This window comes from Phytophthora cinnamomi, assembly GCF_018691715.1.
Source record: "Phytophthora cinnamomi strain GKB4 chromosome Unknown Contig21, whole genome shotgun sequence".
Classification (NCBI taxonomy): Eukaryota; Oomycota; class Peronosporomycetes; order Peronosporales; family Peronosporaceae; genus Phytophthora; species Phytophthora cinnamomi.
The window spans coordinates 962,705-1,033,743 of NW_027150954.1; the positions used below are offsets into that span (position 1 = coordinate 962,705).

At 53.8% G+C, this 71,039-nt stretch overlaps 5 protein-coding genes across 6 annotated transcripts in view; 4 read left to right on the plus strand and 1 right to left on the minus strand.

Moving 5' to 3' along the window:
• Positions 1-29,920: 29,920 nt before the first annotated feature.
• Positions 29,921-37,432, minus strand: IUM83_03601 (putative SET domain-containing protein; the record flags this gene model as incomplete). The annotated part of the gene is made up of 4 exons (XM_067927617.1): positions 29,921-30,102; positions 36,722-36,791; positions 37,272-37,350; positions 37,425-37,432. The coding sequence occupies 4 exons, from the start codon at positions 37,430-37,432 to the stop codon at positions 29,921-29,923; spliced, it is 339 nt and encodes a 112-aa protein (XP_067795487.1).
• Positions 37,433-41,215: 3,783 nt separating this feature from the next.
• Positions 41,216-42,657, plus strand: IUM83_03602 (cell division protease ftsH; the record flags this gene model as incomplete). The annotated part of the gene is made up of 2 exons (XM_067927618.1): positions 41,216-41,478; positions 41,613-42,657. 2 exons carry the CDS (start codon positions 41,216-41,218, stop codon positions 42,655-42,657), a joined length of 1,308 nt encoding a protein of 435 aa, XP_067795450.1.
• Positions 42,658-44,984: 2,327 nt separating this feature from the next.
• On the plus strand, positions 44,985-45,923 carry IUM83_03603 (Aldose 1-epimerase; the record flags this gene model as incomplete). The annotated part of the gene is made up of 1 exon (XM_067927619.1): positions 44,985-45,923. The coding sequence occupies one exon, from the start codon at positions 44,985-44,987 to the stop codon at positions 45,921-45,923; it is 939 nt and encodes a 312-aa protein (XP_067795449.1).
• Positions 45,924-46,079: 156 nt separating this feature from the next.
• IUM83_03604 (CREG-like protein) lies at positions 46,080-46,932 on the plus strand (the record flags this gene model as incomplete). Its single annotated transcript, XM_067927620.1, has 4 exons — positions 46,080-46,323; positions 46,393-46,464; positions 46,537-46,714; positions 46,794-46,932. The coding sequence occupies 4 exons, from the start codon at positions 46,080-46,082 to the stop codon at positions 46,930-46,932; spliced, it is 633 nt and encodes a 210-aa protein (XP_067795446.1).
• A 23,267-nt stretch (positions 46,933-70,199) lies between these two features.
• Positions 70,200-71,039, plus strand: part of IUM83_03605 — a gene marked incomplete at both ends in the record, with an annotated part of 897 nt that continues 57 nt past the window's right edge. The window contains one exon of one of the 2 annotated variants that reach the window (XM_067927621.1): positions 70,200-71,039. This exon is cut by the window's right edge and continues 57 nt beyond it. In XM_067927621.1, the coding sequence (XP_067795484.1) occupies positions 70,200-71,039 (840 nt within the window). The other variant, XM_067927622.1, reaches the window with a different exon arrangement.

Here is a 71,039-nt window from a genome sequence, read left to right on the forward strand (position 1 = left end):
TAACTGTGTTTAGCGGTAGGTTTCTAGTACCTAGGAGAACTAAGTCTCCAACCTTAAACACATTTAAGCTTCCTCGTCCCTTTTGGTCTGAGTACTCCGTTGTTTATCTTGGGCTTGTGCCATTGCATCTCTAGCCCTGCTGATGATATTCAGCCTGTCCTCGACAAACGCGGACAATTGCTTCCCCAATGGGTTATTGGGCTTACATCCGAGACCTGGGAGGAAAGGTTTTTCCGAACCACTCCTCTACTTACGACAGAACCCGTGGTATCACCTCGTAAGGTGCGCGGCACCTGACGGTGTGTCGTAACCCGTTGAGGTAAAACGGGGTGAACCCCGTCGACGAGTGCACTTTGTTGTTGAAGGCAAACTCAACCATGGGCAATCTTTCAGCCCAAGAGCGGGGATTCTCCCCGCAGATACTGCGGAAGGTGTCCTCGAGCACTCTATTGACGCGCTCTGTCTGGCCGTCCGTCTGCGGGCGATCCGTCGTAGACATCAACAGCCGAGTGCCTAGAAGGCGGAACAGCGTTTGCCAAAACGCAGCGGTGAACCGCGGGTCCCTATCAGAGACGATGGTCTCGGGAAGACCGTGGTGTCTAAAGACACAGTCCATGAACAGGCGAGCTACCTCGTCGCCAGTGACGGTGTCATGGACTGGTGCAAAGTGGACCATCTTGCTCAGACGGCACACAAAGGCTTCAACGCCGGTATTACTACGGTCATCGGCCGGAAGACCGAAGACAAAGTCGAGACTCATCGACTTCCAGCAGTCCGCTGGGACCGGCAGGCTCTGTAATGGAGCTGAGGCGTGACCAGCAGGCTTCCCCACTGGTACGTCTCACACGTGCGTACGTAGGCGGCGACCCACTTGTACATGTGGGACCACCAGAACGTATGATAAACTGACAAGTACGTCTTCTCACGGCCGAGGTGGCCACTGGACGGCGCGTCGTGCGCCTCCATCAGGATGTCGTACTTGAGGTCCTCGTCGTTCGGCACGACAATACGGGGTGGATCCTCGGGCTCCACCCTATAGCGGAGTAGGCCATCAGCCCACTCATAGCGGTGAAGCCGCGCACGTTGGCGAGGCGTAAGCCACTCGGCCTTGGCGTCGAGGCCAGCGTCTAAGATCCGCGTAAGAGGTCCAAGGTTGGCATCATCACGATACGCCAACCGGATGCGATCGTAAAGATCCGTCCTGGCCATACTAATGTGAGCGGGCTCGTAGTCGGGTCGGCGTGACAGCGCGTCGGCAAGCACATTCAGCTTGCCCGGCATATACTCGACGTGGGAGTTGTATTCCGCGAAGATGGACAGCCTGCGCGCCATCCGCTGGGATAGGTGCGGTGTGTTGACGGCTGTCCGCAAGGACGCGTGGTCTGTATAGACAACAAAGGGCGTAGAGCCCATTAGGTGCACCCGAAACTTGACAAGGGCGTACTTCATTGCGAGTAGCTCCTTGTCGTGAACGCAGTATTTCCGTTCGGCAGCTCTAAGCTGCCTTGACTGGAACGAGATGACCCGTTCGTGGCCATTATCGTCGGCCGGTAGGAGCGCACAGCCAAGGGCGAAGTCGGATGCGTCACAGACGACGCTGAAGGGCTTCGTCTCGTCCGGCAGGGCCAGGACTGGGGCGCGCGGTAAGCTCGCTTTGATGTCGTCAAAGGCATCCTGGTGGCGACGCTCCCAACTCCAGTGGCATCCTTCTTCAGCAGATCCGACAGCAGCCGTGCCAGACCGGCATAGCCAGCACTGTACTTGTGCAAGTAGTTGGCGAGGCCCAACCACTGGCGTAGGTCTTTCTGTGACCGGGGTGGCGGCCAAGCCACAATGGCTTTCACCTTTTCCGGGTCCGCATAGACCCCAGCGCTGCAAACGAAGCAGCCAAGGACCTTGATCTCTTCAGCAGCAAACACGGACTTGTCGATGTTGGCGAACAGCTTGTTCGCCCTCATGGCTTCAAACACACGTTGGAGGTGCTGGAGATGCACCTCCATGGCTGTCTGGCCTGCCTTGGCACGACTGTGGACGAATATGTTGTCAAAGTACGTCTGCGCGCGCACGCAAAGGTCGGAACAGTTGTGTGACCAAGCGATTGAACCTTGCTGGGGCATTCGAGAGCCCCTATGGCATTACCAGCTATTCCCAGAGCATACCGCTCGGCGTGCTCACAGCAGTGAGCGGAATGTCGCTCTCGCGCATCAGGATCTGGTAGTACCCATCCACCAGATCCAGTGCACTGTGCAATGTGCACCCGGCCATGTTGTTGAGCAACACGTCCTCCCGCGGGATCGGTGTCTGCGCTGGCACCGTCGCGCTGTTCAGCTTGTTATAAGCATGAACCAGACGCCACTTTCCGTTCGGTTTACGAACACAGGCGGTGGGCGTAGAGTGCGGAGACTTCGACTCCCGCACCATGCCTGCCTTCGCCTTGGCGGCAAAGAAGGCATCAATGACTTCGCATTGCTCCCGCGGAAGAGGCCATTGCCTCGTGACACAGTACTTTGCGTCCGGCACGAGGTCAATCTCGTGTCTGGTGGGAGTTGGGACGGAGGGTCCTTCGACACTACGTCCTCAAACTCCTTCACTAAGGGATACACCGGATCCCATGGATTCTTGAGAATCTCAGAGCCCATGCGCGATGCGAGTTGACTCTGGAACTCCTCCAGGACGTCCTTGTCCGTGACAAAGGAGGATTTCAACTCCACTGACGTTGGCTCCGGTCTTAGGAGGACCAACTCCGCGATCTCCTCGGCCAAGAAATCCTACATTGCGAGTTCTTCGAGGTTCTGTAACTCTGCAACCTTGGGCAGGGCCTTAAGCTGAACAGCATCGGCCTCGATCTGGCAACCGGTCACGCCGTCGAAGATGTGACAGCGTTCTTCGGCGGCTGGATCCCAGACTGATGGCTCCAACTCGTTGGTGACGGACGTCGCCGGACGGGCGACTAGGTCCGACTTACGACGTGACACCCTGGTATCTACGTCTGGGGGTGCCGACTTGACGGCACCACGGATCATCTTGATCTCGTGCGGAACTATGTTACCCACCTTGTTCTTGGGCAGAACTATGTTACCCGCCTTAACGTGTGGAAATATGTTACCCACCCCGCCGTGTGGAACTTGGTTACCCATACCAGCAGCGCTCTCACAGCAGTAATGGTCTGGGTGACCTCGTGTGGAACTATGTTACCCACACAGGAAGCGCCTGTGGTGGCTTCCTTATCCGTTAAGGTCTGCGGGACCGGACGTGGAACTAAGTTACCCACGCCAGCGCCGACGGCGCCTTCTCTAGCAGCACTTGATGCTCGCGGAACTCTGTTACCCGCATGTGGACCTAAGTTACCCACCTGGTAGGTGCCGTCTGGCACGGAACCTGGTCGGACCGGTCACCTTCGGAGTCGCCGTCAGTCTCGACGACCCCGACAAACATTGTGGACGCGGCTGCGCCTTGGCGGCCCTCACGGGCGCCCCAGCTTCTGCCAGAGGTGGGCACATAACTCACCAAAGCTCTGTCAGAGCGCGGGGGACGGCTTGCCCCAATGGCCTTGCAGCGCCAATCGATCCAAGGCTCGTGTTTCGCTAACCACGGCATGACAATGATCAAGTCGTACTTGTCCATGTCTCGGACCAAGAACGATTCCTTGCTGTCAAAGTCTTCGAACTTGACAGCCAGGTCCATGTGGACCCGAGGTACTTTTCCTCCGCACCGTCGGCTACCCTTACGGAGACCAGCCCGTTGCCTTTACTGCCACATAGATCCTCGGCATACCTGTCGCGGTTGAGCGCGACTGTCTGGCAGTGCGCAAAATTCTTTGACGCCCCAGAATCGATCAAGATTGTCAAGGGATGATCGTATCCCGGTACACTCGCGTGCACCACGAGCAGCCACCGCTGCCCTTCTCCGCTTCGAGAGTGCATAGACTCTCAGGGGCTAAGTCCCCATGGTGCGCGCCGCCCACACGCCCCTCATGAAGACTTAGGAACTCCCCAGTATGGCGCCCCGCCCCTATTGGTGTCCTGAGTTCCCCTGGTCCCCGTGCCACGACTTGTGCCAGCGACCCTTAGATCCAAAGGGCTTCGAAGAGTAACTCTTCCTGTGTCCTCCCGCAGGACAGGCACGTTTCATGTGCCCAAGCTTGCCACAGCCAAAGCAGCGAATGTCATTCTGCTCGGCTATTCCCAAATCCATGGGAACTGGCCCATTGGACGTTCCATTGCCGGCACCACCATTCGGCGCACCACCCGGCACAGGGTTGCTTTGCCATACCATGGAGGGGTCGAACCTGTTTGTTGTAGTACTCCTCCTGGAGGGCGATCTGTATCGCTTCCTCCATAGTGCTTGCTTGCACCCGGAACAGCTGCGTGCGGGCTGCGCGAACTCGCAGATCGTCCATGAACACGGTCACCTTGATGTGCTCGGGCAGGGGCGTTCCCGCCAGCGAGGCTGTGAGTACCCTCATTTCTTGTATGTACTCGTGCAGCTCGCGCCTTCCTTGTTTGCAGTCGAGGAAGTGCGAGCACTGGCGACACGCATACTTCGCCGGAAGGAACGTGGCCCGCAGCTGCTCACAGAGCTGGGACCCATGATCCAAAGTATCCCGGTGTTGTAGTTTCGCGCGTATACGGCCAACTCTTAGCGCGACCACTAAGGTTGCAAAGTGCAAAAGCGACACGGATTCGCTCGTCCGAGACGTGAGTCGCGAGCTCGACCTCTCGGACCCAGAAGTGAAGGTTCTCACCCTCCTTCCCTGCAAAGGGGTGAACCTTCAGCCTGAACGATTTCGGTTGCACCGGCTTCGGAGCGGCTGCGGAAGCCTGCAGCCCCTGAACATGAGCGATGAGCCCTTGTTCGTAGGTGTCGAACGCGCTGATGCGCTCGACCTGCTCAGCTGGAGTCGCTACCGCTAAGCTACGTAGAGTGTAGGGGGTCTAACTTGACTCACTACGTTCGATTACACGTTGCGCTACATGTATGAGGAAGCGTAGGTACTTAGTATTAATTTGAGTTAATTATATTTGAATACACAAATATAAGTTAAGTAAGAAAGGATTCCAAGTGACTTAGATTAGGTAAAATGAGAACCGTATTGTTTGTAAATTGATCTTCCTCCTAAATCTGCTAAAACTGTTTATCATCTATGAAAGGGGTTCACAGCGGCTGGCTGTCAGAGCCCGCTAATATGCACGTCTCTGATTGGTAGAAAGATGCTGCTTTCTACCAATAGGATCTTTGGGTAGGTGTGGACCACTCATTGTGGTGGCCCACTTCAATGTATCCATTGGTCTGGTTTACACCAAGGTGAGGAAGTATCTAAAACGTTTAACAGATAACCTATCTGTTAAATTCACAAGTGGCTTGTAGCCACTTGTACGTGTAACTCTGTTACACCATCCCCCCCTTAAGGTTAGAGGCGCGGGGTCTCCGCACGTCAATCTTCTGAATTGACCATTCGTCAATTCTCCGCGTTTGGAGAAGAAATCCGCGCTCATTCAACGATGAGCGCGCCTCAAGAAAAGAAGACTCCGAAGTCGGTGGAGAGTCATCTCTCCATCAATGACTACTTTGAGCGCCAGAAGGCGAAGTATGGCGACGTCGTCGACCGAAGACGACGATGAAGACATGGAGGACGAGAAGGACTCGTCCTCAAAATGCAAAGAGTCAGTGTCGAGCGAGTCGCTCGACCCCCACGCTAAGAACGTTCGCCCCCGTGAAGGGGACGAGTCGGACGCTTCGAGTTCGAAGCGTTCGCGTACTGAGAGCGATACCCCACTCGCTTCTGCTGGGGCTCTCAGTACTCCACGCGCTGCTGCTGCAGCGCGTGATTTCAAAGCTCTAGGCTCTTCGTGCGCTGCGCCTGCACCACGCGATCCGTGGATGCCGTCCGCGCTCGAGATCTCGGGCCGGTATGGTAACTCGGTACCTCCGAATGAGGTACCGCTGTACGTATGCAGCGCCATCAAAGATGACGCCGTGACTGCCGAATTGCACTTTGATGCGGGGACGCATCAAAGGCGCGATTACTACATCGGACTCTTTCATGAGCTCCGATGGTTTCAAAGCAAGAAGACATCTTCTCGCAGCAAAGTGCCTGAGTGACAGGCACTTTGTCAAAGTTGGAATGCTTGTGTTGAGAACTTCAACAAGAAGCCGAATGCTTACCGTGATCGGACTAAGCAAGGGCGTGATCGCTTCGAGACGTACTCGAAGCGTGGAAAGTTGGAACAGCTCCACGTTGCTGCGGAGGAGGCTAATGTGCCGTGCGCTGTGCCCGAGGGCTTTCAGTGCGCGAAGTGTTTCCCAGGCGCGGTCCGCTTGAGCGACCGCGACCTGAACGGGTACACGTCGTTCCGTGTGCCCGAGAGTCTCAAAGAGCTCCGTGCTAAGTTCTTAGCACGTGAGGGTTCGGGCGCTAGTGATGATCGCAGCGCTCGCACTACCCCCGCTGCGCCAGCGCGTACTGCTCTTCGTACGCCCTCACCATTTCCGGAACGTCCTCCAGCAAGACGTTCCGCGGTTCCCATGTATCTCGATGGGGAGGAAATCCTCTCCAACGAATACGAAAACGAGCCCCTTGAGGGTTCGTTTTCGGGATACTATGGTCAACAATCCGCTCAACAATCCAGCGGGTTGAGCCGTGGGCGTCACGGATCGGCGGTGGCGGGGGTGGGAACACGCCCCGGGTATGACCAGCCCCGGGCTGATCAGTATGCGCCTCTCCACGACCGGGTGACCGTCGTGGAGCGTCTGCAGGGCGCTGAGTTCGCCGCCCTAAAACAGGAGCTGGCGAACCAGAAGGCCCAAGTCGCGGCGGTCTCGCAGACCGCCTCGAATATTCAGGTCGAGCTGGGGACCCAGACGAAGGGGTTGCTCCAGCGCGTCCGCGCGCTGGAGGAGAGGTTGCTCGTCGCCGAGGCCAAGTCCTCCGCTTCTGCCTCGGCTCCTACCGAGGCTTCGTGTCAGCCGAGCTAGATGGCTCGTGCTGCAGGTATGGCTTCAGCCGTCCGACCTAAAAAGGTCGGATGGAGGCGCATGTTAGACGGTATGTCTAGCGTGTAGGTGTTGCCGTGCCGTGCCAACACAGTGAACGGCCCGATGAAGCGCGGAGCAAGCTTACTTGCTCCGAAATCCGAAACTGCATGTTTAGGCAGGTTCTGAGTAGCTAACAAAACCAATGAACTAACTTGGAATTCATTTGTGTTGCGTCTGCCCACATTGTCTGCGTTCAGCATCTGTTGATCAACAGAAGTTGCTATTGAATCTTGGACAAATCGAATTACGGCTTGTCTTTTGTTACGAAGTTGATTGCATCGGAGCTGAAGTCATTCAGCTCGCTTCGCGCTAGAGGCCCGGCCTCTGCGTGGTTCTTCGCAGTGTCTGCGCCCTGGGCAGACCCACGGTCTTTGTTGTTTGTAGAGTCTGTGCCCCGCACAGACCCGTTCGTCTTGTCCTTAGTGGTTGAGGAGTCTGCGCCCTGCGCAGACTCATGCTTCTTCTTCTTGGTGAGGTCTGCGCAGGGCGCAGACCTTTGCGTTTTATTCTTCGTCACTGCAGCTGACACCGTGCAGGTGTCAGCGGTTTTCTGCGGCTGCTGTGCTGCAGTCGTAGATCCCCCCCCCCCCCAACTTAAAGTGGGAGCCACTCCGAGTAAACGCGGCAGTCGTGGATGCCGCGTGGCATTCACGGAGAACGGTGTATGCCCGGTCGAGGCATGCACTGAATTATTGATGGCATACTCTGCCATCGATAAGCACTCGCTCCAGTATTGGAACGAGTGAGCGTAGCTCTTCAAAATGTCGACGAGCACGCGATTCACGCGCTCGGTTTGACCGTCCGTCTGTAGGTGATCTGCAGTCGACATTGAAAGTTGGCTCCCAAGAAGTGTAAGACCAAAGATGAAGTCCAAAGACATGGACTTCCAACACTCCGACGGAGTCGGTAGTGATTGTAACGGAGCCTGTGCGGATGGCGCAGGCTTTACGCGTTGGCATACCTCGCAAGCACGGATGTACTTGCGCACCCACTTATACTGGTGGTGCCAGTAGAAGTCGCGCGTGAGAAGGACGTATGTCTTCTCACGTCCGAGATGTCCCGCAGTCGGAGCATCATGATACTCACACATGATCCTGAGTCGCAGGTCATGGTCATTCGGCACGACAACGCGGATCGCGTTGTCGTCGACAGCATTATAAAGCAGGATTCTGTCGTGCACCCGATAGCGGTGTGCACGCGCACGAAGGTGCTTGGTCTGCTTCTGACGAGCCTTGTCAGAAGGTGTTGTGACATACGCCAGCAAGAGCTTCGTGTCCGCGTCGTGCGCGTACGCGGCCTTCACATCGTCCAACAGAGACGATGTGGGTGAGCTCGATCGCATGGCGTCAATGACTTTGACGTCAGCAGCTTCTGCGTAGTCCGGCCGACGTGATAATGCGTCGGCCACTACATTCAATCTTCCGGGTTTGTATTCGACCCGGAAGTTATACTCCGCAAAGAATGAGAGCCGTCTCGCCATTCTTTGTGATATATGTGGCGACTTCACTGCGGTTTGCAGCGATGCATGGTCGGTGTAGACCACGAATGATCTACTTCCAAGCAGATACACTCGGAGTTTTGCGAGTGCATACTTCATGGCAAGGAGTTCCTTGTCATGCACCGGATAGTTGCGCTCAGCTGGCTTCAGCTGACGCGATTGGTAGTAGACGACACGATCACGGCCCTCGTGATCGTGCTGCATCAACGCGCATCCGATGCGTCACATACGACGTGAAATGGACGATCTTGGTCAGCCACTGCTAAGATCGGTGCCTCAGTCAAGCCCCGCTTGACTGCATCAAATGCCTTTTGGCAATCGGTTGTCCAGTTCCACACAGCTTCCTTCTTAAGAAGCTGTGACAGCGGGCGGATCTTGCCCGCGTAACCTTCCACGTACTTGCACAAGTACGTGGCCAAGCCAAGGAACTGCCTCAGTTCCTTGACACTTGAAGGCGTTGGCCATTCATTTATCACACTGACCTTTTTCGGGTCAGGGCAAACGCCATTTTTCCCTACGAGACACCCGAGGACGGGTATCTCGCTTGCCCCGAAGATGCACTTCTTCAGGTTCGCGTAGAGCTTATGTTTTCGCACAAGCTCAAGTAGCTTCCGGAGATGCACCCTGTGCATCTCTACGTCGGTCATCCCGTCCACAGCCTGGCTATGGATGAACACATCATCAAAGTAGCTCGGCGCGAAGTCGCGCACCGAGCGCAATGAGTGCGTCACGCACCTGTTGAAGGTCGCAGGGGTGTTCTTGACCCCCTGCTGCATTACTAGCCACTCCCAGAGGAGCATGCCGCTTGGCGTGCTCACTGCCGTGAGAGGGATGCCGCTCTCACGTATTAGGATCTGATAGAATCCATCTCGCAAGTCGAGAGCACTGTAAACGGTGCTCCCGGCCATCGAATCGATGATGACATCTTTTCATGGTATCGGCGTCTGCGCCGGTACCGTCGCATCGTTCAGCTTGTTGTAGGCATGAACGATGCGCCATCCGCCCTGTGGCTTTTTGACACAGAACGTCGGAGCACTGTGCGGGGACTTTGATTCCCGCACTTGTCCTGTTTTGCGACGACTTTCAAAGAAGTCGTCGATCGCTTTTACCTGCTCCCGCGGCAGTGGCCACTGCCGCGTGACACAGTACTTCGTACCCGGCACGAGATCAATCTCGTGCTGAATGCCCTTATCCTGCGGAAGCTCCGCAGGAATGTCTTCCGGGAGTACGTCTTTGTACTCCCTCAACAATTCGTAATAGGGACTTTAACGAGTCCCAACCTTGTTCCTCGAAGCGCTCTCGCTTCGTCTTCGCACTGAGAGTGTCTTCACTCTCAGTGGTACTTCCCATCAAGAGCTGCCTCAGCTCTTCGCTCTCGCTCTCCGTTCCTTCGCTGTTCGAAAGAACGCAGACTTGCTCGATGCGTCCATCGTGCAAGTCACGTGTGAAGCGCTTCCAGCTCATGGCTGGAAGCGAAGTCAACTCCAACGCCGACGTCGGAGGATTAGCGAGTGCCATCTCACGATACTGGAATCCAGTATCGGTGCGTGTCAAGACGCTTAACGTCTCAACGTACGGCGTCACCGCCTCAGTCTGCCCAGCAGACTGCTCTTGATGCGTCTCGGTCCCGGACCGAGACTTGCCCAGCGTTCTCCGCTTGCGCCGTCTTCTTGTTGTTGCACAGTTGTTCTTCTGGTCCAGGCCCGGCCGTGGACAGTTGTTCGCCGGCGGAACCTGTCCGCGGGCGCGCGGTATCAAGCCCGGCTTGACCGCATGGCGTTTCGTCGTGCAGCCCGGCTGCACGACAGCATGCAAATTGCGTCGGTGCGGTACGTTTGCAACCGTCCGCACTGTTTGCAGCGCCAACTCCCGGAGTTGACACGCCTTCGTCATCATTCGTTGGCGGAGCCCATCATGACCGAGGGTGCGTCGACTACCGGAGCCGACGCGTCATTGTCGACCTGACCTCTTCGGGTCAGGGACTGTCCTTTACACGCTTGAACGTGGGTGTTGGTTCCCGGAACCAGCACATCTTTTTCTTCCGACGTCGGCAGCATTGCCGACGTTGGTCTCACTTGTGCGCGCCCTCGCGCACTTCTTGGGCACTCCAGGACAGCAGCATAAAGCGCTGTCTCGACTGGTGAGCCGCGCGCACCTGCTGGGGCGTGCGCTGCGGTAACAGGGCCATCGCTCTCTGTTCCGCTGTCGCGGCCGAAGCGCACGAGCGTGCGCTTCTTCCAGTCTATCACCGGATCATGCCGTGCAAGCCACTGCATGCCCATTACCACGTCGAACTTATCGTCCAGGGCCAGGACGATAAAGTGTTCGACAAATAGTCGTTGTTTGTACGAGAAGCGCATGTTCACGACGCGCTTCTCAGTCTTCACGATGGCACCTGTTGCCAGTCGTACCTCCAGAAGACTTCGAGGTACATTTACCTCCTCGAAGTCAAGTCTCGACAGGCTTCGTAGTCGAACAAAGTTGTTCGACGCGCCTGAATCTACCAAAGCTCGAAGAGAGTCACTCGCTCTCTTCGAGTAAACCTTCAAGATGACTAGGTTCGGCCTGTCATCTTGTTTCTTGCAGTGAGAGCTGGTCTCACTGGGGGCTGCAGTCCTTAGTGTCGCGTGCCCGATGTCGGCACGCGCGACTGCATTACCAGTAGGGCGCCCCGCGCCTACTGGATGTTCGCGTTTTTTGTTGGTCCGCGGCGATGCCTAGCATCGCCACGACGGCCACCTCCAGGGGGCATGGGAGCTGTGCACTCTCTGATAAAGTGACCGATCCTTCCGCAACGGAAGCACCGCACATTACTTCCGTGCTGCTGGTGACCAGCAACCATTGCATTCAAGAGGTCCATTGGTTCCGGACCTCCCGTGCTCACTACCGGGCGCGGGTGCGGCCTCGGCACGTTCGCATGCAGCTTAGCCTGCCGCAGGCTAAACTATTCTTGCATTGCGAGAGTAATCGCACCTTCGAGGGTACTCGGGTACTCTCAGAAGAGATAGATCTTCACAGGCCCATCCCTAAGTCCCTTCATGAACGTGACGACTTTAGACGCCTAGTCTATCGGATTGATCACGATGTTCGAGACCAAGTACCGTGCACGCTGTGCGTAAGCATGGACGTCATACTTACCCTGCTGCAGGTCGAGGAACTCCGCCCTCGACCGGAACTCGTTTTGCGGGGGATCAAACGCTTGTCTGAGCTCCTCTTTGAATACCTCGTACTGCTGAAGCTCGTATGATCTGAGGGTCGGCGCCCATACGCCCAACTCCTTGCTCGTCCGCCAAGGCAAGACATGGCGACCACGACCTTCGACAGCGGGTCGACGATGCGTCGAGCCGCTATGGCTGTGTCGAGCTCGACAAGCCAGCGGAGGAGAGACTCGCCTTCTCTTCCCACGTAATTTCTTACGCTCAATTTCAGTGATTGAGCACGCGGTGTCGTCCCTGACGACGCCGTCACTGAGGAAACAGCATCACGCTGCTCCTTCACGATGAGTCCTAGAGCAATACCATGTTGCTCTGTCGGTGATAGCGTACGCAGCATCGTAGCTATCGCCGCCTCACCAATGACTGTTGACAGTCGTTGGAGGGCCTCCCACTCTGGATCCGACAGGTGGCGGCAGCCAGCGCGTGCAACATGCGTTGCAGGCGTATTGGAGCTCTCCATGGGTACCTCTGGGCTCATGTAGTTCTCGGTTCCGCGTTCGTACACCTCGTACGAACCTCAAGCCGTCGGTCGTTGGACGGACTACAAAGTGCTGCCAGGTGTAGTGGGCTAACTTGACTCACTACTTTCGATTACACGTTGCGCTACATGTATGAGGAAGCGTAGGTACTTAGTAATAATTTGAGTTAAGTATACTTGGGTATACAAGTATAATATAATTCAAATAAAGACTCCAAGTAGCTTAGTTAAGGTAAAATGAGAACTGTATTGTTTCTAAATTGATCTTCCTCCTAGATCTGCTAAAACTGTTTTATTATCTATGAAAGGGGTTGACAGCGACTCGCTATCAGAGTCCCGCTACCGACTTCCTTTTTTTGTTACTGACATCTGCTTATGATTGACAAATCCTCTGATCCAATCAAATCACAGCATTCTATTCCTCTATTTATCACTGACACTATCACTGCATTGCATGCTGGCCATTAGAATCAAATTGGTGTCATGCCACGCAGATGCACAGCAATCTCGGCTGGCGAGAAGCTGAGAGTGCTATCGGCCTGGGCGGAATGCGGTGATATAAATGCTGTTATTGCCACATTTTACCCAAGGCTTGATTTGTTTGCGCAGGATCAGCGGCGCAAACTCATCTATCAGTGGCGCAAACCCCGATGTGGCTTGGAACAAGCCCCTCAAGGAGAAGATGCGCGGCTATTGGGTGGGCGACCTGCGCACACAGCTCAGGAATTGTAACGGGGTTACATGGAATAGTGACCCTGGCACTATTCAGGGATGGCTACATAAGGTCACTCCCCTGAGTAGTGACCCAATAGGCTTGAGAGCCAACCGATACATTTTATATACGATAAACGATAGGGGACTTCGGGTTTGTATGCAGGCCAAATCTGTACTAACCTATAAATACACTCAGTCTTAGATGTACCGTACTTCTGATCAATCCGTTCCCTTAGGCCAGGGACACGTGAACTGCCGTTCACTGAGAGTTTGTATACTCTCGTTAGCACACTTCTTCTGTGCAAGGTGCCGCAAAGCAAACCCTGAATGTCACCTGGCGTGAGTACCTTGCGTAATCCCTGTCGGCTCGTTTATCTTCGACGGAACGGCACTTCACCGGAGTTGTAAATGTAGTCTTTGAAGAAGCGCTGAGGTGCACGCCTAATCCAGAACGCGTCCTCGATGCTGAAGGCAAACCCAGAATTTCAGATCACCCGAACCCAGAATATCTTCAGGATCCAGGATTTCACTTCCACTCTGGGTGAAGCTTGGAACTCAAAAGGCACCTTACCCAAGTGCTCTCTTAGTCCGATAACCAACCAATACAGAGTATACAACACTTACAACTAGCCGTCACTTATTCTTTTGGACCCTCGGACGGTGGGTCACTCACACACTAGACCCTCGGACGGTGGGTCACTCACACACTAGGCTCACTCGAGTCTGAAATCCAGGCACCTAGCTCGCCTGAATACTCGCCAATACGCGGACCACCCTCAATTAAGAGGGAAAATACAATCACTATCAGTTAACCTTCTCGTCACACAGCAGTCAATACAATATCCTGGAGGCGACTACTTAGCACTCCAGAACACAATCGGGAACATGAAATGGGCTACCACGAGCACAGCAAGTGACCCAACTAGGATATGAAATCGATGGATCACCCCACACAAGGCGTCTCTAGTCACCACCTAACTGGACTTAGAGTAGGTGGAGCTCACACAGACGACTCGTCCTTGTAGTCGATGTGCCCTTAATCTCCCGCGGTAGTAGTCTCAGGTCCTCCGAATTTCCGTCGCAGGCTTGGCCGAAGTCACTTGCGCGTCACAGGGAAAATTGAACTCTGTTTTGGTTATCGACTACATTATCACTTCTCTCTTCTGCACTCTTCTTCGGGCAAATGTCTTCGGTTCACTATGCTTCGGGTCGAATATCTTGGCTTCAGTATACCTTGGGTTCAGCGGTCCTGACTGGTGACGACTTGGTCGTCGCACCTTCGTCGTGGGTTAAGAAATGACTTGGTTTCACCATGCAGCGACTCCGTTGTCTTGGTTACAGTATAGTGTGGGCACTCTCCTAGATATTTTATCTGTTAAAAATCACAAGTGGCTTGGAGCCACTTGTGCGTGGAACCCCGTTACACCAATGACACATATTGGCCCCAGATTTTCGCTGACGACGAGCCGTCACTGGTTTGACTTAGAGTATGTATTGGGTTGTGATTGGTGGAGAGAGAGGATGCGGCGCTGCCGTACCCGTGTGACATGAGTGGCGACAGGGATGGGGCGTGTTCTTGTGGAAGGAATCCTGCGCCTGACCGCAGATGGGCCCAACCGAGTGGAAATGTGAAATCCTAGGCGTGCACACCCAGGATTCAAAAGTGCATTCAGTCTAGCCACCGGACTTTCCCTTACGACGAGTGCCTAAAGGCTGGCGGAAAGTGTCTCTGGAGAACGTATCCCAGAGTACACCTCGTCTTGCTGTGGTCCTGAGCGACAAGATGGATCAAGTACCAAGAAACGCCCAGTCCATGATCACGCGCTGGAAGCCGTACAAGTTGATGTTTGTGGAGATACACGCTAGTCTGTGATGAAGAAGAGGTTGCACTCAGAGTGCACAACGGAAACCCAAGATTCACTTGCGTGAAGACAAGTGCCCCAGGATTTCAAGATGGAATCCTGGGATTAGATCGTGAATCCAGACGCCCTATACTAAAACCAAGTATCCCCAAGCCGACATCCAAGATTCACCAAGTTACGCCAAGATTCCAAGAATCACTCAAGAAACCAAGTGGAATCCTGTGTGTGGATGCAAGGCAAGTTTGGAGCCAGTTTGAGGCCGGTTTGCAATCAAGAGATGTGTGGCTTGAAGAACAGTCGAGAATCCACCAAGACCTGTCGACTTGACTTTTTCGAAGAGAAGACGGAGAGTGCTCACACTATACTGTAACCAAGACAACGGAGTCGCTGCATGGTGAAACCAAGTCATTTCTTAACCCACGACGAAGGTGCGACGACCAAGTCGTCACCAGTCAGGACCGCTGAACCCAAGGTATACTGAAGCCAAGATATTCGACCCGAAGCATAGTGAACCGAAGACATTTGCCCGAAGAAGAGTGCAGAAGAGAGAAGTGATAATGTAGTCGATAACCAAAACAGAGTTCAATTTTCCCTGTGACGCGCAAGTGACTTCGGCCAAGCCTGCCGACGGAAATTCGGAGGACCTGAGACTACTACCGCGGGACATTAAGGGCACATCGACTACAAGGACGAGTCGTCTGTGTGAGCTCCACCTACTCTAAGTCCAGTTAGGTGGTGACTAGAGACGCCTTGTGTGGGGTGATCCATCGATTTCATATCCTAGTTGGGTCACTTGCTGTGCTCGTGGTAGCCCATTTCATGTTCCCGATTGTGTTCTGGAGTGCTAAGTAGTCGCCTCCAGGATATTGTATTGACTGCTGTGTGACGAGAAGGTTAACTGATAGTGATTGTATTTTCCCTCTTAATTGAGGGTGGTCCGCGTATTGGCGAGTATTCAGGCGAGCTAGGTGCCTGGATTTCAGACTCGAGTGAGCCTAGTGTGTGAGTGACCCACCGTCCGAGGGTCTAGTGTGTGAGTGACCCACCGTCCGAGGGTCCAAAAGAATAAGTGACGGCTAGTTGTAAGTGTTGTATACTCTGTATTGGTTGGTTATCGGACTAAGAGAGCACTTGGGTAAGGTGCCTTTTGAGTTCCAAGCTTCACCCAGAGTGGAAGTGAAATCCTGGATCCTGAAGATATTCTGGGTTCGGGTGATCTGAAATTCTGGGTTTGCCTTCAGCATCGAGGACGCGTTCTGGATTAGGCGTGCACCTCAGCGCTTCTTCAAAGACTACATTTACAACTCCGGTGAAGTGCCGTTCCGTCGAAGATAAACGAGCCGACAGGGATTACGCAAGGTACTCACGCCAGGTGAGATTCAGGGTTTGCTTTGCGGCACTCTGGGTTTTATTCTTCTTCTGTTGACTCCCAGTGTTTTCCTGGGCTACGCTATACACAACCCCCTGGGCGATCAAGGTTTCATCCGCCTTGCCGCACAGAGCATATATTCCAAAGATGCCTGCCATCTTCCGAACTGACTCAAACTGCGAGTCGTTCAAGTGAGGAAACTCACTTCTATCCATCTTGGCTCACTCGTTGAGACCACAGAGGATTCAGATAGTCCAATCAACCCGCGTAGATGTAGGATTGACTACAAGTGCTACCAAGTGTGACGGGGCCACACGAGCACCTTGCACAGAAGAAGTGTGCTAACGAGAGTATACAAACTCTCAGTGAACGGCAGTTCACGTGTCCCTGGCCTAAGGGAACGGATTGATCAGAAGTACGGTACATCTAAGACTGAGTGTATTTATAGGTTAGTACAGATTTGGCCTGCATACAAACCCGAAGTCCCCTATCGTTTATCGTATATAAAATGTATCGGTTGGCTCTCAAGCCTATTGGGTCACTACTCAGGGGAGTGACCTTATGTAGCCATCCCTGAATAGTGCCAGGGTCACTATTCTATGTAACCCCGTTACAATTCCTGAGCTGTGTGCGCAGGTCGCCCACCCAATAGCCGCGCATCTTCTCCTTGAGGGGCTTGTTCCAAGCCACATCGGGGTTTGCGCCACTGATAGATGAGTTTGCGCCGCTGATCCTGCGCAAACAAATCAAGCCTTGGGTAAAATGTGGCAATAACAGCATTTATATCACCGCATTCCGCCCAGGCCGATAGCACTCTCAGCTTCTCGCCAGCCGAGATTGCTGTGCATCTGCGTGGCATGACGCCAATTTGATTCTAATGGCCAGCATGCAATGCGGTGATAGTGTCAGTGATAAATAGAGGAATAGAATGCTGTGATTTGATTGGATCAGAGGATTTGTCAATCATAAGCAGATGTCAGTAACAAACAAAGGAAGTCGGTAGCGGGACTCTGATAGCGAGTCGCTGTCAACCCCTTTCATAGATAATAAAACAGTTTTAGCAGATCTAGGAGGAAGATCAATTTAGAAACAATACAGTTCTCATTTTACCTTAACTAAGCTATTTGGAGTCTTTATTTGAATTATATTATACTTGTATACCCAAGTATACTTAACTCAAATTATTACTAAGTACCTACGCTTCTTCATACACGTAGCGCAACGTGTAATCGAAAGTAGTGAGTCAAGTTAGCCCACTACACCTGGCAGCACTTTGTAGTCCGTCCAACGACCGACGGCTTGAGGTTCGTACGAGGTGTACGAACGCGGAACCGAGAACTACATGAGCACAGAGGTACCCATGGAGAGCTCCAATACGCCTGCAACGCATGTTGCACGCGCTGGCTGCCGCCACCTGTCGGATCCAGAGTGGGAGGCCCTCCAACGACTGTCAACAGTCATTGGTGAGGCGGCGATAGCTACGATGCCGCGTACGCTATCGCCGACAGAGCAACATGGTATTGCTCTAGGACTCATCGTGAAGGAGCAGCGTGATGCTGCTTCCTCAGTGACGGCGTCGTCAGGGACGACACCGCGTGCTCAATCACTGAAATTGAGCGTAAGAAATTACGTGGGAAGAGAAGGCGAGTCTCTCCCCCGCTGGCTTGTCGAGCTCGACACAGCCATAGCGGCTCGACGCATCGTCGACCCGCTGTCGAAGGTCGCGGTCACCATGTCTTGCCTTGGCGGACGAGCAAGGAGTTGGGCGTATGGGCGCCGACCCTCAGATCATACGAGCTTCAGCAGTACGAGGTATTCAAAGAGGAGCTCAGACAAGCGTTTGATCCCCCGCAAAACGAGTTCCGGTCGAGGGCGGAGTTCCTCGACCTGCAGCAGGGTAAGTATGACGTCCATGCTTACGCACAGCGTGCACGGTACTTGGTCTCGAACATCGTGACCAATCCGATAGACTAGGCGTCTAAAGTCGTTACGTTCATGAAGGGACTTAGGGATGGGCCTGTGAAGATCTATCTCTTCTGAGAGTACCCGACTACCCTCGAAGGTGCGATTACTCTCGCAATGCAAGAAGAGTTTAGCCTGCGGCAGGCTGAGCTGCATGCGAACGTGCCGAGGCCGCACCCGCGCCCGGTAGTGAGCACGGGAGGTCCGGAACCAATGGACCTCTTGAATGCAATGGTTGCTGGTCACCAGCAGCACGGAAGTAATGTGCGGTGCTTCCGTTGCGGAAGGATCGGTCACTTTATCAGAGAGTGCACGGCTCCCGTGCACTACAATGGTGGCCGTCGTGGCGATGCCGGGCATCGCCGCGAACAAAACAAAAAAACGCGAACATCCAGTAGGTGCGGGGCGCCCTACTGGTAATGCAGTCACGCGTGCCGACATTGGGCACGCGACACTGAGGACTGCAGCCCCCAGTGAGACCAGATCTCGCTGCAAGAAGCAAGATGACAGGCCGAACCTGGTCATCTTGAAGGTTTACTCGAAGAGAGCGAGTGACTCTCTTCGAGCTTTGGTAGATTCAGGCGCGTCGAACAACTTTGTTCGACTACGAAGCCTACCGAGACTTGACTTCGAGGAGGTAAATGTACCTCGAAGTCTTCTGGAGGTACGACTGGCAACAGGTGCCATCGTGAAGACTGAGAAGCGCGTCGTGAACATGCGCTTCTCGTACAAACAACAAGCGTTTGTCGAACACTTTATCGTCCTGGACCTGGACGATAAGTTCGACGTGGTAATGGGCATGCCGTGGCTTGCACGGCATGATCCGGTAATAGACTGGAAGAAGCGCACGCTCGTGCGCTTCGGCCGCGGCAGCGGAACAGAGAGCGATGGCCCTGTTACCGCAACGCACGCACTAGCAGGTGCGCGCGGCTTACCAATCGAGACAGCGCTTAATGCTGCTTTCCTGGAGTGCCCAAGAAGTGCGCGAGGGCGCGCACAAGTGAGACCAACGTCGGCAATGCTGCCGACGTCAGAAGAAAAAAAGATGTGCTGGTTCCGGGAACGAACACCCACGTTCAAGCGTGTAAGGGACAGTCCCTGACCCGAAGAGGTCAGGTCGACAATGACGCGTCGGCTCCGGTAGTCGACGCACCCTCGGTCATGAGGGGCTCCGCCAACGAATGATGACGAAGGCGTGTCAACTCCGGGAGTTGGCGCTGCAAACAGTGCGGACGGTTGCAAACGTACCGCACTGACGCAATTTGCATGCTGTCGTGCAGCCGGGCTGCACGAAGAAACGTGCGGTCAAGCCGGGCTTGATACCGCGCGCCCGCAGACAGGGTCTGCCGGCGAACAACTGTCCACGGCCGGGCCTGGACCAGAAGAGCAGCTGTGCGGAGCCCGGTTCCGCGCAACAAGAAGACGGCGCAAGCGGAGAACGCTGCGCAAGTCTCGGTCCGGGACCGAGACGCATCAAGAGCAGTCTGCTGGGCAGACTGAGGCTGTGACGCCGTACGTTGAGACGTTAAACGCCTTGATGCGCACTGATACTGGATTCCAGTATCGGGAAATGGCACTCGCTAATCCTCCGACGACGGCGTCGGAGTTGACTTCGCTTCCAGTCATGAGCTGGAAGCGCTTCACGCGCGACTTGCACGATGGACGCATCGAGCAAGTCTGCGTTCTTTCGGACAGCGAAAGAACGAAGAGCGAGAGCGAAGAGCTGAGGCAGCTCTTGATGGGAAGTACCACTGAGAGTGAAGACACTCTCAGTGCGAAGACGAAGCGAGAGCGCTTCGAGGAACAAGGTTGGGACTCGTTAAAGTCCCTATTACGAATTGTTGAGGGAGTACAAAGACGTACTCCCGGAAGACATTCCTGCGGAGCTTCCGCAGGATAAGGACATTCAGCACGAGATTGATCTCGTGCCGGGCACGAAGTACTGTGTCACGCGGCAGTGGCCACTGCCGCGGGAGCAGGTAAAAGCGATCGACGACTTCTTTGAAAGTCGTCGCAAAGCAGGACAAGTGCGGGAATCAAAGTCCCCGCACAGTGCTCCGACGTTCTGTGTCAAGAAGCCACAGGGCGGATGGCGCATCGTTCATGCCTACAACAAGCTGAACGATGCGACGGTACCGGCGCAGACGCCGATACCATGAAAAGATGTCATCATCGATTCGATGGCCGGGAGCACCGTTTACAGTGCTCTCGACTTGCGAGATGGATTCTATCAGATCCTAATACGTGAGAGCGACATCCCTCTCACGGCAGTGAGCACGTCAAGCGGCATGCTCCTCTGGGAGTGGCTAGTAATGCAGCAGGGGGTCAAGAACACCCCTGCTACCTTCAACAGGTGCGTGACGCACTCATTGCGCTCGGTGCGCGACTTCGCGCCGAGCTACTTCGATGATGTGTTCATCCATAGCCAGGCTGTGGACGGGATGACCGACGTAGAGATGCACAGGGTACATCTCCGGAAGCTACTTGAGCTTGTGCGAAAACATAAGCTCTACGCGAACCTGAAGAAGTGCATCTTCGGGGCGAGCGAGATACCCGTCCTCGGGTGTCTCGTAGGGAAAAATGGCGTTTGCCCTGACCCGGAAAAGGTCAGTGTGATAAATGAATGGCCAACGCCTTCAAGTGTCAAGGAACTGAGGCAGTTCCTTGGCTTGGCCACGTACTTGTGCAAGTACGTGGAAGGTTACGCGGGCAAGATCCGCCCGCTGTCACAGCTTCTTAAGAAGGAAGCTGTGTGGAATTGGACAACCGATTGCCAAAAGGCATTTGATGCAGTCAAGCGGGGCTTGACTGAGGCACCGATCTTAGCAGTGGCTGACCAAGATCGTCCATTTCACGTCGTATGTGACGCATCGGATGCGCGTTGATGCAGCACGATCACGAGGGCCGTGATCGTGTCGTCTACTACCAATCGCGTCAGTTGAAGCCAGCTGAGCGCAACTATCCGGTGCATGACAAGGAACTCCTTGCCATGAAGTATGCACTCGCAAAATTCCGAGTGTATTTGCTTGGAAGTAGACCAGTTGTGGTCTACACCGACCATGCATCACTGCGCAGTGAAGTCGCCACACATATCACAAAGAATGGCGAGATGGCTCTCATTCTTTGCGGAGTATAACTTCCGGGTCGAATACAAACCCGGAAGATTGAATGTAGTGGCCGACGCGTTATCACGTCGGCCGGACTACGCTGAAGCTGCTGATGTCAATGCCATTGACGTCATGCGATCGAGCAAACCCACATCGTCTCTGTTGGGTGATGTGAAGGCCGCGTACGCGCACGACGCGGACGCGAAACTCTTGCTGGCCTATGGCACAGCGCCTTCTGACAAGTCCCGTCAGAAGCTGCCCAAGCACCTTCGAGCACGTGCACACCGCTGTCGGGTGCACGACGGACTATTGCTTTACAATGCAGTCGACGACAACGCGATCCGCGTTGTCGTGCCGAATGACCATGACCTGCGACTCAGGATCATGTACGAATATCATGATGCTCCGACTGCGGGACATCTCGGACGTGAGAAGACATACGTCCTTCTCACGCGCGACTTCTACTGGCACCACCAGTATAAGTGGGTGCGCAAGTACATCCGTGCTTGCGAGGTATGCCAACGCGTAAAGCCTGCGCCATCCGCACAGGCTCCGTTACAATCACTACCGACTCCGTCGGAGTGTTGGAAGTCCATGTCTTTGGACTTCATCTTTGGTCTTACACTTCTTGGGAGCCAACTTTCAATGTCGACTGCAGATCACCCACAGACGGACGGTCAGACCGAGCGCGTGAATCGCGTGCTCGTCGACATTTTGAAGAGCTACGCTCACTCGTTCCAATACTGGAGCGAGTGCTTATCGATGGCAGAGTATGCCATCAATAATTCAGTGCATGCCTCGACCGGGCATACACCGTTCTACGTGAATGCCATGCGGCATCCACGTCTACCGAGTTTACTCGGAGTGGTGGCTCCCACTTTAAGTGGGGGAGTATCTACGACTGCAATACAGCAGCCGCAGAAAACCGCTGACACTTGCACAGTGTCAGCTGCAACAATGGACAAACCACACGAGTCTGCGCAGGGCGCAGACTCCTCCACCAACAAGGACAACGACCACGGGTCTGCGCAGGGTGCAGACACCGCAAAGAACCACGGAGAGGCCGGGTCTCTAGCGGAGAGCGAGCTTAATATATTCAGCTCGAATGCAATCAATTTCATCACCAAATGACAAGCCGTAATTCGATCTGTCCAAGATTCAATAGCAACTTCTGTTGATCAACAGATGCTGAACGCAGACAATGTGGGCAGACGCAACACAAATGAATTCCAAGTTAGTTCATTGGTTTTGTTAGCTACTCAGAACCTGCCTAAACATGCAGTTTCGGATTTCGGAGCAAGTAAGCTTGCTCCGCGCTTCATCGGGCCGTTCACTGTGTTGGCACGGCACGGCAACGCATACACGCTAGACATACCGTCTAGCATGCGCCTCCATCCGACCTTTTACGTCGGACGGCTGAAGCCATACCTGCAGCACGAGCCATCTAGCTCGGCTGACACGAAGCCTCGGTAGGAGCCGAGGCAGAAGCGGAGGACTTGGCCTCGGCGACGAGCAACCTCTCCTCCAGCGCGCGGACGCGCTGGAGCAACCCCTTCGTCTGGGTCCCCAGCTCGACCTGAATATTCGAGGCGGTCTGCGAGACCGCCGCGACTTGGGCCTTCTGGTTCGCCAGCTCCTGTTTCAGGGCGGCGAACTCAGCGCCCTGCAGACGCTCCACGACGGTCACCCGGTCGTGGAGAGGCGCATACTGATCAGCCCGGGGCTGATCATACCCGGGGCGTGTTCCCACCCCCGCCACCGCCGATCCGTGACGCCCACGGCTCAACCCGCTGGATTGTTGAGCGGATTGTTGACCATAGTATCCCGAAAACGAACCCTCAAGGGGCTCGTTTTCGTATTCGTTGGAGAGGATTTCCTCCCCATCGAGATACATGGGAGCCGCGGAACGTCTTGCTGGAGGACGTTCCGGAAATGGTGAGGGCGTACGAAGAGCAGTACGCGCTGGCGCAGCGGATATAGTGCGAGCGCTGCGATCATCGCTAGCGCCCGAACCCTCACGTGCTAAGAACTTAGCACGGAGCTCTTTGAGACTCTCGGGCACACGGAACGACGTGTACCCGTTCAGGTCGCGGTCGCTCAAGCGGACCGCGCCTGGGAAACACTTCGCGCACTGAAAGCCCTCGGGCACAGCGCACGGCACATTAGCCTCCTCCGCAGCAACGTGGAGCTGTTCCAACTTTCCACGCTTCGCGTACGTCTCGAAGCGATCACGCCCTTGCTTAGTCCGATCACGGTAAGCATTCGGCTTCTTGCTGAAGTTCTCAACACAAGCATTCCAATTTTGACAAAGTGCCTGTCACTCAGGCACTTTGCTGCGAGAAGATGTCTTCTTGCTTTGAAACCATCGGAGCTCATGAAAGAGTCCGATGTAGTAATCGCGCCTTTGATGCGTCCCCGCATCAAAGTGCAATTCGGCAGTCACGGCGTCATCTTTGATGGCGCTGCATACGTACAGCGGTACCTCATTCGGAGGTACCGAGTTACCATACCGGCCCGAGATCTCGAGCGCGGACGGCATCCACGGATCGCGTGGTGCAGGCGCAGCGCACGAAGAGCCTAGAGCTTTGAAATCACGCGCTGCAGCAGCAGCGCGTGGAGTACTGAGAGCCCCAGCAGAAGCGAGTGGGGTATCGCTCTCAGTACGCGAACGCTTCGAACTCGAAGCGTCTGATTCGTCCCCTTCACGCGGGCGAATGTTCTTGGCATGAGGGTCGAGCGATTCGCTCGACACTGAGTCTTTACGCTTTGAGGGCGAGTCCTCCTCGCCCTCCATATCTTCATCGTCGTCGTCGAAGTCGACGACGTCGCCATACTTCGCCTTCTGGCGTTCGAAGTAGTCGTCGATGGAGAGATGACTCTCCACCGACTTCGGAGTCTTCTATTCTTGAGGCGCGCTCATCGTTGAATGAGCGCAGATTTCTTCTCCAAACGCGGAGAATTGACGAATGGTCAATTCAGAAGATTGACGTGCGGAGACCCCGCGCGTCTCACCTTAAGGGGGGGATGGTGTAACGAAGTTACACGTACAAGTGGCTACAAGCCACTTGTGATTTTAACAGACAGGATATCTGTTGAAAGTTTTAGATACTTTCTCACCTTGGTGTAAGTCACACTAATGGATACATTGAAGTGGACCACCACAATGAGTGGTCCACACCTACCCAAAGATCCTATTGGTAGAAAGCAGCATCTTTCTACCAATCAGAGACGTGCATATTGGCGGGGCTCTGACAGCCAGCCGCTGCCAACCCCTTTCATAGATGATAAACAGTTTTAGCAGATTTAGGAGGAAGATCAATTTACAAACAATACGGTTCTCATTTTACCTTAAACTAGCTACTTGGAGTTTTATCTAAGTTAAATTATATTTGTGTATTCAAATATAATTAACCTAAGTTATTACTAAGTACTTACGCTTCCTCATACACGTAGCGCGACGTGTAAGGTAAAGTAGTGAGTCAAGTTAGACCCACTACAAACCCGTTGCCTTTGGTGGCACGTAGAGCATCGACATACTTGTCGCGGTTCCGCGCGACTGTCTGGCGGCGGGCAAAGTTCTTTGACGCCCAGAATCGATCAAGACTCTCAAGGATGATCATATTCCGGTACATTCGCGTGCACAATGAGCTGCCCATCGCTGCCCTTCTCCGATACGAGTACATAGACTCTCAGGGGCTAAGTCCCCTTGGCGCGCGCCACCCCACCCACCCCTCCATGAAGACTTTGGAGCCCCCAGTAGGGCACCCCGACCCTACTGGAGTCCTGCGTTCCCCTGGTCCCTGGGCCGCGGCTTCTGCCAGCGATCCTTAGCCCAAAGGGTTTAGAAGGGTGCCTCTTCTTTTGTCATCCCGCAGGGCAGGCACGTTTCAAGTGCCCAAGCTTGCCACAGCCGAAGCAGCGAATGTCGCTCTGCTCGGCCATGCCCAAATCCATGGGAATTGGGTCGTTGGAACTCCTTTTGCCAGAAGCACATTTGGCGCTCCTCCCGACACAGGGTTGCTTTGCCATATTGTGGCGAAGGTACGAGCCTGTTTGCACTCCTCCTGGAGAGCGATCTGTGTCGCCTCCTCCATTGTGCTCTGCGAGGCGTTCATGTCCTACTACCGATCGCAGTCGACCAGACTACCGAACATCGATACTACAACATTTCCCACGCTACTTGCACGTTTCCCAACCAACGTAAAATCGAGGATTTTCGAGAAAACCTAAAATAAGGTTTTACGTTAAGTCATCTCCAAATCCCCAGTCTCCCGACTCCGAACGAAGAAACTCCAAACGGCACATCAGGCAGGTCGCCGCCACCGAGGCATCATTAAACGATCTCTTCGACGCCTGGTAGGACCGCATGTCTATCACACCACGTCACCGAGCCAACGCTGATGATCTCTCGGACGTGAGCAATCATTCTGGACGCTCATACTAATTCGATTATAAATCAGAAAAGATTACGGCGACGTGGCTGATACTGTGCGCAGTATCACAACTCTGCGACCGGACACTCAAGGTCGCACGAATGTACCGATGGCCGTAGGGCGCCAGGACGAAGCCAGGCGAATTCGGTGGGGTGAACTAGGGCGTCGCGGACGTCCGAAGTATGGGCCGTGCGCTGCCTGTAGTGACCCGTGTCACTGAGTGCAGTGGTGCTTCCGGTGGTGCAAGTTCTGTACGCAGGCGCACATGAATGACCAGTGCGAGCACTACAAGCTCTACGAAGACGATGTCAAGTTTCTGAAGTCGACTACCTTCCATCCGAGCTGCAAGGCGTCTTTTCCAGCAAATTAAACGAGTGTATCAACCAACTATAACTGGGTTGTGCATTGACAGGCTGTCACAGTTGACTGAGCCGGTAATTGAGGCGAACTTCGTGTTCCCCGCTGTTCAGCGAAGAACATGACAGGGCAGTTGTGATGTGACGGACATTGAACGTGAAAACGACGGGAAAATTGGTGTGCTCCGTCTCGGCGCTGACCTTCGTCCCGGCTTCCTCAGCCGCCGTGTGTGATTATGCCTTCGATTGCAAAGTGAGCCCTTAACAACCAATTACAATGATTGTGATATGTTTGTGATGACTTTTGATAAATATCTTTCACCGTCATTCGGGACAGCCTCACAGGAGCTGACGATGTGGCAAGCGCTGGTGGAGTAATATCCAATCACATTCAACGCAATTTGGAGAAGTATACTCTAGACGGGCTCTGTCCTTGCTCCCTAACTGGAGGCCGAAAACTTGGCCACGTACTTAGCAGGATGCGCTGCAAAGACTGCCTCACAAAAACGTGGAACTTCAGCGCCAGGTTGCGGTCTTTTCGGTACACATCGTTTAAGTGCGTGCCAAGTTGGCGGCCTCCACTTAGCGAGCATTGCCGCGCGCAGCGAGACCGACCGGGAGATGGGTACCGCAGGCGTGCCTCTAGACGGCTACATTTGTTATGTTTGGCAGCAAAACGCGGTCTAGGCGCCAATATTGAAAATCTTATTGGGGCGAAGCCCCCCTATAATCATGGGACTCTTTTTTATGGATTTGTGTAGTACATTACTCTGATTTACATTCTGATTTACGATTTACCAAGGGACTTAGCAGTTTTGAGAATGGGTTAGGTGTACAATTTAGAATTTTGTCTACTAGAGACCGTTTTTGCAAAAAAAAACTATGTTTACGAACATTGTAGAGTGTGGCATTTTTGCAGAAAATGTTGTACTGTTGCGCCAGGTGAACCGGCGACAGCAAGGTTCGAAGTTATTAAACAGGAAAAAAACGCCTTCACTATGGGGTCCGCGGAAATGACGTAAATCGCTAAGTTTTGCCCAATTGAAGGCCTGTTAAGACCGCTTAATATGTCCTGATTTAGCGGGAAAAACTGCAATCCTTAATATATATCGTAAAAACGGCGCAGCGTAAGAAGTAGGCGTAAAAAGTCTGCGGCTGCTGCGAGCTGCGACCGTCGTGGATGCTGGGCACTACGACTGTGGCGCGCCACTGCGCAACCTGTTCCAGGGAGGAGGGGTTGCAGCAGCGTACGCCGGTAGATTGTCGTGCGCCCAGAATAATAGTTTGACACGACAAAGATCTTGTTCTGCCGAGGCGCGATTGAGACGAGCGGGGATTCCGTGAGCAGTACGAACCACAGGACGCTCAGCGACCAGATATCCGCTTTCACGTGAAGGAAGGCGACGCCAGCCAAGATCTGCATTATTACGTGTCGGTTCGTCCACGAGCCGCCCCGCGTGGCGGAGGTGAGGTGCGTGTAGAGGTCTCCTTCGGTGCAGTGCTCGCCCACGAGGTATAGGCGGTGGTGCTGGTGCAAGCGGCTGTTCAGGGGGGGGGGTATACCAGCAGAACGTCCGAACAGGTTGCGTGGCGAAATGTATATGCATGTGGTGTTTTTATCGTATCGTTCAGCATGTGGTGGCATTTCACCACCCGACTCGTGGCTATTGATGGCGGAGCTCATGCGCTTTGCGCGCATGTAGTGAGAGAGCGCGAGGCATACGAGCCTGCTTTGATGAGTATTGCTTGTGTTGCTGCACTAGTGGGCAGTAAGCTGCACAGCTTCGGGCGAAAGCTAGTACAGCATGCTAACCTTACTCGTCGAATACGACTGAACAACCCTATGGCGCCCTGCATCAGCAAATGTTCAGATACATTAGTAGAACAGTACACGGCTTGAGCGATGAGAGTAACTCGATAGCAGCCGCAGTAGATCCCGAGTGCTCTTGTATCACGAGGTACCGTATCACGCTGCAGCCACATATTATAAAGCACGCACTGCTAAGCTGTCTGCTGTCCCCTCCTTTGACGGACCGTTGGTAGCCTCTGCCTGTAGTTGGTAGCCTCTGCCTGTAGTTTCGTCTTCATTTTCGCTATGGCGGGGATGATCTTCCAGGAAATGTGAGGGAGCCTCGCCCAAAACTATGTCCACATAGATTGAGGCAAGCCTTGTAAGATCCCAGGGTTCGGGGAGCCCGGTGGAGCTCGGTATGGGCAACATTCGGTCTCCCCTCACTTAAGTACGAGAACGAGGAGCCTCCCACGCGGGCTTCCTCAGGGCTCCTATTTCGGGCTCTTCAAATTTAGATTGAAAGCTCGACGGACTCTTCGCATCCTTCTCTGATTGGTTAAGAGTAACTAGACTTCTTCCTGAGACTTTCGCTTGATTGCGCTCGAAGATCGCCATTCTGGAGATCCCAAAGCCTCAAGCATGTGTCCAGGCAACTACTGTCGATCCGAGAGTACCCCAATGTTGTTGATTCTCCGTCCTTGTCCTTAATGGCATGGCTTTCGTTCCTATGCCCTCTAGACTTGAACTTGAAGAACCTTCATTGCAGCCAATCACACGGAAATTATTTAACACCAGTATTTAGCACCAGATGAGAGGAGCCCTTAACGCCGGGGTCTCACAGTTTGGGATGGCTCTTTTCACTTAACCTATTTAACGAAGGAGCCCGGGAGCCCGGGCTCGCGACTTTTTGGGCTCCCACCAAGGGCCCAGGAGCCCGCCCCTCCCTCCCCCAGGCTCCTAGGAGGCTTGGTGTGAGGTGTCGCCCCATCAAGCAAAACGTATTCGTGATGCTCCGCTAGTTTAATAACAATAATAACTAGTGTGGCAGCATCCCGGTGAACGGGTTGCTTGGGGGGGGGGGGGGGGGGGGGGGCGACGCAACGCCCCCACCGTCCCCTTTCACATGGCCTTACAAATAGCAACGCATATCCACACAAAGTTCTTCGCAGTTCGATCTCTAGCGGCGGTGTCGGCCGTGCGAGGTTTGGATCGCCGCACTTCAAGAGTCTCAGTGGCATGCGGCTCCCGCTGCCACCACGGCACAGTTTCATTTGCTAGACGCGCGCCCGACGACAGCTGAGTTGAGCGGATCCTGTCGCCTGTAGAAGTCGACCGACTTCTACATTCGACGGTGTTTGCCGATGTAGATGCGCTTCAAGCACGTCCAGTATCCGACATAGATTGCGCGGTCGTGAGTGCGGGTTTTGGATTGCCGCACTTCAAGAATCCCAGCGGCACCTGCGTGGCACGCGGCTACCCATGCCGACACAGCACTCTTTGGTTTGCTGGACGCGCACCCGACGAAAGCTGCGTTGAACGGGTCCTGTCGCCTGTCGAAGTCGACCGAGTTCTAGATCGCAATTGTCCGACCGTACGTGAATGCACACGAATCTAAACGTCCGGCAAGGCTACGGTCGTGTGAGGGAACTGTAACACTTCAAGCTCAGCAAACATGCTGCGGTTTGGGTTTGGTCGGATTCGAGTTTGATCACCATCGGCAGGCACTTGACGTCTGCATGCCGAGTACGGTTCCGGACTGAATCTTCTAGTCAATATACACAACGTAGCAAACAAATTTTACTATTCAAAGCTAACACGCAACCTAGATGTATAGCACCAGATTTGATAACATTTTTTTCTGCTACGAGGAAAAGCATCTCGTCCACATTTCCAGCAGCAACTTGCATTGGCGTATCCTTTTTGCTGAAAAACTTATCACCGAGTCACCAACTGTGCAAACTTTCGTCACTTTATGGACACTTTACCTCGATTCGCCTACATCGGCACCAGACCGGGGCATCCAGGTTCCCTGCACATGCATTTTTTTCCTGCGCTTTAATAGTACCGCGTTACAAACTGCATTAACACATATTACACAGTCAGCATCCACTTACCGTAGTCGCTGCGTTTCCACCTCCATAGTCGATCGTAATCTCCTCTTCATCCTCGATAGACCTCTTCGCAAAAATCCCGCAGCAAATTTCACCTCCGACTTCCCAGCGTTCGACGACGCAATTTGGCCTGCAGCTGTGATTCGCGCATTTCGCGAGACTACCAACACCTTGTCACACAAACCGATACGAAGACCCGAAGCTTGAGGGCGCAGTGGCGGGCGCCCGTCGAACACTTGAGAGGAAGATTGGAAATTGAAAAGTGATTGATTGAATCGTTAGTTTGGCGTCGGCTCATTGCCGCCGCACAACCAGTAGTTCTTGGCGACCTGGACACGCAAACAAGTATCCAGGTCCCATCCTAAAGTCTATCAATCTCAGATCCTAATTCTATCCTGATCTACCAATGAGAATATACTAATCCAAAACGTAGCTTGATCCAAATATGCGACTCGCGTCCCATAATCAAAAGTTCGGCTCGAAAACTTGATTCTTGCACATCTCAAGGATTTTTAGCCAATGAGGTCGCATGAAACTCCATGTTTATGCGTCCCATAATCATGATTATTCTTGATATTGACCAGTAGGATAGCATGTAACGAATATAAACCATGCAACGTTTTATTACGCTGTACAGCGTAAACAGAAAGGTATGCATTAGCAATTGACGTGGGAGTCCTCTGCCATCTCATTGGCAGACGGACGTCCACGTCACATGACCTCCCTTCCAAGAAGACCCCGCTATTTCGAAGCTGGCTTTCTCTTCTTCGTTTCCCAGTACTTGTCAATGAGACCTGGAATCTGATTCAGGTTCTCTACTGGTTCCCACGTTGCTTCTTCGCGTGATTCACCAAGCCACCAAATCCGGTATTGGAGTTTCTTCTTCTTGTTACGATGACCAATGACTTCGCGCACAAGTTGACCTTCCGTACCGTCCTTCAAAATCACTTTGTTCACACTTTGGCACCGTGATTCATCACTGCGATACGGCTTGAGCAATGAGGTGTGAAATACGGGATGCAACTTGAGACCCTTCGATAACTTCAGCTCGTATGAGTCACGATGAATTTGTTTCACGACCGGGTAAGGTCCAATAAACCGCGGTGCGAGCTTCTTTGACTGTGCGAAGCCTTTATGACGAATGTCCAAGTTTCGTCCATCTAGGAGTACCATATCTCCAGGTTTGAAGTCTTGAGCAAGCCTGTTCTTGTCGTAGTAAGACTTCATACGAGTTTGGGCTTCACTCATTGCATCTTGTGCCATCTTCAAAATTGCATCTTGCTTGAGCAGAAGTTCTTGCGCCGAGTTGTGCAACTGTTCAAATTCCGGGTCCCTAGCCACATCATCTGGCATATAGGGCACATAACCCAGATCAGCCTCAAACGGTGACATACCGATTTAGGAATGAACACGTCTATTGTACGCGAATTCAGCGAGATGCAAATATTCATCCCAGTCATTTTGGAATGGGTTCACAACACCCCGAAGATAGTCTTCAATAAACCGATTAGTACGTTCGGTCTGACCATCAGTCTGTGGGCGAAAGGCAGACGACAGATTGTGGGTCGTCTCCAAAGTCTTGATCACTTCTTGCCAGAACTTGGACGTAAATTTGGAGTCTCTGTCTGAAATGATCGATTTCGGCACGCCATGGTCTTTCACATAATTGACCATGAATAGCGCAGCAGTCTCTTCTGCTGTCGCATTCGTATTGGTTGCGATGAACTTCGCACGCTTCGTCAACCGGTCTACAATAACCATAATGGCATCTTTTCCGGTTTCTGTGCTCGGCAGTGCAATCATAAAGTCCATCGACACATCAACCCATCTACCTCCTGGGATCTCCAAAGGCTGTAGTAGTCCGGGCTGCTTCGTTTGGCGTGCCTTATTCCGCTGACAACGTTCACACGTGTTGACATAGCGTTGAATGTATTTCGACATCTTGGGCCAGTAATACTTTTCTGGACACCCAAGTATGTCTTAAGGTATCCGGGGTGACCTGCCGTGACCACATCGTGGTTTTCACAAATAACACGGTTCTTCAGATCTTCATTATCCGGAATTACCAGTCGAGCATTTTCATCATCTCTCGTTTGGTAAAATAACAATCCATTCTTCACAGAGTAGCGTGGTACCTCTTTACCACTAGAAATACTCTGCAACAACTCCTGAACTCTCCGGTCGGTAGAGTATAGTTATTTGGCCGAGTGCGTCACAGTCGCACTTGGTGTTTGGATACTAGTAACAATTTCACGGTTTCGAGCAGCTTCGATGAGCTCACTGAGACTAACCTGAGCGGCTTTATGCTCAAAGAGTGGGTTTCGGGACATTGCATCCGACACTTGGTTACTTTCTCCTGGAATCCACTTGAACTGCGGTTGGAATTCATCTAGCTCGTTAAACCAGCGCGCAACACGACGATTGGTTGTCTTTTGCGTCAATATAGTCTCGATGCTCTTGTGGTCTGTCTCCACGGTAAATGGGCGATCGAGAAGGTAAACTCTCCACACACGAAGGGCATGCATGATAGCCAGTAACTCCTGCTCACGAACAGGGTAGTTGAGTTCCGCTGGTTTCATTTTGCGTCCTGTGTATGCAATCGGATGCTCCAACCCTCCCTCGTTTTGAAACAAGACTCCCCCTATGGCAAAATTCGAGGCATCCATACGAATACCGAACGGTTTGTCGAAATCAGGAAGTTGTAGTACAGGAGGGGTGGAGAGACGGCGTTTGAGTTCATGGAAGCATTCCAACTGATGCTCAGACAAGTGTAACGTTTCCTTTGGGCGTAAACCCTTAGTACTTTCGTGCAGTGGGCCTGCAAATTGTGCGAAGTCGGCGCAAAAACGCGAGACGTAGACCGCCGTACCTAAGAAGCTTTCCATTTGTTTCTTGGTCCGTGGAATCGGCCAGTCGCTGATTACGCGCACTTTGTCAGGGTCCATTCGAACACCATGACGACCCACAAAGTCACCGAGCCAGGGGATTTCTTCGACGCAGAACTGACACTTCGACAATTTTACGTACAATTGCTGTTCTTGACACCGTTGAAGCACTCTGTCCAACGCGTCGACATGCACCTGCACGTCCTTGTCTTGCGTAAAAACGTAGATGTCGTCAAAATAGATGCGCATCACATCGCGCAAGTCACTGAACACCCGCTGTAACAGCCTGTTAAATGTGCCCGGACTACCGCTCAAACCCATCGGGGTTACAAGATACTCAAACAGCCCATCGGGCGTCGAAAAGCAGTAAATGGAATATCAGCTTCACGAAGTTTAACCTGATAGTATCCCCACAAGAGGTCCATGCAGGAGAACCAGTAACTACCGCCCATCGCATCAAATGTGTCCTCCTTTCTCGGCATCGGTATCGCTGGCAAAATGGTGGCACTATTGAGTTGACGATAATCGTGCACAATGCGCCAACCCACGGGCTTCTTGACGCAGAACGTCGGAGCGCTGAATGCAGAGGTGCTAGGTCGAATAATACCTGCCTGCGCCATCACTTTCGTCCAATCCTGGATCACCGTTCGCTGCTCCGGGCTTTGGCGCCATTGTTTCACCGAAATCGGTTGTGTTCCCGGCTGAAGTTGAATTTCGTGTTCAATCCCTTCGCGGACAGGCGGTGTGGTACTTGGCAGCTCAGTGCGAAACACAGTATCGCGATACTTGAGCAAGACTTCATATGCGGGGTTGTTCACCAGTGCCTCCCATCCTTGTTGTTTAAAACGCTCAGCCTTTTCTGAGTCGTGTGGATTGACAACAAACACAGCTTCGATATCCTTCTCTTTGCGGAGTTCCTTCAGAAATTGCTTCGTTGTGATCAGTTTCGTTTCACCGAACGCACCCTTGTGACCATGCCGACGGTAGTAATGGAAGATTTCGCGGTTCTGGTTTGCGTTCTTGAAACGACGGCCTCCAATCATACGCGTTCGAGGTCTGTTAGGTACCACCAATTGAAGAGCCTGGGGTTCCTCAGTCCTTGTACGCGGGCGCAATAGTAAACGTTCCCAATCGATGTCCGGGTTATTCTCCCGAGGCTACTTCATTCCGAGAAGCACATCCTTATCCTCCGGGACAGGCATGACCGTAAACGTTTCACACGTCACCGGGAAATCCGGAATCTGCAACATCATTTCGACGGTACGTCTTGGTCTTTGCACTGTTTGGTTGTATCCTAGACGAACTGTCATCATGTCGTCAGGATGCTCCTTGATGTCCAGCTGAAGTCGTACAGCTAGATCTTCAGTGACACCGTTGAGGCTGCTTCCATTGTCGACGAATATTGAGACGTCAGTCGCTGCCTCCTCCTGATTGTAGGCTAAAGCTTTCACTTCCAAAATGGCGTAGAATGATCCGCCAACATAGTGATTGCTTTCCTTGGTGGACTTGCATTGCGGCTTGATATGACCGACTTGTCCACAATTATGACAAGTGGCTGACTTTCGCCAATCCTCTTTTGGTCCACTCTTCGGTGACAGCTTTCGCTCCGGCGGCTTGCTTGTATTGTTAGCCGCTGGTTTCACAGATGATGCCGCTTTCGAAGAAGGCTGGTGATTCGCTGTGGTCTTTGCCGAGAGTCCTCCATAGTGAGCAAACTCGAAATTCGTTGCAATCTCAATTACTTCATGCAAGAATCTTGGACTGAGCTCTTTCACCTTTTTCGCTGTCTCCGACCGAAGTCCGTTCTGAAAGTAGAACCGCTTCTCCATCTCCGAAATCTCCAACTCGGATTGAGACATCAGATCCTGAAATGATGACACATATTCATGGATGGTCCCGTGTTGTTTCAGCTGAAACAATCGCTCACGTAGATTGTATTCAAAGTCTTTGGGGTGAAAGCGTTCACGTAGCTTCGCCTTAAATAATTGCCATGTTTTGGGAACTCCTGCCACTTCACAATCTGACGAAAAAGCGCGATACCAGTTTAGCACAGATTTACCTAAACTGCTGGATATCATGGTCACAAAATCGGACGTATCGGCCTCCATCAATCCGCGCTTGTTAGCGTAATATTCCTCCATGGCAAAGATCCATAGTTCCAAATCTTCACCGAATTTCCCTTCATACATGGGAGGATCCTTCTTCCGTCGTTCACCTTGCGATGCGAGCAAGTGTTCAAAACGGTTATTGGCTTGCTGCATTTGCATCTGAAATTGCGTTTGCATCTGCGTCTGATACATTTGCTGTTGTTGCGTTAACCAGATCATTAACTGTTGCATTGACATTGCGTCAGGTGCAACGTTTGCCGTTCCGGCGGGTGGGACTTCGTGGTGAGCTTCCTGCGGCGTTGCCGCCTCCGTTTGAGCCGTCCGTGGCACTTGGCGTTGCCGCGGGTTAGGCGATTCACTCTCAGCTGCCCTACTCCTTGTCATAGTCATTAGGGGTAGGACAGATGGACTTTTCGGTGAGTGATCCGTAAAATACGGCGAAATAAAACGGAAAAGGAATTAAAAACTCAAAAAGTGTTTTACAACTTAGTGTTGCTGCGGTTTCTGGCGAATAAGGCTGTTAAGCTTCGCAGCAAGGTTGTCTTGGCACTCCAAAAGGTTCAGAAACGCCAGGTTAAGTTGACGATCAACCTGGGCCTCAATGCTCTCGACCTTGATCCAGAAAGTCTCTTTGCGAAACTTGCCCAAAACCCGCTTAGCCGTTTTGACCTGGCGGAGGAGATCCACTTGAAGTTTAGCGAAACTCTCCGCCTCGGCTGGCGAGAAGAAAAGACTGGTGTCAATCGCCGTAACAGGTGGAGGAGCAGGAGTGGACGTCGATGATACTTTGACGTCACTCGCTTTCTGATGCTTCCTCTTACTGCTTTGGTTGTGACCCTTCTTGTAGCGGGCCATAGACCGACTCCAAAGATCGAAAAAAGAGGCAAGGGACTACCACCGGGTAACCAAGGACCGTTATACTTCTACAAAGTTCCGCTTTCGCAGACACAATGCAGGCGCCCTGGTGCTAAACCGGCTTCTAGTGAAAGCCCAGCACACAGCGAAGGTTAGGTACAATCCGATCTAGGCGGAGGCAAAGCCCCTACGTGGTATTTCCACCGGCCACACGGAGTGATAATGTACCCACTTCTTCGAAGTGTGCTCCTCAAAAGCTGCACGTTCGCAACCTAGAGCTTCCCCACGATGTGGCTGGCTCCAATAGTCACAGGTAAAACTCGCTTCCCACGATGTGGCCACGAGTAAACCTTTCTTGAACTTGAACCGAAGCTTGACACGGCAAGTGCTACTATGTCACACAAACCAATGCGAAGACCCGAAGCTTGAGGGCGCAGTGGCGGGCGCCCGTCGAACACTTGAGAGGAAGATTGGAAATTGAAAAGTGATTGATTGAATCGTTAGTTTGGCGTCGGCTCATTGCCGCCGCACAACCAGTAGTTCTTGGCGACCTGGACACGCAAACAAGTATCCAGGTCCCATCCTAAAGTCTATCAATCTCAGATCCTAATTCTATCCTGATCTACCAATGAGAATATACTAATCCAAAACGTAGCTTGATCCAAATATGCGACTCGCGTCCCATAATCAAAAGTTCGGCTCGAAAACTTGATTCTTGCACATCTCAAGGATTTTTAGCCAATGAGGTCGCATGAAACTCCATGTTTATGCGTCCCATAATCATGATTATTCTTGATATTGACCAGTAGGATAGCATGTAACGAATATAAACCATGCAATGTTTTATTACGCTGTACAGCGTAAACAGAAAGGTATGCATTAGCAATTGACGTGGGAGTCCTCTGCCATCTCATTGGCAGACGGACGTCCACGTCACACACCTCCTCTGGCATCAATAACCTCATTTCTTCCAACTGTCATGCCGTAGTAGTTGGTGGCTCCTCTCAACTCCTACATGTATAGGCACCAGACCTCGAAAGTTAATGTCAAATTAGCAAGCCTCCACGTATGTTGTACCCTACCATTTCCCGGCGATGGTAGGCTGTGATGTGAATTACCTCACCCGTGTACTCGCACACAAATGTACCTGGTAAAATTTGCTGGTCGGCAAACAGTGAGATCCCTTTGCCAGGGAGCTTCTTCACCGATAGCGGCACGTTACTACCATCCTGTGTTTTCTGGTTGCTGCAGGGACCTCCTGTGGCGCATTGTCCGCGCACACATTCGACCTGCATCTATATAGTGATTAGGCTATCACGTTAAACCTTAGGGATGGATATTTTCGTCAACAGGCGTACCGAGCGATTTTCGCAGCCATCACCACATGCCACAGTCTCCTCTTGGCTAGAATTTCACCTACACTTCGGGATTTCGTCCTACGAATGGCATTAGACAACACTGAGCTTTGTGCTGAATATGAGACCAGCGTACTTCGTCGAGAACACGTCTTGGTCTATACGGAAATATATTCTGGCCAGCAACTTCATATTCCATGAGAGCCTGCAGAACACTACGTTCCTCCACCAACGTTGCAGATAAGTTTAGCATGAAGTCCAGCAACAGACAAACACACAATTTGCATACCGGCCCAGCTGTCCACCTTTCACGTCGAAAATTACCCGCCGCCTCTCTCCTGAGCAAAACGCGATCCATGGTTGTCTGACGACGCAATCGGCGCGACGCCATAGGATATCTATCCTTCCTGCGCTGAAGTCAAATTCCGAAGTAATGGCGTACAGCAACAACCAACTGCCCGTCGGCGGATGATTTCGAAGTGATCTAGAACTATTTTACCGATGACCTGAGGCGTACTACCTTCGGAGCTTCAACAACACTGCGAACGTTACCCATCGCTCTTTACTACAGTAAGCTTGACACAAAAACAATGTCCACTAGTGATCCGTCATGTTAATGCAAGTGCGAGCTTCCCTACAAATGCATGTACATCTGCAAGTGTGGTCCCTTCCTGACGTCCTTAACCTTACATCCTGCAACACTACACTCTTCATGATCGGCACTCGAACTCTTCACACATCACCACCCCAGCATGAAAAATCGTCGCCTGTGCTCCAGCACTTTGTTTGATTCCACCGCCAGCGTCGTTAGGGCCAGCTTTCGCAGCGCTTGTCGTTACTGTCGCCACGCGAGGCGCCAGCACTCCTCGTACGAGGAGCATTGCACGCCGCGGCACCCGCCGCAGCACTTCCTGCGCATCGCCATGCTTTTCCTCTTCGTTTTCATCATACTGATAAAGAGCGCGAGCCTTGGGCTTCGGGTGGATGGTGTCTGGCCATCCTTGCGCTTCAAAGCCGGAGGATGTATCTCCACAATCCGGTCCGCGACGCGATAGCTCCTTTGAGCTGCACACTGCCCTTGGCAATGTCGGAGAAGTAGCCGATGTTGTGGACTTGTCAGAACTCGTAAACACCGCCAACATGGAAGCTCAAGCGTCCAGGTCTGGGCGAACCAGGTTTCTTCTTTGCATCCCACACAGTGATCTGGATGATGGCGGCTTTCGGTTGACCGAGTTCAACTCCGACAGCGTCTCCTGGACCTCCTCAAAGAGACCATGAGCCATGGAGTTGATCAGCGTGACGTGGGTACCATTGTCGGTATTCAACCTCTCGGAGGCGCAGCAACACATCTTCACGGCGATATTCACGTCGGCAGTAGGTTCACGCGCCGAGATAAACTCCCTCAAGTCAGTCACGTTCGAGAAGAGTTGGTCACTTCTTCCTCGCGCTGCTGCAATACGGCGCCGTGCAGATCGTCGAGCAGCTCCATGGCCGGTGGTATGGAGAGGGTGGTGCTTGAACGGGAGCGCTTGGAGATGGAGAAGGTTGGTTGGTTGTTTTCTTGTGCTCTGTGGCGCAAAAGCAAAAATGAAATCGAGACTGAGTGAGTCGCGCGAGCGCGAGCCACGGCGTTGAGCGCTGCCAGCAACCACTTCAACATAACCTAAGCCAGTACATAGAACAGTACTCTTCATCACCCTTTTTACAGGCGACCTCGAACTCTGCCGACTTTTTACGCAATCAAGTCTGACAAGGGATCAGTCCCATTTATGATGGCTACACTCATAAGTGCGAATTGGTTCATCGGCATATCTGGGTACTGTACATTCTCGGATTGCTACACAAACTAGCCGATCGCCGCCGCTTCGCGGCGGTGTGTGTGTGGTTAGTCATAGGCGGTTACGCTCGCGGTTCCAGCTCGCTCCACTATTTGTCATAGCCCCCTCCGCATCGCTCCGGTGGGTTTACAGTTCGGCGCAACCCGTTACGCTACTTGGCAATCCTTTCGTCTCAACCCGTTACGCTCGCTGTGCCAGCTCGCTCCACTACTGAACATACCGTTGCTCGCAACCCGTTCCGCTCGCTGTGCCAGCTTGCTCCACTACTGAATATACCGTTCGTCCCAACCCGCTCCACTACTGAATATACCGTTCGTCACAACCCGTTACGCTCGCTGTGCCAGCTCGCGCCACTACAACGGATAGCGCTCGGTACTTGTAGGTCCTGCGGCCTTGCAGGTCCGAAGTGCTTGAAGGTCCGGCGTACTTCATCGACAATTTATCGCAACCCGTTACACTCGCTGTGCCAGTTCGCTAGGCCACTACTTACCATACCGTTCATTGCAGCCCGTTGCGCTCGCTGTCCCAGCTCGCTCCACTACTTACCATACTGTTCGTCCCAACCCGTTACGCTCGCTGTGCCAGGTCGGTGCTTGACGGTCCCGCAGGTCGCGCTTGAAGGACCATTCATCGTAGCCCGTTACGCTCGCTGTGCCAGCTCGCTTCACTACTGGATATACCGTTTGTCCCAACCCGTTACGCTCGCTGTTCCAGCTCGCTCTACTACTACGCGATCGCGTTCGGTGCACGAATGTCCAACATGCTTGAAGATCCTGCGTGCTTGAAGGTCCTGTGGAAGGTGCTTGAAGGTCCGGGATCACCCCTGTCCAGCGCACGTCTTGTATTTCGCGCGCTGTATCGCGAAATGTGTGGCACCCCGAATAGCAATATATTCTAACAGAGAGGATTTCGGCCAATCACAGAGCAGTAATAATATATTATGTATTTAGCTCACGCCCAGAAGGTCGTCGTCTATTAACTTTATCGACTTTAGGGCGCATATACGGGTTGCTATATCGCGCACGCAGCGCACCGTCGTCGCTGTGCGGCGCTCGCGTCCTGTGGGGCTCGCAGCGGCGCCCGCCGTCCGCGCCCTGCGTCGCTCCGCCGCGCCCGAATTCGAATTCAAAAACGGAAATTTTAGCGGGGTGGCAATTTCAGCCTATCACAGCACGAATAAATATAACGCAAGGCTATTTTTGTAATATCGGGCATAGATTAGCCAGTCAAAAGGATGGTGGGATGCCATAGGGTAGGCTACTAATACACTGTCGCCAGGCGGGAAGGGCGCTCCCCCGACGATGCTCTACGGCAGGCTAAGCCCCCAAGATAGAGAACGGACGGACTTACAGACAAACATACAGGATACTCTGTTAGTTGTAGTAGATCTCCGCGCTAATCCTCATAGAGAAAGTGGCATTTAAGGCTAACTCTTCATCCCAGTATTAGTAGTGCTAGCTAGCGCTGCTATTGGTCCCCCAACTTTAACCCATGTGAGATCTTCGAAGGGCGCGAAAATTGGCCTCCTCCTATCGCTCCGTCGCTCATTTCTCAATTGACGGCTCAAGCAACACACCCATGAAGTGCACTAAGATTGACTGCCATAGGAGAATTGCTATCCTACGATCATCGCCCTCCGGGGACTGAAAACTATGGAATTTTCCCTCGAATTAAGAGCATATATACGAAAAGATTCGTAAGCTAAAAGCAGAAAGACGCGATTAGGCAGGTGGACCACCTGGTTGTTTGTATCGCTACTATTCAATTAGCACTGCTAATCGGACAAACATCCAGTACTATCGCGTAGCACTACTAAATAGTAGTCATATAGTACTACCAACGCTACTAATCTCCAACTCTGGCCGTGACATGTATTTCGCCCAATTGATTAATTGGAGTTAATTGAAATGAATGTATTTCGCCCAATTCATTTAATATTGGAAACTGCACAACTCGATAGTCTCTGAAATCTAAATTTCTGAAAATCAGAAATCCGAAATTAGGCGGGAGAAACCCATTCCCGAAAAAAAAATAACTCGGCGAGTCTTCCACACAGACGGACACAAGAACTCGCCATAGATTCTCCAGCATCCTGAAGAAACTGTTTTGCATACTCCCGCCCATATACAAGTTTGTGCGTAGTGAGATACGTTTCTGGGTAGTATATTTGGCCGAGCACTTGTGAACTTCGACCTTCGACTGCGCGGGCCCGTCGACTCAACATACCACGGGCCCGGAGAGGATGCGGGTGCCGAGCGCTCGGCGGTTCGTGACGGCGCTGTGCGTGCTGCTGCTGGCAGGCCGGGGCGCCCGGAGGCTGCGCCTGCTGCTCGCCTCTGTGCTGGTCAAATTGCGCGCTCTCACAACCACTGAGGCGCCCGCTACGCCGGCCTGGAGGCTGTTCAGCGCCTTCCTGTTCGACTTGCGGGCCCACCGCGTCGGGAAAGTGCTTCTAGCGGGGGACCACTGCATCGTGCAGGCAAAGGACGGCGTCGAGACTTACAAGTAAGAGGAGGCGCACCGATCCACGGGGGTTCGACGCGCAGAGGAGCTCTAGAGGAGGAGATATGGAGGAGTATTAGTTTGAGGATGCCATAGTATAAGCTTTGACGTTCCGTGGCGTATCATGTGACGCGCAGGGTGCTGGTGCCGCCGAGGACCGAGAGCACGTACATCCTGGACGCGCTGGTGCGCTCGGGCGTCGAGTTTGGCTCCGTGACGCCGTCCACGACCAGCAGATTGGCGCCCGTGGCCCTGGCGCTGCTGCCGTTCCTGTACCTGGGCCTGACCTACAAGATGCTGCGCGGGATGTTCGGCACGGACGCCGGGGGAGTGGGCAAGGACGGCACCAAGAAGGTGCGCAAGCAGCAGCAGGTGGAGAGGATCTCCTTTGACGACGTGGCGGGCATCGATGGCGCCAGGAAGGAGCTGGAGGAGGTCGTGGACTTCTTGAGACACCCGGCCAGGTACCAGGCCATTGGCGCCAAGGTGCCCAAGGGGGTGATGCTGTGTGGCCCGTCGGGCACGGGCAAGACGCTGCTGGCTAGAGCTGTCGCGTCCGAAGCCGGGGTGGCCTTCTTGTTTTGCTCCGCCTCGGATTTCGTCGAGATGCTCGTGGGTCGAGGTGCGGCGAGGGTGCGAGACCTCTTCACGCAGGCCTCGCAGCACCCACAGTGCATCATTTTCATTGATGAGATCGATGCGCTGGCTAAGGCGCGCGGTGGATTCAACTCGAACGATGAACGAGAGCAGACGCTGAATCAACTACTCACGGAGATGGACGGGTTCGAGGGGAATGTCAATGGAGTCATCGTCATTGCAGCTACCAACCGCCCGGAAGTTCTGGACCCGGCGCTGTGCCGCCCCGGCCGCTTCGACCGCCACGTGTATGTGGGTCTGCCGGACGCCAAGGGACGGGAGGCGATTCTAGAAGTGCACTGTCGAAATGTGCGTCTTGACAGCGAAGTGGACCTGTCTGTCATCGCGGAGGAATGCGGCCAGTTGGGTCAGCGCTCGGGGGCGCAGCTAGCAAGCCTCGTGAATGAAGCTGCGTTGCTCGCCGTACGTCATGGCGACACAAGCATCAAACATGCGCACTTTGAGTTGGCTATGAACCGCGCGTTCGAGTCGCAGACTCGCAGTATTGCCGGGTCGTCTTTTGAGTTTACCATGGGAGACAATTAGCAAGGAGATGCTCCTCTCAGGATTTTGATTATCGAAGCACTGCAGTTTGGTAAGAGCGAAATATATTTGTAAGGACGGGATGGCGTGGAGATAATGCGCACGGCAACCTTTTTGTTTTACAACGTTGAAGGAAGTTTGGGAGGGGCGGAAGTTTTGGAGGTTTCCCATAGTACCGCATCGATCGCAGCGCTGTATTGGGGTTTTCGCTAGCTCGGATTCTTATTATAATATATGCTATGTATGCTACATGTAGCTGCTACTTTAGCTGCGCACAGCATTTGTTAGCTTACACCAGCAGAAATTCAAGCCGCGTGTAAAGTTTCATTCTTGAAGACATATTAACAATTGTTGGCAACAACCCGTTAAATGCTCGTATCTGCTCTTTTGTCTGAGAAAGCGACAAGCGAAACAGTAGAGATTCTCGAGGCAAAAGAACATGCGAGAACAGCTACCTGCGTCCCGCAAACCCAAAAGAAAGGGTGAGCATTCATCGAAGAAGCAGAAACTATACTATCAGCCAGACAAAGTAATATTCATTCATCGAATTGAGCAGGTTGAGAGCAGCATGTAGAAACGCTCAATCAAGACCGTGCTGATCGCCTCAGCCTTAAGAGTCAACGCCACCAGCGTATTCCGCAGCCATCAGCCAAGGTGCCAGCCTCAACGCCATGGTCACTAGGCTAACGACAATAACCTTCTACAAGTACATGCAATGTGAGGAGCTACCGTGCTCAATAGAGAGACTCAAGGGCGCTCTTTGCATCATTGTTGCTCTAATTTATTCGGTTTCCTGATGGAGCAACGCCCAGTTTTCACACACGGATCTACTGTACATATATCAATATCTTGACGTTTTGTTGCTGCTGAGGTGCTGGTGTTCTGGGTAGGGATAATTTACGACAGTAAGGTGCGGAGGTGGCCTAAGTACATGTAGTGGCGTAAAACAAAACGCACAATATAGAAATTAAAATTGGCTTTCGTAAATGTTTAGCAGAACTAGTGTTGATGGGGTTAGGCGAATTATCCTAGCTATATATATAAGCTAGAATTATATGAACATGTTGACAATTTTAGGTTTAAGTGCTATTACGTGAAGTCATGTTTGTATATCAATATTGCTGCGTTTTGCAATGTTTTCGAAACGAATTTCGAATGACGAAGTAGTGACCTCGACAACGAATTTGTAGCTGACTTGGAAGTTATGACTTGGTGCTAACGGAGCAAACAACGCTTACAGTTAGTTAGTGAGTGGCAAATTTGCAAACATGTCTGCGGAGTACACTACTTTCCATGCGCTGCGGTTCACTTCATTTCGCTCATCGAGCTTTTATTAGAGTACATGTACAGGAGAGCTATTCAGAGCGATAGACCGGCGTGCCGTGAACAAGTTTACGGGCGGTATCTGTGTGTGCAGAACGCTGAAGGACATACAGCAAGTTTGCCGCAAAAACATAATGGTGAATACAGGTATTTGCATGTAGTGCGTGCATTGCATGTATTGCAATACGTACATTTAAAGGTATATACTTTTAAGGGGATCAATTCAGTCAATGCCCGAGAGGGTTGCCTGCAGTACATGTACCAAGGAAGTTTGCATGGACCAAGTCAACGAAATGGACAGCGTCAAAGCTGACTCAAATGATTACATGGAGTCCATTTTCATTTTGTGCACGCTGGGCTAGGCAGGCATTGACGCAAGATGTTCCGGATACCTAGCATGTGTCGGCGATGGGTGCAGGGACTCACGTGAAGCTTCAAAAAGCAGTCGGCTATGTATACGCCGGCGGTGATATGGTCCTAGAGACGAAGTAAACAAACTCTCAGCGTAAATTAGACAGGTCTAAGACAGCAGGGCTGGCATGCACGTGGCTTGTCATTCATTTTTGGATACTGTACTGCACAATACAAGTGCTGCTTCTAATACATGTAGTTGGAATCCCTTCGCAATCGAGTTCAGAGTACGGCAAGGCGTATGGATGAACGAAGGAACGATAGCAGTGCCCGTGATGGTGAAAGAGTTCCTACGGTGTAGCCTACCGTACCGTCGGTACAGGGGTAGGAGTCCTACCCACGAGTTCAGACTCCACCCTGCCAGCCTGCTAGGAGCAGCGAGATCATGATGAGCACATTGGGCCAATCCAAACTCTTCAAAGCGCCATCGGGTCTGGTTTCCGACCGTACATATGCGCATTGCTGTTCGGTTGTACCAGGTTAATATGAATTATTAATGAACACATGGGGGAGCCGTTGCGCGATTTGGCTCTCACGATGGTAATCCGCCCTGCTCACTTAACAATTCACCCCCACGAGCGCGAACACCTACCTCCATGCTGGCCTTCAAGTCTTTTGCTGCGACCATCGCCGCCTGCTTGCTAGCGTGTGGTGTGCAGGCCGAGTTGGCAACTACGAAGCTTACGCACCCGTCGGGCTCGAACGCCGAGGTGTTCTTGTTCGGAGCTCACGTGAAGTCGTTCCGCACGGCCGAGGACCCCACTCGCGATGTCATCTTCCTGTCTAAGCACTCGTACCTGGACGGCGTGAACCCGATCATGGGCGGTATCCCTGTCGTCTTCCCTAACTTTGGCAGCGCGACGGGATTGCCCGGCCATGGCTTCGCCCGCGTCACCAACTGGACGATGGCGAGCCACACGGACGCCACTGACAAGAGCAGCCCCAGCGTGGCCAAGTTCACCATGGCGGCCAGCGACGCGACCCGCAAGATGTGGCCCGTTGAGTTCAAGCTGGAGTACGAGGTGAAGCTGTACGCTGACAAGCTGCAGACGGCTCTGCGCGTGCAGAACACCAACAAGGACCCGATCGACTTCCACGCGCTGCTGCACAACTACATCTACGTGGACGACGTGCGCAACGGCAACACGAAGGTGTCGGGCCTCTCGGGGCTCAAGTTCTTCGACAAGGTGGCCCAGGTGAACAAGACGCAGACGCAGCCGGAGCTCACCATCACCGCCGAGACGGACAGTATCTACTACAACGCGCCGTCGCCCCTCGTGGTCTCCTCCGCTAACCGCAAGGTGACGATCGACAAGGCTGGCATGATCACCGCGGACGGCAAGGCCATCAAGACCAAGACCGACGCCGTGATCTGGAACCCGTGGGTCGAGCGCTCCAAGACCTTCAAGGACTTCGGCGCCGAGGAGTACATCAACATGCTCGCCGTCGAGCCCGGCCGCGTCTCGGAGAAGCAGGCCCTGCCCGTCGGCCAGACCTACACGCTCCAGCAGACCATCACGGTCGCCAAGGCCTAACTCCACGTATAGGTACATGCAACCTTAGATCAAGTGTAGCCATGACTCAAAAGATGATTCGATGTTGAAGTTGACCGCCTCCACCCAATCAGACTCGTACTTTGACAACTCAGGTCACTTGAGAACTCACCACGAAAGGAGAACAACTCTATCGCCATGTCCTCGATCGTCGTCATCCTCTTGCTGCTGCTGCTCGCCACGGTTTCAGCCCAGGGGGGCGAGGTTTACAGTGCATCAGCGACGTCTCTGCTACCAGCAGAAGAAAGGGAAGGCGGCCCGTTCGCCATGCTGCATGCCAGACACGCTCGCATGCTGGTGCACGAGAACGTGTGGGGCATCATGGCCACCACCTCCGTCGCCTTCCAGGGCGCGGCGTTCGCCAACGTCGTGTCGTACAGTGGTAATCACCTGACCTCCCGATGTGAGGAGAAGTGATCTGATTTCTGACGTGAGATCCATGATACCCCAGATGGGGTCGGCTTCGCCAAGCAGGACGCGACGGGCACCATGTTCTTCTACCTCTCGGTCGAGGACCTGACCGGTATACTAGGGTGCAGCTATGTAGTATGCTTCTTGGCTTATTATGCTGACGGGATGGAGTACATACGTATAGCGGTGGATCTGAAGGCGAACCCCAACGCGACGATGGCGCTGTCGAGCGCGCAGGGAGGACCAAAAGCCTGCCTCATGGACCCGGAAGACCCAACGTGCTGGCGACTCTCCTTGACGGGGAGAGTGGTGCCAGTCGAGACAAGTCAGCGCAGTTACGCTGAGCGCGTGGTCTTCTCGAAGTAGGAAGAACATCAAGACAAGCAGGCAACAGCTTCATCTCACTACATGTTGATTGGTGTTGTTGCGTGGTCTATTCAGGCACCCGCAGATGAAGCATTGGCCGAAGAACCACGGCTTTGCGCTGTACGTGCTGGAGATCGAGCACCTTGTTTTCCTGGACTTCTACGGCGCTGCCAAGCACATTCGTGTTAGCGACTATTACAAGATCAAGCTGTAGATGGTCCAAGAGAACAACTCCTCGGACAGCAGGCTCTTTAAGTACTCTATGAACGCCCGATGGTTGAAAAGGTCCGTTGATGACGGATGGCACTGAAGGAAGAAAAAAACGTATTGGTTAACTAGGAGGTTGAGGAGGTTGAACGGCTATCGCTAGCTAGCTCACTTCCAACTGTCGTATGGCATAGTGTTCGCACCGACACTGGATGTATAGCAGACACTTGCGTTTGCAAACCGTTTGTTAGTGTTCAGCAAAAAACTACTACTACTATCATGTTGGTGGAGTTAGACCCGGGTTTGCGCTGAAGCTCTCTATTATAGGCTACGAGAACAGGTTGCGTGGTATACAGTCATTTTCTTTTTCAATTTCGCTGCGCTTGATACGAGGCAGCCTGCAGCATCCTCCATAAAAACTGATTTCGATTGACGAAGTAGCGGCCTCGAGCAACGAATTTGTAGCTGATTTGATGTTGGTGCAAACGGAGCAGCAACACTTACAGCTAACTAGTGTGTGGTAAAATTCATAAACATGTCTGCGGAGTACACTAATGTGAACGTACTCTATTATGAGGAGCGAAGTGTCTTGTTCTGTGTCCATGGGCACACTACAGTACATAAAGCATGGTGTGCAGTGCCGATGTTGTTCGAAGTTTGAGCCATGTTTTATCCTAAATGGAATCTTGGTCAGTGCAATCTTGACGCATTGATCGCGGTGTGGTCGATATCATGTGCAAAAAATCATGTGCAAAACTTCTGCCCTCGTTTTCGGACTCGAGGATGAAAGTAATAATACTTCGCGGGTGCAGCCTTTTTATTCTGCAGAAAGATAATGACTCTTTGAACCTTGACTAAAGAGAACGTCATTTCGATCCGGTTGTATTTCAGTTGATTAAATAAGTGGCATTTTGTACGCGGGTAACTTTGGCAAGTAGCTTAGCTGGAGCATTTCATAAAAAAAAATGTTTACCGGGAATTAAACAAAATTGCTTTCTATTTCGTTGCAAGGGTGCGTTTGAAAGGCATCTCTTGGTCTGTGGGCTTAAGGTCAGGAACATGATTTTGATAATTGTAAGTATACAACAGAGCTTTCACATTACTTGCTTAAGTGTGACTATTTCTGGCCAGACTAAATATGAACATGCTGATTTCTGTAGCTCATACATTAGTCTGGCCCAAACTAATTTTGAAGCCAGACTCATTTTGAGCCAGACTACTTACTGTGTAACCATATATCACACAGTAAGAAAATACTTCGAAGTAACTCAATAATCACAATATGTTTATCTGAGCTGGGCTCGTCTTGAGGGAGTGGTTTGGTTCCTGCCCATCTATTCCCATGAATTACGCAGGCAAAGCTACGATGTGATGTGGTTTATCGTTTGGTGTTGACGGACCATGGTCAGCAACGCAAAATTTCCCTCAATTGCAGGAGATTGTACAGAAGTACACAACACAATGCACGGAGAGGACCTTGAGAAAACCCCATGAGGAAAGCTCAACCGCCGGTTTTGCGGTCAAGACCTAAGTGACCACAATGTATTATACCTTACTAAAAAAAAAAAAGACTGTGGCGGCCGCCACGCACACACAGCCAACGCCCTCAACATTCTCCGGATCTAGGCACTGAGGCGGGCTCTGTTGTCTTGCCCGAGCCGCTGGGCAGATCGTATGCTCACGCTGCGTGTTCTCGCGTGAACCTCGAAGTTTCAACACCGTGCTGGCCGTCAGAGATCACCGAATCTCCCCCTGCCGGAACGTCCACCGAAGTGTTCGCTCCAATTTTATTATGGGATTTAGTTAATGAAAACCAAACCTCTTGAATAGAAACTAGCTACCCAAGCCAGCACTATTCGCCGTTCCGTCTCAACAACCACACCAGCTCGTACGAGCAGCACGACCGACCGTCCACAGATCCCGCGCTCGACGCTTCCAGGGCACTCCGGGACCCAGTGTCCACCGTTACCCCTCTTCACGTCTCACACCGCCTGCGACCCGCTTGTCCGCTTTGCTCGTCGATCCGATGCAGCCACTCGTCTCACGTCCGTCTCACTCGCCTCACTCGTCCCACGTCTGTCCAGCACTACGTGCTGCCGTCCGTCGTCCACTTCGTGCTCCTCGGCACGTTCGCTCCTTGCGTCTGACGACGCAAGTCTCGTCCTCTAGCGGTCTCGGCTTGTGCCCGAGCCCGCAAATCCACTACTGTCTCGTCGCCTGGCGGTCTCGACTTGCGTCCGAGTCCGCGAATCCAAAACTGTCCCGTTCTTTGCTTGCGCCTCACCGGTTCTTCAACGTCGACTTCAACGTCGCCGCTGGAGTACAGCGCCGTCCTTCATGCTATTGTCCATCATTTTGCCCACTCACCGGGCTTCTACCGGTGCTGTCGCCATCAACTGAACCGCCATCGTGCTGCCCATCAAGATCGTGCCGTGCTGCTCGACCACCAACTTCGCGTCGCCGTCCGTCACCATGGTCCGGTTCACGTGGGTTTCGCCGCTCAACACACCTGTTACACGACTTCTCCAAAATTAGGGTCTTCCACGACCCTTCCGTCCTGTAGGAGCTGGTCGTACGCGCCCATCGACATCCATCGCTTGGCGCCGTACTTCCGTCCTCGCCGAGGTCCTGCTCGTCGTAGGTTCTGCACCTCGAATTCAGGGACATACTTCCCTGCCGCATTCCTTCGTCGTCGTCGTCGTAGCTCCACCACGAGTCCACATTGCTGCTGTTCTGCTGCCGCACTCTCCACTGTTCGTTCACGTCGCTTCGTAGTTCGTGCCGCCGTTGCTGCTTGCACGCGAGCTGTCCTTGGTGCCGCAGCCGTTCCGTCCTCCGGTTCATCATGCTCAAGCTCGAGTGCGTTTTCGTGCTCGAGTTGCGCCTCGATATCCGCCGCCACCGTCGTCAGTAATGTAGTGGGGTAGTGATAGCTGACTAATAACGAAGAATGAGCTATAAATTGCTCAGGGTCATTTTCCACGTCCTCCCGTTCCACTAAGTAATTGTCGTAGCCTGCAGGTTCCACCACGCGTACTGGTCCAAGCCACTGATGTACTAATTTCGATGCCTTCGGACCTCTCGGAGGTTTATACAACCATAGTCGGTCTCCAGGCGCGAAAACTCGCTTCTTCCGCGCCTTACGGCCGTAGTACCGTGCCTGCCGTTCTTGTTCACGCCGTCGAGCCACTTCCGCACACTCGTGACTGCTCGTCATTGCTGCCAGTAATCGTCGGTGATAGTCCGTCAACGGACCAGCTTCCGTGACACTCGCCGCCCTCAGTAAGTCGTTAGGATTCCTAAGTCGTCTGCCCATCATGAGTTCATTTGGTGATAACATGACCGTAGAGTGCCGCCCGCTGCTGTAGGCGTACACTACGAAATCCACCCAGACGTCCCAGTCCCGTTGCTTCTTGTCATTCATGTACGTAGCAATACAATCTTTCCATGTTCGATGAAACGCTCTACTAACCCAATCATCTGTGGACGATATGGCACTGGATTCACTTGCTGCGCCTGCAACATGATCGCAAGCTGCTCAATGACCTTGCCCGTCAACTCGGGCGCGCCGTCCGTTAAAATCTCTCGGAAAGTACCAAACTTCAACTCCACGTTCTTCATGAGGAAGGCCGCGACATTCTCCGCGGTGTGCCTATTCACCGTCACCGCCACCGCATACCGCGTCACATACTCAACCGCCGCAATCACATATCGTTCACCTCCATTCGTCGTGGTCAGAGGGCCTGCTACATCTTGCGCCCATCTGTCTCCAACGTCTCCGCCTCTAATGCTACGTAGAGGTGGTATCACCTCTCTAGGCCTCGCCTTCCGGCTTCCACATTCCTGGCATCCCAAGACCCATCGTTTCACTTCGTTGCGCAAGCCAGACCACCAGTAAGTTTAAGCGATTCTAGCGTAAGTATGCGGAGCTCGTAGGTGCCCTGCCCATACAGAGTCATGACACTCCTTCATAACTGTAGCCCATAACACCGGAGGTAATATAACTCGTTGCCCATTTTGCGTCTCGATCACCACTAATATGAAGGATTTCGTCACCTTCTGGCCATGGTACTCGCCTGCTTCGATCATTCGTCGCACCAGTCTGCTCTTCGTCTGTGCGTCAATGATCTCGCCGTCAGTAAGTTGTAGCGTAGGTTCTACGGCTCGTCGTTGAACTCGTTCACTGCGTTGCTCTAACTGCTCATCATCGTTGTGTTCAGGTCTTGACTGCTTGTTAGGTGCCCGTCGTTCATCATCATCATATCGTTCTCTTAGTTGCCCGTCAGCGCCATGCGGAGGTGTCGTCTTGGTACGTGCACCCGTCGCCTGTGCCGTGGCGTCCGTGCTCGCGGTCTCCAAGTCCATCACCGCTACTCGCTCGCCGTGATCCGTGCTCGGCTCGCCACTCGCCATCGTCACCGGTGGTCGTACGCGGCCACCGCGTCGTCGTTGATCGTTCGCTGCCTCACCACCATCAACTCGTCGTCCCCGCTGTCGCTGGCTGCTTCCAGTCGCCAGTGTGGCGTCGCCGCAAGTCGCCATCGTCGCCGAATGCTCCTTTCGAGGACACATGGCCATTGTGGCCGTGCTGTCCTCCGTGGTGGCTAACTCGTTTGTGGCGTACTGCTTGTCCGTCGCGCTCTCGCTCGTGGTCTCGCGCGTCGCAGTCATCTCCAGCACGCGTTGCTGTTCTGCCTCAGCGCGCTTCTTCGCCGCTCGCGTGAGAGGTCGCGTCGTGCTCACCGATCTTCCACTCCGTCGTGCCCGTTGCTTTCTGGTGCGCGTCTGGAGCGCTGCCGTCATCGCCTCCGTGCCCACTACCGACGTAGGTACTTCTGCTTCCTGCTCATGCCGTGCATCGTCACCGTCTACCATGAGGCGCTCGTTCCTGCCGTCCACGCGGTCCTCATGCACGGCGCGCATGTCGTACTCACTCATGTCATACTCGGCATCGTCGTCCGTGCCGCTCTTCGTCGTCATCTGCTCATCATCGTCCGTTGCGAGACTCGCAGCTGCCAGAGGTTGCTGGGCCGCCGCTCCCGCCGTCGTCCTCATCAAGTCCTGCGCTGGTTGCGCCTCATCATCCGTCACTGCTTGCTGCTCGGCTGGCTGCATCGCGCCTCGTCCAGCTGGACTCAGTTCGCCATGCGAGCCACCGCCGTCCTGCCGCTCCGTGTCTCGTCCTGATCCAGTCGTCGTTACCGCTGCCGTCCCATTCGTCGTCGCATTAGTGACACGTGCAGCCGCTCGACGACGTGATCTCCGTCTTCGCCCGATCGCCGCCATTACTGTAGCCGTTGCGGGTGCTCGCGAGAGCGCATCCGCCACTACGTCAGTACTACCAGGACGATACTGCACATCGAAATCGAACTCTTGTAAGGTCAAGGCCCATCGATGGAGCTTCCCTGTGAGATTCGGGCTGGTCATTAGCCACTTCAACGCCGAATGATCAGTCAAAATCGTGAAATGCCGACCGTAGAGGTAGGGCCTAAACAGTTTAATAGACCAAACAACTGCCAAACATTCCAGTTCCGTGATTCCATACTTCGCCTCAGTAGTGCTAGTGACCTTACTTGGGTTGCCACCCATGACCATGGTCCTGCATTAAACACGCACCGAGCCCTTGCTTACTTGCATCCGTCGCCAGTCGAAACGGCAGAGCAAAATCAGGATAAATCAAAAGGGGTTTGCTGATCAGAGCCCTTTTCACGTGATCGAATGCATGTTGCTGAGCACTCGTCCATTCCCAATCCACTCCTTTCCTCATAAGCTTTGTCATTGATGCCATTATGCCGCCAAAGCCTGCTATAAAGCGTCTGTACTAACCGGCAAGGTGCACAAAACGTTTCACTTCAACTGCATCCCGCGGCTGAGGAAAATCGCGTACCGCCGCGACTAATCGATCCAATGGCCTCACGCCGTCTGTACTCAACTCGTGCCCTAGATACTCCATGCGTCTAGCTGCAAACATACATTTCTTGAGCTTCAACGTGAGCCCTGCCGCTGAGAGTCTCTCCAACACGCAAGCCAATTCCAACACGTGCCGCTCAATTCCTCCTTGAGTGTAAACGACAATATCGTCTAGATAAACTAAATATCTAGTCCACGTAAGCCCGCATAATACACTGTTACTCAACCTTTGAAATGTGGAGGGTGCGTTTGTCGGTCCGAAGGGCATGCGCACAAACTGACACAACCCTTGTTTCGTCGTAAATGCAGTCTTCTCTTTGTCTTTGTGAGCGACTCGAATCTGCCAATAGTCCGCCTTCAAGTCTAACGTGCTGAACAAATAGAGTTCCGCCGAGCGCTTCCAGCCTCTCATCAATTGGAGGTAGTGGGTACACATCTTTGCGCGTTACTTTGTTGAGTGCTCGATAATCTACGCAAAGGCGTACTTCCCCATCTCTCTTGCGTACTAATACCACTGGGAAACCCCATGCACCATCGCCCTCCTCAATCACTCCGGCTGTCAACATTTTTCGTACATTTGTTTCAATCACCGCTTCTTCCGACTGTGCCTGCCGCCTACGCTTCAGCATAATGGGCGCTGCACCGCCCGTGTCGATGTGGTGCTCTGTGCTAAGTACCATGGCAGGTGGGCAATCACTCTTCGCCGCCGTCAGTTGCCTATACACACGCAGCAGTTTCACTACCAACCGCCTGCTTTCATCGTCCTCGACGCCGATCTGCACGTCCTGCTCGTCCTCAAGTGGCTCGTCAGCACCACCGAGTCCGTCCAACCATTCGTGAATGCGTTCACGCTTCAACTCGCCGCTCATGTGCAACAACTCCACATCGCCATCCACCGGAATCCATTCACCGAGCTCCCGCCTGGCTGGCAGTCGCGTCCGCTCACCTTTCGCGTTCACCGCCGGGACCAAGGCCCGACCATCCTTCACCTTCGTGACCGTCGCAGCCATCATGACCGCTCCCATGTCCTTCGTCGGCAGGAAGATGCCGACGTTTGCCGCCACCGACACTTCGACCGGTGTCACTGCACTCCCGTCGAGCTCCGTCCGTCGCACCATCCGTACAGCCGCTACTCGTGCACCTTCCGTGGCGCCGTTTGTTCGAAATGGGATGACTATGATGCGTCCCAAAGTAGTGTAGCGGACCTCGTTCCTCTCGAAGTCCATGGTAGCACCGTGGTCACGCATGAAGTCGACACCGATTAGAAACTCGTCGGTGCATTCCGACACAATGCAGGCTTCAATGCAGATAACTTCACCAAATACATTGCGCATGCTGAATTTCCAAACGCCTACGACGTCTAAAAGAAACCCTCCAATTCCTTCAACATAGTGCACAGGTGATGCCCGATCTACTCGATCGCCAAACTGCATCCAGTCGGTGCCCGCCACCGTGAACCGTGCGCCACTGTCAAGCTTCACCCGTCTTCGTTCGCCAGCCACCTCCATGATAGCGGTGGGTAATCCATCGTCAGCTCCAACGTACTCCACAGCATCATCATGCACCGCTCGTCGTGCGGTTTTTTCATCTCTGTGCTGTACTAGACTAACACGGGCTCGTTGTCCACTTTGAGGTGCACGTCCATCGTCTTCGTGTTGCTCGCGCTGCAACTTGCGCTCCCGGAGCTGTTCAAGTGCTTCAGCTCCTGCTCTTCGTCGCTCGGTACGTCGTTCATCGCTTTGTCGCCGAACTTCGAACTCAACCTCACGCTCACGTGCACGCTGTCTAGCCATCAACACCTTGAGTCGTTCTTGCTTTACGCGAGTGCGATCTTTCCGCCGTGCCAAGCGTGCTTGCTTCACGCCGCTCAGCTCGTTGGTTTCGACGCCCATCGCGGTGTCTAGTTTGCTCGTCACGTTGCTCTCCGTGCTCGTCGTGGGCATGTGCGTCAATTCCGCCGTCGTCGCCGTTTCCGGTGAGTTCGCACCCGCTACCGTCACACCGGTCGCCGAGCTCGTGCCCGTCGCCGTGCACGCTCTCGCCGCCGTCTTCGTCCATGTCGCCGTACTCGTCGTCGACGCTGTGGTCTCATCGCTCGTCGCCTCCGTCGACCCGTGCTGCGCTTCCTTCTCGATCACCGTGACCGTCGCCGCCGTGCTTGGTGCTGGCCATTCCGCCATGCCTTCGGTCGCGTTGTTCGTCGCGTCCGTCGTGACGTCCAGCTCCAGTGCCGCCTTCGTCTCGGTGGCTGCCACTGTCATGCTCGCTGTTGCCGTCCGTGCAGTCGATAGTCGTGGTGTCCGCGCCGTCGAGGCCGCACACGCATTAACCGTCGCTCGTTCACTTGGACCAGTCGCCGCCGTACTCGCCGTCACTGGGCTTGTCGTCCTCGCCGATTGTGGTGCTGCGCCTTCTCCAGTGCGGAGTCGGTCGCCGCCTTCTCCAGTCAGACGTCCGTCCTCACGTCGTCGCCCGGCTGCATCATCATCTCGTCGTTCGTGTCGGTGGTCCGCGCGCACATACCGTGCCGCCGCCATCGCAGGTCTCACCGTAACCGCATACCTGGCCGCTCGTCCTTCGTCGCGCGTTCCCGCGTCCTCGTCCATCCATTGCACGACCTTCACCATGCCGTCACTCGACTTGCCCTTCTCGCGCGTCGCCACGTAAGCCAGACCAGTCATCTGCGGTACTGCCGAGCGCTCGCGGAGCCCTTTAGCGCACACCGCCATCATCTCATCGTTCACGCCGAGGTTGCCCCCGTCCGTCGTCTCATCACTCACGCCGAGGTTGCCCCCGAGCGTCGTCTCATCATTCGCAGCGGAGTTTCCCCCACTCGTCTCATCATTTGCAGCGGAGCTGCCCCCACTCGTCTCATCATCATTCTCGCCATTGCTTCCACCCGCGAGCCGAACAGCTGCCGAATGCTCGCTGCTCTTCTTTCTCGCGACGGTCGCGACCGTGCTCATCATCTGCCTCCTCGTCTTTGCCGTCATCCGCCATCGTCCGCTCCACCAGCCGGGGTTTTCTTTCTCGTTCTGGGCGCCATATCCCCGCTACAACGCCCTCTTCTCGTTTTCCACCGGTGGTTGACTCTGCCACCCGCGTGTTTGTAGGTATGCGTCGTTTAGAACTCGCGCATTTGGATCGGTGCACGCACGTGCAAAGTGGCCAGGTTGATTGCATGCGAAGCACTTTGGTGCGTCCGGACACTGCGTCACCCAGTGGTCAGCTTGGCCGCATTGGAAGCACGCGCCAATCGGCTCGCTGTTGCTGCTCGTCCGATTGTTCAGACGCTTCTCTTCCGTCGCCTGTATCTCCACTTGACGCTTGTCGCCGTGCGCCTGCTTGACAGCCGCCTTCAACTTCTTTTTCCGCGGTTTAGTGTCTGATTCGTCGCTACTTGATTCAACTTGCTCGCGTTTCGGCTTCGTCTTGGCCGCCTTCTTGCCCGCCACTCGGCTGCTCGTCGTCGCTGCCGGCATGAACCTCTTCCGCTCAGATCTGCGCGGTTCGTACCAATATTTACCGTTCCAGACATGACCTGGAGGCGGATCCCATGTACCAGTAGCGTTATTGTAGACGCCCTGTGGGTTCGTGAAGAGCGCCACGTGCTCCATGTCTGCCCGCACTGTGGATCCCTCACTTGCACCCCCATTGTTCAGTACCGCGGTCGGCAAGCCCATGCCGCCAATGCCTGGTATCGTCTGGCCAGTCGTCCCCATCATTGGAATAAGGTGAGGCCTTGGCGCCGTCGCCCATGGCAAGCCCATGTTCACCATTCCCTGCGCGACATTGTCGACCGGGTCATCGATCTCGGTGGCCTTGTCTACAGCCTCCTCTAATGTCTCGGGTCGCGGTGCCTGTCGCACTAACTTTGTAACGGGGTTACACGCACAAGTGGCTGCAAGCCACTTGTGAATTTAACAGATAGGTTATCTGTTAAACGTTTTGGATACTTCCTCACATTGGTGTAAGACACACCGATGGATACATTGAAGTGGACCACCACAGTGAGTGGTCCACACATACCCAAAAGATCCTATTGGTAGAAAGCAGCATCTTTCTACCAATCAGAGACATGCATATTAGCGGGGCTCTGACAGCCAGCCGCTGCCAACCCTTTCATAGATGATAAACAGTTTTTAGCAGATTTTAGAGGAAGATCAATTTACAAACAATACAGTTCTCATTTTACCTCATCTAAGTCACTTGGAATCCTTTCTTACTCAACTTATATTTGTGTATTCAAATATAATTAACCTAAGTAATTACTAAGTACTTACGCTTCCTCATACACGTAGCGCGACGTGTAAGCTAAAGTAGTGAGTCAAGTTAGACCCACTACACCTGGTAGCACTTTGTAGTCCGTCCAACGACCGACTGCTTGACTTTCGTACGCGGTGTACGAACGCGGAGCCGAGAACCACATGAGCACGGAGGTGCCCATGGAGAGCTCCAACACGCCTGCAACGCATGTTGCACGCGCTGACTGCCCCCACCTGTCTGACCCAGAGTGGGAGGCCCTCCAACGACTGTCAACAGTCATTGGAGAAGCGGCGATAGCTACAATGCTGCGTACGCTATCGCCGACGGAGCAACATGGTGTTGCTCTGGGATTCATCATGAAGGAGCAGCGTGACGCTGCTTCCTCAGTGACGGCGTCGTCAGGGACGACACCGCGTGCTCAACCATTAAAGTTGAGCGTAAGCAATTACGTGGGAAGAGAGGGCGAGCCTCTCCTCCGATGGCTTGTCGAACTCGACACAGCCATAGCGGCTCGACGCATCGTCGACCCGCTGTCGAAGGTCGCGTTCGCCATGTCCTGCCTTGGCGGACGCGCAAGGAGTTGGGCGTATGGACGCCGACTCTCCGATCCTACGTGCTTCAGCACGTACGAAGTGTTCAAAGAGGAGCTCAAACAAGCGTTTGAGCCCCCGCAAAACGAGTTCCGGTCGAGGGCGGAATTCCTCGACCTTCAGCAGGGTAAACATGACGTCCATGCTTACGCGCAGCGCGCACGATATTTGGTATCAAATATCGTGACTAACCCGATTGACGAGGCGACCAAGGTCGTCACGTTCATGAAGGGGCTTAGAGATGGGCCTGTGAAGACCTATCTCTTCCGAGAGTACCCGAGTACTCTCGAAGCTGCAATCACTCTTGCCATGCAAGAAGAGTTTAGCCTGCGGCAGGCTAAACTCCATGTAAACGTACCGAGGCCGCAACCGCGCCCGGTAGCGAGGACGGGAGGTCCGGAGCCAATGGACCTCTCGAGCGCAACAACTGCTGGTTACCAGCAGCAGGGAGGTAACGTGCGATGCTTCCGCTGCGGAAGGATCGGTCACTTTGCACGGGAGTGTACAGCTCCCATGCCCCCTGGAGGTGGCCGTCGTGGCGATGCTAGGCATCGCCGCGGACCAACAAAAACGCGAACATCCAGTAGGCGCGGGGCGCCCTACTGGTAATGCAGTCGCGTGTGCCGACATCGGGCACGCGACACTGAGACTGCAGCCCCCAGTGAGACCAGTTCTCACTGCAAGAAACAAGATGACAGGCCAAACCTAGTCATCTTGAAGGTTTACTCGAAGAGAGCGAGTGACTCTCTTCGAGCATTGGTAGACTCAGGCGCGTCGAACAACTTTGTTCGACTACGAAGCCTGTCCAGACTTGACTTCGAGGAGGTAGATACACCTCGAAGTCTTCTGGAGGTACGACTGGCAACAGGTGCCATCGTGAAGACCGAGAAGCGCGTCGTGAACGTGCGCTTCTCGTACAAACAACGAGTGTTTGTCGAACACTTTATCGTCCTGGACCTGGACGATAAGTTCGACGTGGTAATGGGCATGCCGTGGCTTGCACGGCATGGTCCGGTGATAGACTGGAAGAAGCGCACGCTCGTGCGCTTCGGACGCGACAGCGGAACAGAGAGCGATGGCCCTGTTACCGCAGCGCGCGCACCTGCTGGTGCGCGCGGCTCTCAGTCGAGACAGCGCTTTATGCTGCTGTCCCGGAGTGTCAAGAAGTGCGCGAGGGCGCGCACAAGTGAGACCCACGTCGGCAATGCTGCCGACGTCAGAAGAAAAAAGATATGTTGGTTCCGGGAACCAACACCCACGTTCAAGCGTGTAGGGACAGTCCCTGACCCGAAGCGGTCAGGTCGACAACGACGCGTCGGCTCCGGGAGCCGACGCACCCTCGGTCATGAGGGGCTCCGCCAATGAATGGCGTCGAGGTGACGAAGGCGTGTCAACTCCGGGAGTTGACGCTGCAAACAGTGCGGACGGTTGCAAACGTACCGCACTGACGCAATTACATGCTGTCGTGCAGCCGGGCTGCACGACGAAGCGTCATGCGATCAAGCCGGGCTTGATATCGCGCGCCCGCAGACAGGGTCTGCCGGCGAAGGACACATTACCGTGCAGCCGGGCTGCACGAAGGAAAATGCGGTCAAGCCGGGCTTGATACCGCGCGCCCGCGGACAGGGTCCGCCGGCGAACGACTGTCCACGGCCGGGCCTGGACAAGAAGAACAACTGTGCGGAGCCCGGCTCCGCACACGGAGCCCGGCTCCGCACAACAAGAAGACGGCGCAAGCGGAAAACGCTGCGCAAGTCTCGGTCCGGGACCGAGACGCAACAAGAGCAGTCTGCTGGGCAGACTGCGGCGGTGACGCCGAATGTCAAGACGCTAAGCGTCTTGACGCGCACCGATACTGGATTCCAGTATCGTGACATGGAACTCGCTAGTCCTCCGACGACGGCGTCGGAGTTGACTTCGCTTCCAGCCATGAGCTGGAAGCGCTTCACGCGCGACTTGCACGATGGACGCATCGAACAAGTCTGCGTTCTTTCGGACAGCGAAAGAACGGCGAGCGAGAGCGAAGAGCTGAGGCAGCTCTTCATGGGAAGTACCACTGAGAGTGAAGACACTCTCAGTGCGAAGACGAAGCGAGAGCGCTTCGAGGAACAAGGTTGGGACTCGCTGAAGTCGAGTCCCTATTACAATTGTTGAGGGAGTACAAAGACGTACTCCCGGAAGAGATTCCTGCGGAGCTTCCGCAGGATAAGGGCATTCAGCACGAGATTGATCTCGTGCCGGGCACGAAGTACTGTGTCACGCGGCAGTGGCCACTGCCGCGAGAGCAAGTGAAAGCGATCGACGACTTCTTTGAAAGTCGTCGTAAAGCAGGACAAGTGCGGGAATCAAAGTCCCCGCAAAGTGCTCCGACGTTCTGTGTCAAGAAGCCACAGGGCGGATGGCGCATCGTTCATGCCTACAACAAGCTGAACGATGCGACGGTACCGGCGCAGACGCCGATACCACGAAAAGATGTTATCATCGATTCGATGGCCGGGAGCACCGTTTACAGTGCTCTCGACTTGCGAGATGGATTATATCAGATCCTAATGCGTGAGAGCGATATCCCTCTCACGGCAGTGAGCACGCCATGCGGCATGCTCTGGGAATGGCTAGTAATGCCACAGGGGCTTAAGAATGCCCCTGCGACTTTCAACAGGTGCGTGACGCACTTGTTGCGCTCGGTGCGCGACTTCGCGCCGAGCTATTTCGATGATGTGTTCATTCACAGCCGAGCTGTGGACGGTAAGACCGACGTAGAGATGCACAGGGTGCATCTCCAGAAGCTACTTGAGCTTATGCGAAAACATAAGCTCTACGCGAACCTGAAGAAGTGTATCTTCGGGGCGAGCGAGATACCCGTCCTCGGGTGTCTCGTAGGGAAGAATGGTGTTCGCCCTGACCCGGAAAAGGTCAGAGTGATTCATAAATGACCAACGCCTTCAAGTGTCAGGGAACTGAGGCAGTTCCTTGGCTTGGTCACGTACTTGTGCAAGTACGTGTAGGATTACACGGACAAGATCTGCCCGCTGTCGCAGTTCCCCCAGTAGGAAGCTGTGTGGAAGTGGACAGTCGATTGCCAAAAGGCATTCGATGCAGTCAAGCAGGGCTTGACTGAGGCGCCGATCTTGGCAGTGGCTGACCAAGATCGCCCATTTCACGTAGTGTGTGACGCATCCGATTTCGCGATCGGATGCGCGTTAATGCAGCACGATCACGAGGGCCGTGATCGTGTCGTCTACTACCAATCGCGTCAGCTGAAGCCAGCTGAGCGCAACTATCCGGTGCATGACAAGGAACTCCTTGCCATGAAGTATGCACTCGCAAAGTTCCGAGTGTACTTGCTTGGGAGTAGACCATTTGTGGTCTACACCGACCATGCTTCACTGCGCACCGCAGTGAAGTCGCCACACATTTCACAAAGAATGGCGAGATGGCTCTCATTCTTTGCGGAGTATAACTTCCGGGTCGAATACAAACCCGGAAGATTGAACGTGGTGGCCGACGCGTTATCACGTCGGCCGGACTATGCAGAAGCTGTTGACGTCAATGCCATTGACGCCATACGATCGAGCAAACCCACATCATCTCTGTTGGATGATGTGAAGGCCGCGTACGCGCACGACGCGGACGCGAAGCTCTGCTGGCCTATGGCACAGCGCCTTCTGACAAGTCCCGTCAGAAGCTGCCCAAGCACCTTCGAGCGCGTGCACACCGCTTTCGTGTGCACGAAGGACTGCTACTTTACAACGCAGTCGACGACAACGCGGATCGCGTTGTCGTGCCAAATGACCATGACCTGCGACTCAGGATCATGTACGAGTATCACGATGTCCCGACTGCGGGACATCTCGGACGTGAGAAGACATACGTCCTTCTCACGCGCGACTTCTACTGGCACCACCAGTATAGGGGTGCGCAAGTACATCCGTGCTTGCGAGGTATGCCAACGCGTAAAGCCTGCGCCATTCGCGCAGGCTCCACTGCAATCACTACCGACTCCGTCGGAGTGTTGGAAGTCCATGTCTTTGGACTTCATCTTTGGTCTTCCCCCGGACAGCGGAGGGAACACCGGTGTTGTGGTCTTTGTAGACCGTTTCAGCAAGATGGTACATCTTGCTGCGGTGCCAGCAGAGGTGACCGCGAAGCAGACGGCCCGTCTGCTCGTCGACATGGTGTTCAAACACCATGGCATGCCGTCCGACATCGTGTCGGACAGAGACCCGCGCTTCACAGCGCACCTGTGGCAAGAAGTGTTTACACTTCTTGGGAGCCAGCTTTCCATGTCGACTGCGGATCATCCGCAGACGGACGGTCAAACCGAGCGCGTGAATCGCGTGCTCGTCGATATGTTGAAGAGCTACGCTCACTCGTTCCACTACTGGAGCGAGTGCTTACCGATGGCAGAGTTTGCCATCAATAACTCAGTGCATGCCTCGACAGGGCATACACCGTTCTACGTGAATGCCATGCGGCATCCACGTCTACCGAGTTTACTCGGAGTGATGGCTCCCACTTTAAGTGGGGGAGGATCTACGACTGCAATACAGCAGCCGCAGAAAACCGCTGACACTTGCACAGTGTCAGCTGCAACGATGAACAAACCACATGAGTCTGCGCAGGGCGCAGACTCCCCCAACAACAAGGACAAAGACCACGGGTCAGCGCAGGGCGCAGACACCGCAAAGAACCACGCAGAGGCCGGGCCTCTAGCGGAGAGCGAGCTGAATGACTTCAGCTCGGATGCAATCAGTTTCATCACCAAAAGACAAGCCGTGATTCGGTTTGTCCAAGACACTATAGCAGCTTCTGTTGATCAACAGAAGCTGAACGCAGACAATGCGGGCAGAGGCAACACAAATGAATTTAAAGTTGGTTCATTAGTTTTGTTAGCTACACAAAACCTGCCTAGACATGCAGTTTCGGATTTCGGAGCAAGCAAGCTTGCTCCGCGCTTCATCGGGCCGTTCACTGTGTTGACACGGCACGGCAACGCATACACGCTAGACATACCGTCTAGCATGCGCCTCCATCCGACCTTTTACGTCGGACGGCTGAAGCCATACCGGCAGCACGAGCCATCTAGCTCGGCTGACCCGAAGCCTCGACAGGAGGCGAGGCAGAAGCGGAGGACTTGGCCTCGGCGACGAGCAACCTCTTCTCCAGCGCGCGGACGCGCTGGAGCAACCCCTTCATCTGGGTCCCCAGCTCGACCTGGATATTCGAGGCGGTCTGCGAGACCGCCGCGACTTGGGCCTTCTGGTTCGCCAGCTCCTGTTTCAGGGCGGCGAACTCAGCGCCCTGCAAACGCTCCACGACGGCCACCCGGTCGTGGAGAGGCGCATACTGATCAGCCCGGGGCTGATCATACCCGGGGCGTGTTCCCACCCCCGCCACCGCCGATCCGTGACGCCCGCGGCTCAACCCGCTGGATTGTTGAGCGGATTGTTGACCATAGTATCCCGAAAACGAACCCTCAAGGGGCTCGTTTTCGTATTCGTTGGAGAGGATTTCCTCCCCATCGAGATACATGGGAGCCGCGGAACGTCTTGCTGGAGGACGTTCCGGAAATGGTGAGGGCGTACGAAGAGCAGTACGCGCTGGCGCAGCGGAAGTAACACGAGCGCTGCGATCATCGCTAGCGCCCGAACCCTCACGTGCTAAGAACTTAGCACGGAGCTCTTTGAGACTCTCGGGCACACGGAACGACGTGTACCCGTTCAGGTCGCGGTCGCTCAAGCGGACCGCGCCCGAGAAGCACTTCGTGCACTGAAAGCCCTCGGGCACAGCGCACGGCACATTTGCCTCCTCAGCAGCAACATGAAGTTGCTCCAGCTTTCCACGCTTCGAGTACGTCTCGAAGCGATCACGCGCTTGCTTAATCCGATCACGGTAAGCACTCGGCCTCTTGTTGAAGTTCTCAACAAAGGCGTTCCAGCTTTGACAAAGTGCCTGCCATTCGGGCACTTTGCTGCGAGAAGAGGTCTTCTTGCTTTGAAACCATCGGAGCTCATGAAAGAGTCCGATGTAGTAATCGCGCCTTTGATGCGTTTCCGCATCAAAGTGCAGCTCGGCAGCCACAGCGTCATCTTTGATGGCGCTGCATACGTACAGCGGCACCTCATTCGGAGGTACCGAGTTCCCAAACCGGTCCGCGATCTCGGACGCGGACGGCATCCATGGATCGCGCGCTGCAGGCGCAGCGCGCGGAGAGCCTTGAGCTTTAACATCACGCGCTGCAGCAGCAGCGCGCGGAGTACTGAGAGCCCCAGCTGAAGCGAGTGGGGTATCACTCTCAGTACGCGAACGCTTCGAACTCGAAGCGTCCGATTCGTCCCCTTCACGCGGGCGAATGTTCTTGGCGTGAGGGTCGAGCGATTCGCTCGACACTGAGTCTTTACGCTTTGAGGGCGAGTCCTCCTCGCCCTCCATGTCTTCATCGTCGTCGTCGAAGTCGACGACGTCACCGTACTTCGCCTTCTGGCGTTCGAAGTAGTCGTCGATGGAGAGATGACTCCCCATCGACTTCGTAGTCTTCTTCTCTTGAGGCGCGCTCATCGTTGAATGAGCGCGGATTTCTTCTCCAAACGCGGAGAATTGACGAATGGTCAATTCCAAAGATTGACGTGCGGGGACCCCGCGCGTCTAACCTTAAGGGGGGGATGGTGTAACGGGGTTACACGTACAAGTGGCTGCAAGCCACTTGTGAATTTAACAGATAGGTTATCTGTTAAACGTTTTGGATACTTCCTCACATTGGTGTAAGACACACCGATGGATACATTGAAGTGGACCACCACAGTGAGTGGTCCACACATACCCAAAAGATCCTATTGGTAGAAAGCAGCATCTTTCTACCAATCAGAGACATGCATATTAGCGGGGCTCTGACAGCCAGCCGCTGCCAACCCTTTCATAGATGATAAACAGTTTTAGCAGCTTTTAGAGGAAGATCAATTTACAAACAATACAGTTCTCATTTTACCTAATCAAAGTCACTTGGAATCCTTTCTTACTTAACTTATATTTGTGTATTCAAATATAATTAACCTAAGTAATTACTAAGTACTTACGCTTCCTCATACACGTTGCGCAACGTGTAAGCTAAAGTAGTGAGTCAAGTTAGACCCACTACAAACTTTCTCGTGGTCTTGTCAAGACAGCGGTAGAATTGCGCCAAAAGAACTCGCTGTTACGTCCCACCACGTCACGCAAACCAGCCGCGAAGTCGGCATAGGTTTCGCCGGGCATCATCGGCCTCATGCTAACCCGCCATTCAGCAGCAGACTTGTCCTTCTTCTCACCATAATGTCGTAATAAAGCTTTCTTGAGGTTGTGCCATGTACGTTTGCGTTTAGGCAGTCTGCGGTTCATGTTTACCCACCATCGTGCAGCATCCTCCATCAGCTTGTTCCCCAGAATGTAGTAGAGAGCCTTATCGGACCACCGACCACGTCCTGACTCCTCTGCACCCTTGAGAGCTAGATCAACCCGATCTATCCACGTCGATACCGAGAGCTTCGGTGATGGAGTGTAGGTAGGCAGTTCCAAATCTTTGACACTCTTTCGCCGTGGCTGCCGCGCTCGTCAGTCTACCTCGTTCGCGTCTTCCGTCACGTTGGCATCGTCCGCCAGTCCCGCCATCAGAATCATCACTCGGGTCGTCGTCGCCGTCATCATCACCGTGGCCGTCGTCACCGGAGCCATCGTCGCTGTCACTGCTATCGCTGTCACTGCTGTCGGACTCGGATGAACTGCCGTCGCTCGGTGGTTCTGGCGACCTCCTCGTTCTCTGGCCACGTCGTCGAGCTCCACGCGCAGCTCGTCGTCGTTCTTGCTCATCACCAGTCGTTGTATGAGGTTGCATTCGTGCCATCATCGTGGTGGGTTGCTGCACAGCCGTCGTGACAGCCGTCACGTCGGGTGACAACGTCGGTGCCGTTCGCGTAGGTTCGTCAGTCACTGTGCGTCTCGTTGAACCCGTCGGTGCCTCCGCCATCGCATTCGTCGTCGTAGCCAACGTCGTCGGTGGCGTCGTCGTCGTCACTGGTGGCGTCGTCGTCGTCAACACTGGTGGCGTCGTACTCGTCGTCGCCGACCGAATCCCTCCACGCCGTTCAGCACTTCTCATCGTCATCTCACGCTGCTCGTCCGCAGTGCTGACCTCGCGCTCATCGACACGTGCGCCTGGGGGGTCGTCACGTCCTTCGGCACGTACACTCGCTTGGACTTGCGCCTGCAGACCAGCTACGCACGTCGTCAGCTGCTGTACCGCCGTCGCAATGGTCGCTACCTCCGCTGCTGTTGCGGGAGCGCTACCGCCGTCGCCTGAGTCGCCGTGCGCGTCCGTCATTCCGCTCGAAGGCGCCTGTTCCGTCGAGTCCCCGTCTGGGTCACCAGTCGTCACGTGCTCCTCGCGCGACTGCTCAGATCCAGTTACCGCCGGTTCCTCATCTTGCTGCTTGGACTTCGTCTTCGCCTTCGCCGAGGGCGGACCTTGTTCGTCGGTGCCGTCGTGCTCGTCGTCATCGGCTTCATCTTCATCATCGTCACTTCGTTCCAGCAAATCCTTGGACGTGCGTCTCGTCATACGCCTCATCTTGCCGGACTTGGACATCGTCTTGGCTCGAGTGGGGGTCAGAGTAGTCATGGCCGCCGCAACACTTCCCAAATTACTCGTTTCGTTCACGTTTCGCCCCTGTATGACCACCATGAGGCGGGCTCTGTTATCTTGCCCGAGCCGCTGGGCAGATCGTATGCTCACGCTGCGTGTTCTCGCGTGAACCTCGAAGTTTCAACACCGTGCTGGCCGTCAGAGATCACCGAATCTCCCCCTGCCGGAACGTCCACCGAAGTGTTCGCTCCAATTTTATTATGGGATTTAGTTAATGAAAACCAAACCTCTTGAATAGAAACTAGCTACCCAAGCCAGCACTATTCGCCGTTCCGTCTCAACAACCACACCAGCTCGTACGAGCAGCACGACCGACCGTCCACAGATCCCGCGCTCGACGCTTCCAGGGCACTCCGGGACCCAGTGTCCACCGTTACCCCTCTTCACGTCTCACACCGCCTGCGACCCGCTTGTCCGCTTTGCTCGTCGATCCGATGCAGCCACTCGTCTCACGTCCGTCTCACTCGCCTCACTCGTCCCACGTCTGTCCAGCACTACGTGCTGCCGTCCGTCGTCCACTTCGTGCTCCTCGGCACGTTCGCTCCTTGCGTCTGACGACGCAAGTCTCGTCCTCTAGCGGTCTCGGCTTGTGCCCGAGCCCGCAAATCCACTACTGTCTCGTCGCCTGGCGGTCTCGACTTGCGTCCGAGTCCGCGAATCCAAAACTGTCCCGTTCTTTGCTTGCGCCTCACCGGTTCTTCAACGTCGACTTCAACGTCGCCGCTGAGTACAGCGCCGTCCTTCATGCTATTGTCCATCATTTTGCCCACTCACCGGGCTTCTACCGGTGCTGTCGCCATCAACTGAACCGCCATCGTGCTGCCCATCAAGATCGTGCCGTGCTGCTCGACCACCAACTTCGCGTCGCTGTCCGTCACCATGGTCCGGTTCACGTGGGTTTCGCCGCTCAACACACCTGTTACAGCACGAACATTGACTGGGGAGTGCGACTTGTATGCCATAACGCTATAATATTGTTGCTTAACGTAGCATGAATGTAGCTGAATGTCGTTCGATGACAAACTCGCCTGGAGCGGCAAGCACAGTTCTGCGAATTAACATGTTGGTGGACTCAGAGGGCTTCGGGGACCCGGATGGTGGACCCGGGGGGGGGGGGGGAGCGCAGTTCGAAGGTCGAAACAAACGACATGTAGACTGAAAGGAATAGATTAATTGGTATTAAAAGATCGCAAAACGGCAGCGGATAGAGCGCATAACCGTTTTTCTTCTTGCAATGCCGATGTTGGAGGCTTGGACCACTGAGCAAGGTCAGGAGTAAAGGTCCATGTTGCACTGCTTCTAGTGCAGTCCTCTATTAAAAAAAAAGTTAACGCGAACTGTGGCAGTAGCATACCCCGCGATTCTTTAATACTCCAACACCTCACTCTTCAGCGATCGCTTCGCGAATACACATCAACACTCGGCTCGTGACGGCCACGAGTATACGAGAACCTGCCCCCGCTAAGCCTGCGAAGGACGTGATTTTGTATCGCAGCGACGGCTCCATTCATGCAAAACTGGACGAAGACCGGCGGATGCTGGGCTTCTACAGTGCACCGTTCGAATAACTACCCTGTTCATGTTCCGCACAGTTCCCAAATTGCAGCCTACGGCTTCAACAATACGGACCAGAGCGTGCTCGCGCACCGCAGACAACTTGCTATACAACTGGGCCACGTCTCGCTGCTCCGCACCGCTTACCAAATTGCAGCCTCCAGCTTCAACATCACCGACCGGAGCTTGGACGACTTCCACTTGCAGAAGGCTTATGGGGACAGTGCATTTCATTCTTGGGCATATCATCCTTGTGCATCTCGTTCACGCCCACCTCGAAAGTATGCTCGACGTAGGTGTTCACGGGTTCGTCGATGAGCCAGACGAAGAAACTGGCCGGGTGGCCGTAGTGAGCGGTAGTCGTAGATCTCTGGACGACTGCAGGCGCTGTTGACGTTTAACCGCCGTGTTGCACCTGTGTTACTCGATGACATCCCTGGAGTAGGAGAATGTTGCACCAATGTTACTTGATGACATCCGAAAAACAGCCCCGCGAATTCTAAACAGGAGGGTATGCATATTTCAGTGGTCACTTTCGTTGTTTTAGGAGGAGGAGAAAAGAGGAGCTCTATTTATTTCAGTTGTCAACTAGCCCGACCCGTAAAGTACAATTGAGAGTATGCGAGTGAGGCTTGTAGTAGATGTGAGCAGAAGGAAGTGAATCCGCAAGTGAGTTTGATTGAATTAGAAGTCCTATCGGTGCTACCTGCTAATTCTCCTATTACCTCCTTGTATGGCGCGTCTAATCAAATCGCACCTTTCATCCAACGCCAACTGTTACATCTCCAGGATACACCCCTGACACGCACCGGCGTGTGCGGGCCTCATCGAGTAGACAGCGAAGCGCAACCACAACAAGTACCCCACTTACTAAGTGGTTACTTAACACGCCTAAGTTACCACAAACGAAGCGCGAAATTTTTTGCATTTAATGTATCATCGCCATGCGGGTGGCACCTCGCTGTGCGGCCTGCCCCACCTTCTCGTGCCTCGTCGGCTTTCAGGCACGGTGCCAGGATTAGACAGAAACTGCTGCTCCTGCGCCGACCATTGCAGACCTCTGCTACGTTTCGGATTATTAAAATGATCTACCATTCATGCTCCGTCAAGGACGAGGGCGGAGAATTTTTTTTTCTTAAGACCTCAGGTTGCTACATGCTGCATGCTCTACGGTTAAAGCGGTAAATGCATCATTTCTTCCGCATGTCAGCCTTTCTTCTTTCTTCTTGTTTTATATGGCAAGCGCCGAGTTTGCAGTTCGAGCGTACCGGTAAGGCGGCTTCTTCGAAAACAGCACTGGGCATCTGTTGGTGGCAGCCGAAGAACTGGTTTTCAGAGCACGAGGAATGGGGTCCGGGAATGATCAACTTCAAGATGGGAACGAACCACCAGGGCACCCACAATTATCCATCTGGCCGTAGCTGTAGCCGAGAAGCAGTAATTTTAAGATTTGCCTCACTGAAGATACCCACCACTCCACTCCCTAACTCGACCGCAAGCGCTCGAGTGATCGAGCCGACAACCAAAATCTCAGCTGGGCATTTACACCCCCATTCATGTCCGAAAATGGTGCGTTACTCTGACCACCTCACTTCTACCACGCTAATGCAGTTCAAAACAGAGCTTTATGCACGCGAACTGTATTGAGCTGAAGACGACACTGCAAACGTGTGCATGCTCAACAATCACAAACAGCATGTCAGATGACAACAGCCTTGTGGTGCTGGGACGTGAGTGCGCACTTGGTACAGTGCCGTGCAGATAGTTCAGACCCCACGAGTTGCGCGTTGTACAATCGTCCGAGCGAGATCGTGTGCTCCTCTCCAGAGTTCACGTGCCGTGTATAGCGAGCGATGCGGGGTCAGGTTGTAAGCTCCTGTAATGTGTATTGTGTAACAATTCCTCTGCAACAGGTGTTCAATTTTCAACGTGTCTGTAGTAATACCATGTACATGTATTATAATAGTAATAGTTATAGTAAGTACAATAGACCACGACTTCACTGCATCGTTATCCAAGCATACACACGCACTTTTTTGTTGTTTGAATCGACCTTTCGCATCTAGTGATTACATAACTGTATCCACGAACTGCGAAAGTTCGGTTCAAACTATATTATAAAACAGTATTCGTCGCGAGCGGCGACATCACCTTATGGACTAAAAGCACCAACGCAACCACATATCAATGATTAGGCAGAGGTCGCAACCAGAGGTTCACGGGTCTAATAGGCACTGCTAGTTGGTTCATCCTCCATTTGCCATTCTCCATTTATCCAAGATGGCCCCCAGTCTTCTTACGAGCGTATCCGCTGTCATTCTGGCAACCACTTTGGGTGTCACACCGGCTTCGGCAGGAGCATCTACAAACAGCAGCCGCGGGCACGCCCCCTTCGGAACCATCACGTCCAAACCTGGTGAGTGCGTCGTCGGCGACCCGGACACCTACATCAGTCCGAAAGACCTCCAGTGGATTTGGGACAACCGCATGAAGTCGGAGGTGACGACCTGTGACAACTGGATCATGGACCACATCGTGGCCAACAAGGGCACCCTCAACTACTGTGTCCGCTGGGATAGCAAGAAAACCAAGCTGGCCAAGGCCACAGCCGCCAAGTTCCAAGCCATGTTGACCCGCCAGCACGCTGCATGGAACCACTGGCTCATCGGCTACGACTGCTGGCCGTACAACGAGATCAAGGTCAACATCGTGGGCTGGGCTGCGAGAGAGGCCTCCGACCTGGGGTGGTCGGACGACTCGCTTGGCAAACTCTACATTGGCGACCTCGACAAGGACGGAGCCCCACAGTGCCCCGAGAACTGCTACCGTTGGGTGGATGGAACCCCCGGCGGTTGGTCGCCGTCCAGCGGTTGTGATGGCAAGCCGTTCGATGTCTCGCTGTGGCCCACGCAGGATCTGGGCGGTGGCTGGGGAACTTACTGGGGCCAGCAGGTGGATCTCGACAACATGCTGGCGCATATTGACGACGAGGAGCTCACGATCGTCACTCACGAAATGGGTCACGGGTTCGGTCTCCCGGACTTCTACCATGAGCCGAAGCCTCCCAATTTCAAGCCCTGCCTCATGGACGCGCTCACCTGCTCCAGCATCCGCGATACC